The 62,534-nt window shown below is 48.1% G+C and overlaps 2 protein-coding genes across 5 annotated transcripts; one reads left to right on the top strand and one right to left on the bottom strand.

Moving 5' to 3' along the window:
* The first annotated feature begins 3,614 nt into the window (after positions 1 to 3,614).
* Positions 3,615 to 16,091, top strand: FAXDC2 (fatty acid hydroxylase domain containing 2). 2 transcript variants are annotated; one of them, XM_030459004.1, is made up of 9 exons: positions 3,615 to 3,991; positions 8,073 to 8,120; positions 10,969 to 11,057; positions 11,147 to 11,250; positions 11,881 to 12,002; positions 12,329 to 12,534; positions 13,368 to 13,473; positions 14,480 to 14,646; positions 15,782 to 16,091. In XM_030459004.1, the coding sequence occupies exons 2-9, from the start codon at positions 8,073 to 8,075 to the stop codon at positions 15,936 to 15,938; spliced, it is 999 nt and encodes a 332-aa protein (XP_030314864.1). In that variant the 5' UTR covers positions 3,615 to 3,991; the 3' UTR covers positions 15,939 to 16,091. The 2 variants fall into 2 exon arrangements, with proteins under 2 accessions (XP_030314864.1, XP_030314865.1); XM_030459005.1 differs by having other exon boundaries at positions 3,615 to 3,740; positions 15,782 to 16,048.
* A 735-nt stretch (positions 16,092 to 16,826) lies between these two features.
* On the bottom strand, positions 16,827 to 61,837 carry LARP1 (La ribonucleoprotein domain family member 1). Of its 3 annotated transcripts, none has more exons than XM_030459001.1 (20): positions 61,492 to 61,837; positions 46,187 to 46,213; positions 34,531 to 34,592; positions 32,863 to 32,928; positions 31,863 to 32,034; positions 31,125 to 31,256; positions 30,794 to 30,937; positions 29,951 to 30,113; positions 29,518 to 29,662; positions 29,120 to 29,294; positions 28,110 to 28,279; positions 27,435 to 27,794; positions 26,331 to 26,454; positions 25,566 to 25,771; positions 25,363 to 25,469; positions 24,792 to 24,943; positions 24,352 to 24,496; positions 23,977 to 24,086; positions 23,355 to 23,482; positions 16,827 to 22,810 (listed from the first exon to the last, which is right to left on the bottom strand). In XM_030459001.1, exons 5-20 carry the CDS (start codon positions 31,984 to 31,986, stop codon positions 22,589 to 22,591), a joined length of 2,607 nt encoding a protein of 868 aa, XP_030314861.1. In that variant the 5' UTR covers positions 31,987 to 32,034; positions 32,863 to 32,928; positions 34,531 to 34,592; positions 46,187 to 46,213; positions 61,492 to 61,837; the 3' UTR covers positions 16,827 to 22,588. The 3 variants fall into 3 exon arrangements, with proteins under 3 accessions (XP_030314861.1, XP_030314862.1, XP_030314863.1); XM_030459002.1 differs by having other exon boundaries at positions 31,863 to 32,031; positions 61,492 to 61,754; XM_030459003.1 differs by lacking the exon at positions 61,492 to 61,837 and adding an exon at positions 53,984 to 54,052.
* Between the last annotated feature and the right edge of the window lie 697 nt (positions 61,838 to 62,534).

Genomic DNA, 62,534 nt, shown 5'->3' with positions numbered 1-62,534 from the left:
CCCCTGTAAGGAGAGTGGACCAAGCCAAGCGGTTTGTGTAAAGAAACGAACAAAGCAGCTGAGACAACGATTAACTTCTGTGTCGAGATGAGTAGGAGACACTGGGGGAGTGCAAACACCGGCACGGAACACAGGATGAGGCTGCCAGAACCAGCAGATAAGGGGAAGACAAGTGCAAGGGTCCAACTATCCTCGATAACAAGAGGATGAAGTCATTGAAAGCAAGAAAGGTAAAAAGTTCAACCCTGAGGAAGACTTCGTTACTTCATCTGAAGCCCCCCAAAGACCCCGAGACATATCCCCAAAAAGACAACTCCGCCCAGACTCTGCCTGTTATGAATATTATGATTACATGTTGCTTTCTCATGAATATGTATGTCAGGATGATGTAACCTCCCCTTTTAATGTATAAATATCCTGACCCTTTCCCTTAACCCTTGGAACTCTTTGTCCAGCGTGAGCTGGGGGTTCCCCGGATCTGAAAATAAATAAAATAAAATACCTTTGCTGTTTAAAGGCTCAAAACGTTGTCTCTAAACAGTTTTGCTGGCCTTTTCTGGCTTCACTTCTTTACCTTTTTGATTAAAGTATCTGAAAAAAAAAAACCAACCTTCCATACTTCATCCATAGTTCGGTGTTTCAGGTTTCATGTTCATACCTCAGCAGAAACATTTTAGGAAAGGTGTTTGGTGTCTACCAAGTGTCCTTGGCCCTGTCAGGATCAGGAGCCATCCTCTGACTGAAGGGTGCTTTGATCCAAAGTTTATCTTTGTAGATGCTGTTTTGCTTTCTCAGCTCTGGCAAAATATTGTATTGCATAATTTATATATTATGCAAACTGTTGTATTGGCAGGAATCATCTTCCCATCATCTGAGATCTGGTGCAAGAAAGCATAAATTGCTAGTAGGTAAATATAGCAGATTGGGTTCCAGCACTCTGTCAGTACAAGGTTAGACTTTTTTTTTCCCCCTGAAGAGTTCAGGGTAAATACACAAATCATTTTTCTTGCTCCTAAACACAACACTTGAAGGTTTTGTGAATCCAGGGGAAAAGGGAGGTTGAATCTTCTCAGGAGACTGAAAACGGGATGAGCCTTGTTACCCAAGTAAAAGAAGTATTGCTGGGAATGGTCACTGTATCCTTGTAACATTCAGCAGTTTGCATGTTTGCTTGTTTGTTTTAATACTAAAGGATGCATACAAGCAGTGGTGATGAGAGCTGGAAGCATATTTTGCACAAGAAGATCAGCATTAGTTTTTTCAGCCATGGATTATTTTTATCATGAGGAATACAGATGAATTATAGCTGGAAAAGGCACCTGGCTCTTTTTAAAAAGTCCCACAGTTGTCGTGGGACTAAACTTGTTGGTAAACCTGCTTCCAGCTCTAGCACTCCAAAGCAGGTTCTTGAAGAGTCTTCACACCCTCTTCATGGTTAGGACCACGGTAAGAGTTTGGGTCTGCAGTCCTAGTACATCATAAGGTAAAAGAAAAGGCATTTTCACACTGGTCAGCTTGTGCTTCATGTGCTGGATTGTGCCCTGTTGATGCAGTTCTGCATTTCCTTTAGAGCTTAGTAAAAAGTTCAGTTCCACAAATGGTAGAAAGGTTACTTAAGAAGATCCTAAAACACTAATTGAGAGTTAAAAGATGCAACTATTTCTGACCACATTTGAACCTCGATGGCAAAGCCATAATTCCCATTTCCCTCACCTTTACATGGTTACACAGACACTTCCAAGGCACGCTGCTGCCCGACAAGGTGGTGGCACACACGTGGCACGTGGCTGGCAGTGTCATTGAGAACACAGAGAATTAATGATTAGGTGATGTGGGCTGATCTGTGATTCATCTTCAGGCTTGGAGGAACTATCAGTCTGGGTCTGTACAATCCTGAAAGATAATTCATAGTTTTTCTTTTATTTTTTTTTTTTTTGGTTGCTTGGTTGGTTGGTTTTTTCCGTAAACAGTGAAACACACGGTATTACAAAACCTGTGGAGAGAGCGACAAAGAGAAGGGATCTTGTGAAGTTTCTGATCAAAATGCCTTTTTGCTGAGAGGAAATCCAATTTCTTGCATGCCTCAGCAAAGGTTGTGCTACCCTTGGAGGGTCTGAGTGACAAAGCCCACGCAGGGCACGGGGTAGCCAAGAGGCAGAAGCAGCTTCCAGGTTACAGCCACCCTGTACCAGACACAGAAAGTAAATGACTTTTACATCCTGAGAACTGATCTGCTGAGCTGTCTTTTCCTGTTGGGTATCAAGATGTCAGGGATCACCCCTGTTGGAATTGAACAGCAGGTAAAAAGAAACTCTGAAGTCTGTGAAGTCACTGGTTTGTCACCCACGTTTGGTTGATAGATGAACAGTCCTCCCAGTGCAAGCTCCAGTCCAAAAAAAGATCAGCACAAGACCAGATCCATTTATCACTCCTCTCCTGAAATGCCCATTTCCACTTCCTCCTCTGCGCGTGTCTAAGGAGCATTCTTCCCTGGTGAGTCCTCTGCCTGTGATAAATAACAATAAATACCAGAGACTGAGAATTACAACTCTTTGCCCACTCGGAAATGGTTAAAATTAGTCAAAAGAAAGTGTCAGTAAGATCAGGCTTAAATCTGAAACGAAGTAACAGCAAATGTTTACCCTCTAAGAGGAAAAACAGCATGAAGTTGGGAGGGGAGTTCTGGGAATGTTTTCCTGCCAGAAGAAAAGAAAAAAAAACCATACCAAAACAACAGATGTAGTGGTAGGTACAAGAGTCCAGGCACAGCCAGTGAGACATCATCATTATTCATGATTTTCAGTCTCTCTGCTGCTCTAAAGCTGCTTCCTTGAGATGTTGCTTACCAAACAAGAGCATTCCTGCTCCAGGGAATGGCTGTACAAAGCCAGCTGTGAGGCAGAGGTGATATTCCTCGTTTTTTCTTGATGGAAAGGTAAATCTGGAGAGATATGGAGAGTTGTCAGAGCTTAGTTCATAATAAGATACTGTATATTAGGTAAGTAACATAGATTGGGGCCACATTTGCATAACAAAGACCAATGTTACTGCAAATTACATCTTGCTCTCTGCAATTCCATAATTACAGACTTTATGATCTGTAAACATCATCTTTAAAGCCAAGTAAATCCAAGCACATTCTCTTTGCATCTTGCCGATGGAACCCACCTCTGCAGCTGGCTGAGGACTCTGTAGCAACAGCGTTGGTGAAATGTATCGATTTCATGTGACACAAAGAAAACTACTCTATTTTTTTTGTTTGTTTTTTTTCCAAAATCCATGGTAACCCCTAATGCTTTCAAACAAATACACCTTTGACCCACTGGGTTGCACTGCCACTAACTATTCTGTTCTTGAAACACGAGTGAGCACTCCATAAAAACTGCTTATCTTTATGGTGTGGGTGGCTTTTTTTTTTTTTTTTTTTTTTTCAGATGCTGACATTGACTCTTGATGAAAAACTCTTACCTGCAGAGATGTATTCCAGATGCTTCACCGAATGACATCATGTGCACATGCAGAGGGATCACTGCCAGCACTAACAGTGACATGGCACAGGGCTCACATGACTTGTCTGGGAGGGGACAGCCAAGCTCCTGCTTGGAAACTCCCCCCCCACTGCCTTTGCCTAAACTTTGCCTCATAAAGTTTCCACAGCAGCAGTGAAAGGTGAGGAGTTGAACTCTGGGCTCTCTGAATAGACACAAAGAGCTTCTTCCCCTGGCTGCCATCAGCAGGAGGTGAGCAGGGAATGGGCGAACCAGAGGTCAGGGGTGTAGCAGCTTGAAAAGATAGGATAGAAACCTTGAGGAAATAATTAAAAGGCAGTTATCATGTGTCTGCTTCAAGTACAGCTGTAAGCTTTTCTAGGGACTTTGATTGCCTTCAGATTTGTGCAGTGCTTGGCACAGCAGGACACCCACCAAGCACAGCGTCAGGTCCTGTGTTTGTCCACACAGTGTGGTTGACATGCAACTCTTCTGGTGACAAGGTAAGATGTCCTTATGGCTTTTTTTCTATCTATTCTATACTTCTATAGATAGTTGTAGTAGTTTTTCTCTCAGACACAGTTGATCTCCACTATGTATGCTCTGTGAAGGCTGGTTCCATTGAACTAAGGTCTCCAACAGAATATCCAAGCACAAGGGGAAAAGGAACACCAAGAAAGTGTGACAGGCAGCCTGTCCATCCCAGCAGATGTTGTGCAGCTGTCAGCAGTCAGACTGTTTGGCTCCTGTCAAGGGAAGGATCCAGCACAACGTGGGTACAACACAAGGAGAAGTTGGCACTTATGTGGCCTCAGCTTGGGACAGTCTGGGGAACAGAAGGGTAAAGGGATAGTGAAGAGGGGACAGGGATAATGTAAATGTTAAAACAAATGTAAAAAAGAAAAAAAAAAAGATAAAAAAGGAAAAAAAAGGCACTTCTTGTCTTTTCAGATTATGCTGAGCATTTTAAAATATGACTGAAACAAACTAGCTTGTTATGGTACCTGGAGTGGAAAATTGAATGGAAACAGACCAGTGGCTTAAGGAAAGTTGTTGTACAAATGATAAAGTAGATGGAAATAATAATTAAATAATGTATTAGAATTCTTTACTGACCAGTATATGTGTTTCCCCATTAACATCAAGAGACTGAGTGGAAAACAATTATTTTTACTTTAAGGTTGAGAATTTGGTTGAGATGAAATTTTTGGTTAACTGACTTGAAATGACTGAAAAGGAACTTCAGCACCAGTTCTAGTTACTAGTTGGAAATAGCTGCAGGCAGCTGAGCTTTTTACTGGCAAATTTGGGTCTGCACAACATGCCAACAAGAGATCAGTGCCAAGCAGCTGAATAGCTTTTTTGTTTGCCAAAATAGCCCTGGTTAAAGGAATGCCTTTTTAATGTATTTGGTCTATTCTGAATCAGAAGAAAAAAGAAGAGGCAATGAGATGTTGGGAGAAACTTAATCCATCAAAGTTTATCTTATTTTATGTAAATAAAGTAAAATTTATGTAAAACTTGATTTTATTTTAAAATCTTCATCCTTTGCCCAAGCAAGACCTCTATCACAGTTTGACTCTTTTAAAAGGAGTACTACTAGAAATGTGATTACAACTTTAACTTTTTCTTAAGCTCACAGAATGTGAGCCTCAACCAAGCACTGTCTCTTTCTCCTCCTAAGAAATCAAAGCAGAGTCAGATTTTCTTCTGTGCTCTGCTCTCTAGCTCTTCACATGTGAATTTTCAGCAGGGTTTCACTCAGCACTGGGGGATGGAGGGATTCTTCTGCACCATCAGCCTCCCAGCAGGCATCTGAGATTCCTCTTTTATGTCTGCCTCTCCAAGACCTAGTGTTGTCATGTCTACTACAAGGTCATAGGAGTAGAAAAATCTCTTTAACCACAAAAAAATAACAATAGTATTTATTGTTAATTTATTGCCAACAATATTTACTGTGTTGTCCCAGCAGAGCAATTTCCTATTGCTGTTTTCAGCTCCCTGCTGGGTGGTTGTAGAGAAGACAGGGAGATGCACAGCAAAAGGGCAAGAGATATGAGTTATAAAAAGGGAAATTCTTACTAGATACTAGGGGGGGGGAAATAAATATATATATATATATATATATATACGTTACAGTGAAGGTAGTCAAATACTGGACCAGATTTCCCAGAGAAGCTGTGGAATCTCCCTCCATGCAGATACTCAAAACTCAACAGTTTGAGGCTCCAACCAACCTGCTAAGAAAGCTGGGATGGAGCAAAGGTCAAAAAAAGGAATGGATTATTCAAGCTTGATGTATTTCAAGCATTAGTAGTATTTTCCTGGACACAGTGGCACTTAAAAGACCTGTGTGACAAGATGGGCATATGGTAGCTATTACGAAACAGAAAATGCATCATTGTGATCAGATGATTAAGATAAGATCAATTTATCCTGTGGCGAGCTATTTGATGCTGTTCCATTCAGGCTAGCAGGTTCTTTTGCTGTGAGGGTGGTGAGACACAGGAACAGGTTGTCCAGGGAAGTTGTGGATGCCCCATCCCTGGAAGTGTTAAAGGACAGGTTGGATGGGGCTTTGAGCAACCCTGTCTAGTGGGAGGTATTCCTGACTGTGCAGGGGGTTGGAGGGAGATGATTTTCCAACCCAAACCATTCTGTGATTCTATGATTGCTACTTACAAGTATTCTTCATCACATATGTAGGAGTCCAACTGTATTTTTTCACAAACTTGATGTATTGGAGGAAAAAACCATGCAGAAGATCTCTGGTCCTAGGCTTGCTCTGTGAGCTCACCAGTCTGATGGTGAAGAACTTTAGATCTGGGGAGAGATAAAAAGACTTAGGACACATTCTTGCTTTAGGTAACAGCATCATAGGGCATCTCTCACTACATTTTTTGGTCAAAGGAGACAAAGTTAACTTTGTTGGCTTTTCTTAAGCCTGCAACCCAAATTTATCGTTTCCTATTGGATTATCTGCAACCCTGTATCAAAATAAAAGGCTGGGAGTTTGAGTGCATGGTTTCAAGTTTCAATTCACTTTTTGCCTGATGGGTTTGTTGTTTGCTTGACGTTTTGGTTTTGGGTTTGTTTGTTTGTTTGTTTTATTTTGTTTTTTAAATACTCAGAACCACTTCACATCAGTTTCTTTCAGTAAAGACTGTAGTTTGGTGGACTTGCCTTGTTCCCTTCTGTCTGTGAACAAGTAGGAACCCAAACAGGAGGAAGATGTCCAATTTTTTCTGTCTCGTGCCCCCTGACCTGCATGAAATCATGTAATGTAGGGAAACATTAGGGCTGGAAGCACCTGTAAATAAACAGAGTTGCATTTGTAAGACTGTACTCAGAAAGCTGTCATTTTACAGATAAAGTATCACCTCCTGGCTAATACCAGGACTTATTTCTGGCAGTGCATTCCTCCTTTCTGAAACACTGCAAGAGTACTCCCAAGAGGCTCATTACTATCAGAAGTAATAGAATTTAATCTTTCTAGTGAATAATTTTCCAACTGTTTGTACCTTAGCCAGCTGCCTTTTTACCTCCTTTGTTACTTTAGGTAACAGAGTTTGCCTGTGTTTGAATATTCTTCCAAGTATGAAAAACAAAAGGGATTAAATTCCCTTCATACTACTGGAATTTGTGTGTTTGTTCTTAAAGACTGGGTGCAACCTTAAAGAATGTTTTCTTAGCTTTTACTAATTGTAATTCATGGTAAGAGTGCAGCAATATAAAAACAGCTATGCAATAATCCCTAAGATTATTATTCAGGGTTATTTTTTATTCAGGACAGGCACAGCAGATCCTGAAATAGAGAGATGTTTCCATGGACAGCAGTGAAGCCCCAGGACCTCCTTAAACCTTAGGTCTAATTTTATTTTTTTTTTTTTCAATCAAAATGGTCAAGCCAGAGCCCAATACAGGGAGATTTATTGTGAGGTGGCCACCTCCCCATTTGGGACTTAAACCTTCAAATTGACAATAATGTGATTTGAAGCAAAGATGATTTTCTTACTTACCATGTTCTTAAGATGTAACTTAGGGTTACTCTGCCAGGGCAGTGAAGGCTGCGTGGGGCTCTGCTCTGCTAAATCTTCCTGGCACAAACTCACTTTGTTGTAGTTGGATTTTTGTTTTCATCCCTATTAGCATAACATCACCTTGTCATTATGGAAGAAGGGATGCCCCATATCATCATTTCCCTGCAGTCTGTGAAGGGCTGGACTTCCTAATTCAACATATCCCCAGGCTAGATCAAGGGAAGGAGCTGTGCCACAACACACCAATGCCATAACCAAAAGCTTTGGTTTTGGCTGTTCTATTTTTCTGCATTGGCCTTCCAGCCCTTTTAGCCTTCTGGAACAACACATACTCATCAGGAAATAAGGGGATTTTTATTCTCCAGAGCTCAACTTTGCTCCATGAACATGGGAGAACATGAAGAAGGGAACAGGACAGGACAGAACACAGAAATATTTTACAGTTTTTGCAACTGGAGTTGAGGGGATTTGCTGCTCTCAGCAATGTGTTCTCCCACTCTACAGATTTAGCAGGTTCACTTACTTAGATCATCTCTTATTTCAGATGAAAAGAGACTCTGGATGTTCCACCATGGCTGACCAGCAGAAGCAGGTAAGGGGTCACAATTATCTTCTAAAGGGAGCACTATGCAGGTGCTTTGAAAGGCACCTTCCAAAGATGTTTCAAAACACCTTTCAGATGTTTTGAACCATCTTCTAAGAGAGATGACAGACACATCCACTCTCTGATCACTTTAGCATAGCTAGGACCTCATCTCTTATTGCTGCAGCAAGATTTTTCCTGCTGGTTTGTTTTTTTCCTTTCAGTGAAGTGAGGCTGCAGCACCAAGTGGTGTTATCTTTGTTTGCATGGCAAGACACCACAGTGCTCCCTAATAACCAGAAGCTCTGCTGCCTAACTGGGCCCAGTCCACAAAGTGGTTCTGCTAAACAAAACATTGTCCCAGGGATGTGCCCCAGTTTCTTCACCCTGTGGGCAGCAATGCTGTTCCACACTTAAGGAATTTGCCAACTTGTACACTTTAAGGACACGATCCCAAGTGATGCATGGGTCAGAGTTTGGAAACAACTGTGCTGGAGCTGTTGGCATGGAGAGAAACAGGGTGTTAGTGCTTGGACTTGATGAACAAGATTTTTTTTTCAGTGTTAACTTCTCTGCTTCTACACCTCATGTAATTATACTGTGTGGGATCCATTAACATAATCCCTTCATCACATGCAATAAAAACACAGCCTAAAACAAGACAGTTTCTAGCCAAAGGGCTTTAAAATAGCTTCAGTGCTGAGCTTTAGCTCAGATCAGGACATATACACTGTCTGATGAATATTAGGAGTTACCAGTTTTTAAACTTTTTTGAGTTCTTCAGCTGGAAGAAGTTAAAGAATCTGGAATACTGTTTGGTCTAACTAAACACTAAGACACTTTTAAGACACCAGAATTTTTTTTTTTTTTTGGTGTGTTCTTTATTCCATGAGAAACAAGGATTTCTAGGCTACAGTTCTGCTAACAACTCTAAGCCTTTTATAGCTTTTGTAACCTTTTCTCTAATGAATATATAGATGGTGTTCAAGGGTCTAAAGATTAAGGAAGTCTTACCTTATGTCAGCACCTGAGGCATAACATGGATGCAGCTGGAAGTCTGCAACTGCCCAAAGAGCAAATCTCTAGTGCAGAATCCACCATGCATTATCTGAAGCTGGAATAGATGGACTTTGCCAGCCTTGCATTTCTACACTCAATGATAACATTGACAACTGATTGCATTGCTTCTGAGTTCATAAACATCAAGTTGTAGGTCAAGAGTCCTTTTAATCACTTGCTCTCCAGTGGCTTATTTGATTTAAAAAAAAAAAAAAAAAGAACATAAAGAGATGAAAAAAAGCAGCTGTTTTTATGTTTTAATGAGATAAGTTTTTGTGTTAATGAGCAAAGGTCTGTTTGGCTCATTAACATCTGATCCAGTGTGTCCTGGCTCAGATAAATATTGCTGGCAAGTCCTGGGCAATGTTTTATGTTCTGTAGCTGTTTCAGAATCTTAAAGAAACTCCTAGCACTGAAAGCTGTATAGAAAAGATTCCTCTATATTGCATTACCCTAAACACACCTGCATCCAGCATTTATTAGTGAGCTGTCCATCTTGTTTGTCTTCTTTGACAGGAGGCAAGCAGGACAGCAACTATGAATCATGGTATTTTTACTCCAATCTGTTTGTGCAGTACAACACCACGACAAAAAACAGGAAGGGCAGATTAATGAACAAGACACTAGCTAGTTATTACACTGTATTATTTCAGAATTGCGTAGATTTGCTCTTAAAACATTTATCCTGCAGGTAAATATGCATATTCACCCAAGAAAATCCAAACTAAGATTGCTGAACTTCAAAACCAGCTACAGCTTGGGCTGCTCTAAAAGACAGTTAGTTAATCGTGCATTTGTCATATATTTACTAAATCACCTGTTGTCAAATGTTTTTAAGCTCCAATATTTTTAATACTGCTTTTGAATATATTTATTCCTGGAATCAAAAAGTCTCAGTGATCATTGGCTGACTCTTCCAGTTGCTTTGTAGAGTTAATATTCTTACTGTGGTAGGAATCATGCTAACATCACAGCTGCCTTTCTGCTATATACCAGAATATAAAATAACAGTTCTATGACTGAGAGCAGGGATTTAGAGAAGCTTACACTTCTGAGAAGCTATTTCAGCTCCTTGTTAATGTGCAGTTGTTCTGTACAGAAGGCACGTGGGATGTACTACCAAGCTGTATACTCATACTAGAGCTGAGCTGTACCTGTGATGACCTAAAGGCACAGCAAAGTGAATCATGCAAGGAAAGGTAATATCCTGTATAAACCTCTGTTACACCTGGAGACAAAAAGACAAGCTTCTGGGCATGTGAGCATGACTTCAGAACTGGTCTTCAAAGCAAAGAAGAAAGTTGAGAGGAGTGGTTCTGGATTCCCTGGAGCTGTTAATCAGATCATCTGATCCTGACAGTTCTGATGACTGTGGGGGCGGGGGGGAAGCACCCTGAATACTGGGAGGGAGGAAACATGGAGTGAGGGAGGTGCTGAGATGGAGCATTCCTTACCCCCAGGTCTTCCTTTCCTACTGCTCCGAGTTATCCAGAAGCTCCTCCTGTCATAGTCCTCCTGGTAGTGAGAGGAGTGGCAAAAAAAACCGAAGTGAAAAATCAGCAGTTCTTCCTCTCCCTTTGGTTATTCCTGAGAAATTCCTTGTCAGTGACACTTCAGGTCTCTGTAAGCACAGCAGGGAGATGTGTGTGTACTCTCTTCCCTCAATTAAACACAACAGCCTGTAAGAGTTTTATGTTCTTTACAGAGTTTCTAAGAAAACAGACCATTGTATTTCAAACACAAGAAGTGCTGGTGTAGGACACAGCAGTGTGTGCTTATTCTTCTTCATTGCTCACAGGAAAAGAAGCTCTGGGATGCCATGAAGCTGACTGCCTATGTCCTTGGTACTGTCCTGCTCATATTCACTGCCTTAGTGAACTTTTTTTGGTAAGATTGTTTGAACAGAAGCTTTTCTGGGGAGAGGAGAAAAAGTGAATGATGAAAAGATGGGCAACCAAGAACACTTATTCCCACAGGTATGTGCAGAATATCTGGGACACTTCAGGCCATTTCTGGCAAGCAACATGGCTGAAGTTCTACAACCTGCATGAGGGGAATGAGTGGACAATCTTCCTCTACGGTGAGTTATTCAGGTTTACAACCTTCTACTATCCATGTATTTCACCTAAAAGGGGGACATGGATGTACATTCCCAAACTCACTAATCCTCCCACTGTAAAAGCACACACAGGCTTCCAAGCCAGTCACAGCTGATAGAGCACAACCTTTGGACTGGTTCCCCATGAGACTGTTACACACATTCCATATTTGATTTTTTTGCTGCTGCTGAACTTAGTAGATTTAGTTACTGTAAAATTAGTGAATTTTACTCTTGCTCTAGCACCTATAAAACTCTTCAGTTGGTAAATAAGTCTGGTAGGAACCTTGCCAAGTTCTAGGGATCAACTCAACCTTGTCCTACTTGTATTTAAATGCCACTCATGAGATAGTTCCCCTAACTTCCCAGAAAAGCCCTTTCAGTCTATGAGGCACTTGTCTTCTCTAACCTCCCCATTCCCTACATCTTACCTGGATGTCAGAACTTACTTACATTACATTCTAAAGCATCTCAGGGCAGAGGAAATGTACCTGGCAGATCTGGGTCCCAGCAAGGTCCTCTGGATACTATGCCACTGTATTTTGGTTCTCATTTAGCCATAGCTGTCACTTTAATTTATTCACACATCTCTGCCCTCTCCTTATGCCACAGGGGCTGCAATGGTTCCTGCCCTTGCTTTCTGGGGCTTCAATGGGATCCTCATGGTGGCTGATGTGACAGGAAAGCCAACATTCATTACCCGCTATCGCATTCAGCTGGGCAAGAACGATCCTGTAAGTATCTCTCACTCTGCCTCTTCTGCTGGCTAAACACTTCCTGCAGTCTCCTAGGCTAGGAGCAGGGAGAAGAACCTGTTATGCTTTGCTCTTGCAACCAGATATTGTTCAAGGACAATCAAGCCAAGTCTTGTATATCCCCTGCAGAGAGGAAGGCAGTCCTTGCCATGAGGCCACTGATCAGATCTGGATTGACTGCTTGTTAAAAAGTTGATCCCAAAACTAACACAGAACCAGCCTACAAACCTTAAAGCTCTTTATCCTCCCAACTCAAAGCCACATTGCTTCTGATTTGGTCTCAAGTTCCGATGTCTCTTTTGCAGGTGGACACAAAGAAGTTGCGCAAAGCCATCTACACAGCTCTGTTTAATCAGTTCTTTGTCTCCTTTCCCATGCTTGTGCCCATGTTCTACGTCATGAAATGGTGGGGAAACACCTTCAGCAAGGAATTACCCACATTCCAATGGTTTCTTGTGGAGCTAAGCATCTTCACCTTAGTAGAGGAAGTTCTTTTCTACTATACACACAGGTGAGCTGTGCTCTTCTACTATACACACAGAAACAGGACTCCATGGTTTCCCCCAATGCCTTTAAGCTTATCCCTATCTATTACAACAGCAATAACCCTAGTTCCCCACTCTTCCACTAATCCTGTATTTATATGTGAAGACTTAAAGGTGCTGGAATTAACACAGCATGAAGCCTTGGTGCTGGTGAGAAAGCTGGAAAGCAACATTCTTTAAAGAAAAAGGAGAACACTGACTATCCTGAAAGATAAAAGCTCAGTGATGGATCTCCTGTTCACTTGTATAGCACCTACAAAACAAAGCCTGACTCCTGACACTGCAGGCTACGTGCTGACACCAAAATTGAAGACAAAACCTAAAAGATGGGAGAAAAAGGCCTGCAAGGCTGCTTAGAAGCAGGGCCAGCATTCTCAGAAATTTGAGGTTTTCCCTTATGGACAAAAAGAGAGAAACAAAACCCATAAAAACCCAACTCCTTAAGGGCCCACAGAATCTAAAATTCTGCCTCAGTTGCCAGCAGGTAAAGTCAAAACAGTGAAAATACAAAGTGAGTCTTCTCAGAAGGTCTGAGCAAATGAGTCATCCAGGGATTTTGATTTATGGGATTTATCTGGACCTAGGTTTAACATCAGCCAGTGGATTCATCAATTTAGTGAGGGCTCAGTGCTTAGGAAAAGAGAGATGGAAGCCAGGAGTCCTATACCTTTGTTCCCAGCTGCTCTAAAACCTTTAAAGAACAGGCATGAACAAGTTCCTTGCAGAAATCCTGTTATATTGCTCTAAGTTCCTTTCCTACAGAGCTGAAAACATATATTTCTCTGTTTTCTCTACTTAGGCTTGTCCACCTCCCACTCCTGTATAAGCACATTCACAAGAAGCACCATGAATGGACAGCCCCCATTGGTGTGGTCTCCATTTATGCTCATCCATTAGAGCACATAGTAAGTGAATTCTCCCATGGTCATGCCCCAGATCCTGTGTGGTGTGATGCCCATGGGATGAAAAGGATAAGCAAAGAAAAGCAAATGTACCTTTAGACTCTTCTAATGTAGGAAGAGGAAGCTGATCTGCTTTGCCAAGAGGCCCAGTTGTAGAAGGGTTGCAGTCCCGTTCATACTGGGCTCTGCTGGCTCTAAGACCAGAGATCCAAGGGCCTCCAGCAGATAAGGAGCTGACTGAATGGTGCAAGTGAGGAGCACAGACAGTGCTTTCAGCAGGAGATGTGGCACTTACACACTCAGGGCTACTGCATGGACTCAGTTTTCGTGCTGGTGGCTGGGATCAGTGTTTGCAGCAGTGTCTCCCAGTGCTGCTTCTGCCAAGGTCTCTCATGAAAGCATCCCACCATTCCACTTAAAAGCACTATCTCCTGTTAACAATAGTCCTGGGATGCAGCACTAGTTCTGTCTCTCCTTGACAGTTTTTGGGCAGCAGAATGACATTCAAGAGTCCAGCTAAGCCTGGCTGCTGCCAGAAGCTTGGTCTGGGCAGCAACAGCCATTTGTAACACTGGGAGGACAAAATGATGTGATGCACGTGGGATCATCCCATCACTGCCTTTGACTGTTCATGTCCACAAGCCCTGCCTTTTGACAGATAGGTTTCCCAGAGCAGCTTCAGCATTATTCAGAGTTGGAGCTGCAATTCAAACCTCTGACTCCAGGGTGACAAACTGGAATCATGCTGCCTTCACAACCTCTGGTTTGATCTCATGTCTAACTTCTGATACAAGCTTGAGATGACACTATGTTTTGCAGTGAGTAAAACGCATCTCAGAGTAAATTACTTTGATGATTATGCACTTTTAGCATGGTGTTTGCAGAGGGATCTTTCCTTTACACGGGTTGCACAAAACTAGAGCGATAGATCACCCAGGTCACACAACTCCATAGAAGGGAGTCTGCTTGTTGTGATTCATTAATGTAATAATTTGCTTCTCATTTCTAGCTGTCCAACACACTGCCTGTCATGACTGGACCAATGATCATGGGCTCCCATATCATTTCAATCACAGCATGGTTCTCCCTTGCTCTCATAACAACAAGCATTTCCCACTGTGGCTACCACCTCCCCTTCCTACCATCGCCGGAGTTCCACGACTTCCACCACCTCAAGTATGTCTGGGCACTGCTAAACTTCCCCTCCTCTTATCTGTGTCCTGGCACTGATGACAGCCAAAGCTCCTTTCCTAGGGTCAAGTGTGTTTGTGCAGCTGATGTACAAGCACAGAAGGTTGTGCAGCTTGCCCAACAGCAGGCTGAATGCTGTCAGTTCTTCAGGCAGTTAAATAGAGATGGGGATTTCAGAGGATTGCAGCCCACACAGCTGCCAACCACCTGACATCTGTCTCCCACCAGCTGACTTGGAAACTTTCTCCAGAACACACAAACACCAGAGCTGAGTCTGGGCATTTCAAGTGTCCTAGGATTACACAGGAGGAAAGCATGTCGTGTCTGAAATAGCAGGTTTTACCTGGCCTTTCCCCAGCACAAGTAGAGTCAGAGTTCTCTGCAAGGCTCTTCCTAGAAGTTTGGCAGACACTGCATGTGATTAGAATAAAGTCAGAGCAAGGGAAAATCACACAGTGGAAATAAATTTGCAGGAAGCCTCCCTGTCTGTCCCTCTCCTGCACCCTGGGATTAGTAACATTGATCAGATAATCACAATTCCCAGCTTCTTCCTAAACTGGAGAGAGCAGTTCCAGCAGGTTGTTCAGGGTCATGTGCCACAGTACTGGAAGAATTGTCCCCATCTCTCAGATGTGCACTAAATTAATATACATGAGTTTCCCCTCCTGCAGTTCTATTGCCACCCAGATGCTGGGCAACACCCAAACCATGGCACCAGTTGTCCTTATCAGTCATTTCCTCCAACACCAGACTCATGTCAGGACATGGAGCACTGCAGAGCTGATGCTCTCTGGGTGTAATGGCTGTGCCAGCATCCCAGTGCTGGATGCACAGGAGCTCCATGTCCCAAGGCAGCTGGATCTCTGAAGGAAGGACACAGCAATCTGGCTGTTCAGCTGCTGCTGCCCAGGAGATAAGAAAGCTGTTGTTCTGTGCCACTGTTTTTGGGTAACAATGGTACCAGAAAGGGAAGTTGCAGAAGTTTCTCCCAGGCTTTGTTAGGGCTGCAAGGGAAACTGGTGAGGTGGCACAGTTTTGGCATGGAAGGTTTATCAGGGCTCTGCAAGGAGATGGAACAAGAAAAGTGAAGCAACTTACATTGATTCTGTTTGATTTCCAGGTTCAACCAGTGCTACGGAGTCCTAGGAGTGCTAGATTATCTGCATGGAACGGATAAAGTGTTCAGACAAACCAAAGCCTTTGAGAGACACAGGGTCCTGCTCAGCCTCACACCTCTCTCAAAAAGCATCCCAGAGGCACCCAAGAGGGCAGAGTGAACCCAGCAGTTCCTGCAGTGCCCAGCGACTAGCACAGCCAGACAATGTTTTAAGCCAAATAGTATTTTAATTGGGAAATGAGTTATTATTTATATGTAACAAAACCCAAAGCCAACTTAAAGATGCCACTTGAAAAGACTGCATTTTGCTGCCTGTTATTTTTTACCTAAGGCAAAAAAAAACTGGTCTAGAAAGCTATTTCTAAATGAAGTGTAGGGGGCTTTTTTCTTAATTACTCCAACAGCTCCTTGGTTCCAGCTACCTACACATAAGCTGGATGTGTTTTGGGCTTTGGGAGTTCTCATTAAAATTTTAACACTTCAGTTTTCACAGGCTGTGCTTTGGCCTCTTCTCAGCAGCATTCTGTAGAAACACCAGCAAGATCATTTTATGTACACAACAGGACTAAAACCACTATTTTTCTGAGTCTCAAAATATGTGGGATATGGAATGCAACACCGTGGAAAGTAGAACGGTGTTAGAAACACTCTCCCACTCCACACACAACAAAGGCCTGAGCTGTGTCAGTGAAACCCTTCCAAGAAAGGAACCCACAAAAATCATCCACACCTTCATGCACATCCAGAAGTACTTACATGACCATTTGAGACATGCTGTGAATTTTCTCCTGGGATCTTTTTTAAGTCTCACTCCTGTCTGGAGGCAAAAATGACTCCTGGCTCTTGCCACTGCTATACCCACATCCTAAGCAAGCTCCCCAAGGAGAGGACAAACAGGGCTGCCCTGCACTGCACTGACCTGCTGTCAGCCCAGCTCTGCCTGTGGAAGCCAACACTCTCCCCCTGCCTCCTCCAGTTCCTACAACCACACAAGGCTGAACCCACAGTCCCTGGGGAGGGCAAGTCATAACAGAAAACCTAAGCTGCATTGTCTTTTGAAGTTTTTATTTTTATACATTTTTTTTGTATTAAAAAGGAAAAAGCATAATTACCACAAATTACAAAGGACTAAAGCATTACTAGAATAATGAATCACATCAGCCTAGAAAGCAGATACTCTGAATAATATTAATGTTATAATACAAGCTCTCATTCAAGTATTTTACATTTTTCTCTTTTCCTTTTATACGTGATGATGATCCTAGCACATGGGTCAAAGATTATGTACTATCGACGGAAGATGGATCATGTACAGTGGGCCATATTAACAAGATTTTCCTCCCAAGTGATACATGGTCTGTGATGAGTCATTTTAAGTTTCTCTACGATAAATGCAGCTGAAGAAGGTTGCACACACTTTCTAGTTTTGGGGAACAGAAGGCTGAGGTTGGGATGCACAGGGTTTGAGAAGGGCCAGCACTTCAAACCATCACCCCTTTTTGCTCCAGGTGAGCAAGGCGAGCGTGCCCTCGCCAGGGTACAGCTCAGGAGGGGTTTCTGTGCCACAGATCCAGAAGTTTCCAACCCAACGGGACGGGGACAGACTGGGAGAGGAGATGGGGGAGTGGTGCTGCACCGGGGAGGCTCAGGGGACCAAGCACCCTGTCCTGTGAGGGGCACCACTGGCTCGAGCCAGCCTTTGCAGCGGGCTGACGCCTGGAGATGGAGCTGCAGGGGGACTGCGTGGGGACCCTGGGGCTGAGCTGAGCACACTCCACATGGCACGGGGGGCTGGCTGGTGCCCAGGGCACTCCCTGCTCCTCTGGAGCTTCCCACTAAAGGGATGTGCTTGTCACAGATACATCGGTCCTATGTTCAAGTGTCTGCAGAAAGTGAAACTGTAAACTACTCATTAGAACGCTACCCTCCAATCACCCGCTCCACGCCACCGAGATGAACATTTGTTTTTTTGAGGACAAAAAAAAAAAAAAAGTAATTAATCCATTAGCTGTATTGGAAACTTTTAAAAAAGAGTCAGTGAGGCAATTTAACATCAAGTGTAGCAACCCCCCTCTTAAAAAGAGCCTAGCATCCATTTCAAAACAGTGACAAAGTGACAAGACCATTCCCCGAAGAGATGGGAGAAATTAAGCATTGCAAACACAGCTTGCTACATTTATAGTTTCCTTTTTTTTTTTTTTTTTTCCTTTTGAGAAGGTAACTGGAAAGGCATTAACAGCTAGAAGGCCCCCTCTGTACTGCCATGCAGAACGTGTAGAGACACGTGGCAGGATACTGAGGTTAACACATTGTTTTGTTACAGTACAGTTGACCAGTCCCAAGCCAAATGAGCAGTTGCCAAAACTCAAGGGACCCCAAGGGCTACCATGACAAGCCACCATGGGGGTGTGAGGAGGGCAGCAGGAAGAGGGACAGACAGGCGAACAGAGCAGCAGTGTCATTACTTTTTCAAAATTTAATTATTCCCCCCCTCCCCATCCCAAAATGACCATGGCAAAGCAACCAAGCCTCTTCAAAATCACACCTTGCAGCTCTGCTCCTGACCTCATGCCAGAGCTCCACATCTGTTGCCATCACCTGTGTCTCAAAGCCTCGGGAAGGAGCCCTGGGCTGCAGTGGCCTGGAACCTTCCAAGGAGATGGGCAAGATGGGGATGGATCTTTTCTCTAGGTCTGCCTTGAGGCTTGATGGCCACCACCAGCTTCTCCAAAAGCAGCTGGAGCTTCCTGCAGGTATGCTGGTGGCTGGGCACCAGCACTGGGCAGCCCTTGTGAGCTGTGATCATTGTTCTCAATACAAATACCTGACCACTCAGACCACTAATTAAAAAAAGCCTAAAACATGACTGCGGTGAAGCACCCAATCTAAAAGCAAGGGCAACTCCCTCCTCAGCTGGAAGACAAGAGCCTCCTCAAAAGCCAACCCCCACTCTGGACAGCTATCCCTTTGTCTGGAAGTGAAGCAAGCCGTGTGTGATGCCTTCTTTAGGCAGCTACACAGCAAGAAGGGAACTGCCTCTGCTGACCTGTCCCCTGTACAACCTTTAAGACTGGGGAAAGCCTGGCAATGGTCAGCCACTCCTCAGCCCAGCACAGACCAGATAACCAGAGCACCATGGAGCTCCTGGTTCTCTGCCACCACCCACATTGCTACAAGTGGGCATCATCCCTGTGGAGAGCAGAAGTGCAGGTACTGCCACTGTTCCCCTGGTCTGGAGGAAGATAGGTTGGAGCAACAGCTGCCTCAGGTTGCCATGTCTTTCCTTTACTCTCTAACTATGCTGCTGTCTGACACAAACAGTAGAACAAGGCACACAGGCTGCAAATCCAGAGGGTGGTGGGACTGGTAGGATTGCTCTTCTGATCCACCTTACCCTGGAAAACAGAGGGGGTTTCAGGCAAGCCCCTCAGCCACACTGATGTGACAAACCACTGACTCAGTACAGCGGGGGAAAAGCTCTTCCATGCCAACATTAAAGTCTTAGCCTTTGAAATTAAAAAAAATAACTTAAAATCAATTCAAATTTTGGGAAATTTCTTACCTCTTCTACAACCCAAACAATTCTACAGTCTGCTCCACAAGCAACAACTCCACAGCAGGTGCTGTGCCACAGAGGAGCTTGTTCCTCATTTCCTACTTCATTTGTTGCTGAAACACAGACAATTGGATTGAAAAGAGAACACACACCGACAAAGAGGAGCATGGGGACACAGCAGCAAAGACCACTCAGAGCACATCCAGACCTGCTTCTGCTTGCAAAAAACCAGCAACACATCTCTAATGTCCTTGAACAACACACACCGAATCTCCAGCCTCCAAGGTGCCTCCTTCCCAAATCAGGGACAAACACAACTGCATCCGTAACCTCAGAGTTCTGACTCCAGCTCACAAGAGAGGGAAAATCCAGAGATAACAGTCATGGCCACAGCACTGTTCAAGCATTGCCTGCATGTGTTGCCAGCTACCACCCCACGACCCCAAAGCACTGCTGCTGCTGTTACAGAGCAAGCCATGGGCTCAGAGGCTGCCATGCTGAAATGGGCCTGCAAGTGGCACCAAGCTGCAGGGTGGACAGACCAGGGCAGGAACTCACCACCAGCAAACTGCCAAGTAGCAGCACCCCAGCCTCGCTTATACCCAGCTGTACTTTCAAGTCTAGCAGCAGTTCACAAAGCTGCTCCATGTGGAAACAGCCCAAATGCCCTCCCACCTATACACACACCTCCTCCCCATCTACTAAAGCAGCATCTTCAATGCAATGTCAGTTTGGGAAGGTGAGAATTTCAGCAAGGGCCCTGCAAGCAGCCACAGCCACTCTTGATTGAAAACTTGCTGAAGTTCACCCTCTTCACTCAGCTCCTGGCTGTTAACATGCACCAGCACCACAGCTGTACAGGGACAGCCCTGGAGAGGACTCCTCCTGTCAGCTATGAGACACAGCACTGGATCAACTGGATACTTTGGTAAAACACTGTTCATTACCAACTTGACATGTTGCAAGGCAATCGGCCGTATCTCTAAGTGGCCACTGCAGTGCCTGCCCTGTGCACAGGAACATGCTTTCCAGCTCAGAAGGACAGGGGTGTCAGAGCCACAAGCAAGCCAGCTGCAAAACAGGTATCCCAATCCAGGAGACAGACCACAAAAGCAGCAAGGAAAGAAGCTCTAGCTGAGAAGGAGCTTCTGCCCTTATAGCAGGAGCATGGCTTTCCAGGGCTACTTCTGGGCCTCAGGAGCAGATCTCACCCCTCCGAGATGCATCCTGTGAGGGAATGCAGCTCAAGACCCTCAAGGAGGGGTGTGCCTGCCAAAACCCACCTGGTGCTGGGCAGAGGAGCTAAGCAAATGCCACACCAGCTCTGCAGCCATCCCCTTGGTCTCAGTTGAGCAAGGAGCAGCATGGTGTTAGCTCTGCCCTTGGAGATGCACTAGGATGCTGCTTGAGCAGGAAATTCACACAGCTGCCCAAGACACATTGCACAAGGAAACCCACATAAGAACCCTTGTTTGCTGGGCAGGTCTCTTTGCTTGCACTCAGCACTAGTCCCACCAGCTGCCCTAGGTCCCTGATGGTTGCAAGAGATAAGAGTTCCCTGGGGCTGTGTCACTGCCTCACCAGGCTACAGCATGAAGTGGCACCAGAGGCATGTCAGCCCTTCCTGTTGCTCGCAGCAAGGGCCAGTCCCTCTGGATGCTGTGAAAAATCCCCCCCCTCAATTCCTGACCACGCTGGAGGTCACAAGAGCAGAGCAGCCCGACCTCCAGCCTGCCTGGAGAGGGCACGGGCATCCCAGCAAGGCCATAAGCACGTACAGTTGTGTCACAGGCAGGATGCTACAACAGTATATACAGAACGTAGCGACTTCGTGAGCGTTAAGTCTTGGATTCGACTGCCCTTGTCACCTTCCCCCACGAGAATCAGGGCTGGCAAGGAGGTCTCAGGGATGGGGGGAGGCATCCGAGCGAGCTGCAAGGTCAGGAAAGGATGCAGGGAAGAACAGCTCGGCAGCAATGCCGTGAGGAGTCTCTGGGCCAGGGGCGGGGGCCAAGAGTCCAGCCTGCCCCAGGGTGCAAGAAGCCAGCAAGCCTCCCTGGTCCAGCTCCACCATAAGGCAACTTTTTTTTTTCTTTTTTTCTTTTTTTTGTTTGTTTGTGGTTTTGTGGTTTTTTTGGTGTTTTTTTTTTAAGTTTTTTTTTTTGTTTTTATGGTTGTTGGTTTTTTATTTTTGTCTTTTTTTTTTTCTTCAATAATACTTCCAAGGAAGAAAGCAAAGGGAGATATGTCTTTTTAAAGAGTTTTTTTCTGTTCTTGGTTTAGAGGGGTTTGTGTTTTGTTTTTTTTTGTTGTTGTTGTTTCCTTTTTCCAAGTGAAAAGGAAGAGAAATCACCTTCAGCAAAGTCCTGTCTTTGCATGTGATGGATGTTCCTGTGGCAGCAGGTGCACTGTCCACAAGGGCTCAATCCAGGTGCCTGCTGGCTTCCCACCAGCTGTCCTCGCAGGAAGGAGTCAGAACAAACCTATCCTTGGCAAAGGTCCTTTGGTTGACATCCAAATTGTCCGTGATGGAAGAAAGGAGAGGCAGGTAGAGGGAGAGCCAGACCTTTGGGAAGGTTGGAGATGAAGACGCTGGGCAAGAGGGAGCAGGAGGACAAACAAGGTGATGCTCCTGTTGTGGTGGTTAGTGTCGGAGAGGCACCACCAGAAGTGGAATGGGAAATGTCAGCCAGGTCATGGAGATCAAAGGCTCCACAGCATCATGACACGCTGTGGCTTCGGTCCCCCATCAGGGAACCTCACTCCTCTGAGCTTCCTAAGCAGGCTGCCCTGCGATCCGAGGGGGGACACAGAGGGGAGTCACTGGGGAAGCACAGAGCAGACTTATTTTGGTAAATCCAGACAAACTTCTAGCAATAATTTAAAACTTGATATATATATATAATAATAATAAAAAAAAAATCTCCCCTTTCCAACCCAGCCAGAACTTTTTTTTCTTTTTAAAGAGACACTAAGACATGAGGGTGTGTACAGGAGGGGAAGGAAGGCAAAGGGTGGGTCTGCTGGGAGCAGGTCTGGCTCTGATCAGGGTTGTAATAGCAAAACGGTGTTTTTGATGCAGATCATCTTTGCTTTTCAGCCACAAGAGAAAAAAATTGTGTGCGTCGAAGTTACTCCTGAGCAGCCATCTTCCAACTCCCTTCCTGTCGCACGCCCTCACGTCTCCGCTTCTCTGAGCCAGTTCTGCACCAACCCACCCCACTCCCTGTCAGGAAGCAGATGCTGCAGCCTCTCTACTTCCCCATTGTCTGCGATTCTGCTGCTGATGGGGCAGGGGGTTGCTGGCTCAGGTTTTTGGCATCTTCTTGTGCAGGCTGGCTGGATGAGGGGTGGGCTTGGCCGGATGGGCACTGGCTGACCGTTTTACTGGAAGACTGGGATGGGTAGCGCTTCCTGCTGTCTCCCCCTGATGTCGTAGGGTATCTCTTGTGTCCACCTTCCTCTCCCATGGGTGGCTGGAAAAGAAGCACCTCAGTATCAGCAAAACTTCCAAATGCAGAGCCCTCCACCTGGACCAGAGAACAGCCTTCCTGCAAACCTCCAGTTGCAACTTCTCTCCCTAACCCACAAGGCACACACACACACTCAGTCCAAGCACAGAGCTGCCCTCCTCTCCAATCTAGTGCTGACAGAAAGACAGACTGACTTCCAATCAAGCACAAGGGTGACAACTTGCTCTTAGGCACACCCTTCCCACACAGGAGTACAATCCAGAAGTTCAAGAGCTGAAGGTCCACAAAATTCTGGCTCCACTCAAGACATTTCCTCCTCCCTTCCCAGCTCAAAGAATCGTGAGCTCAACCCAGTCCCCAGAGAGCTGCTCTTAAGTGGATTTGCAGTATTCAACCTTTGCAGCTTGTTCCCGGTCCAGCTGCAATGACGGGGCATGACACTAGGTGTCACTGATTGCCCTTGCCTGACACCGCTTGAGGACCCGCCCCCAAAATCAGCCATCCTTCAAAGGGGACTGAGGGTACCGGCAGAGGCCACTCTACTCACATCCACTCGGAAGTCCTCGAGGCGCTTGAACTTGCTGAGGTATTCTTGCAGTTTGCTGTTAATGTCCAGATTTTTGGCTTTGGAATATTTTAAGAAGGCCCAGAACTTTTCCAGCCCATAGAGCTGTCCTGGAGGGGAAGAAAAACAAACAAGACATAAGCCTGACAAAAACCAAATTAGACATCAGAATCCTTTTCTCCAGTCTTCCCTACTGCTTGCCCCACAGACCCTTCTGTTGCATTGGTAAGCAAAACCATGAGAAGATAAAGAACCTTAAGGGAAGTCACCTGCAGCAGTGCTGGGCAGCCCCTTGACAGAGGATGTTCCCAGACTCAGATGACCTGGTGGTGACAAGGCACAGGCAGTGTAGATCACTGAGGAACAAGTGCCACTACAGGATGTTTTGGGAGTGATACAGCCTCCCATTGTTGTTGGCCTTAGCATTGTTCAGGACAGAGAGCATTCATTCAGCCCTCTTCTATGAGGTGTGCAACAGGATGTTCAAACAGTCCCCACTGCACTCATTAATGTACAGCAATATGTGGCTTCCACAAAGTCATGAGACCTGGGGGCAGCTATGCAGATGGGCAACATCATTGCCAGATGCAGGGGAGGCACCTACCAGCTTCATAATCCTTGATGGTCTCTTCTTGGAAGTCCTTAAATATGTCTGGCCGGAATTTCTTCTCCAGCCCATAGCTGTAGTATCTGAAAAGGCACTCCAGACCGTACCTGTGAACAGAACAGCACGTGGTGTTCTGTTCAGACAGACTGAACAGACTGCAGACACTGCTGCACACAATACCCAAGCAGAATGGCTCTTGAGACAAACACCCTGCTGTGCCCCATCAGCAGGAGGTGACTGAAGGCATCCTCAGTCCTACTGTCCAGCAAGGCAGAGATGCTGCCTTTGCTTGAGCACAAGACGCACAGAAAGGCCAAACCCTTCATCCCTCAATCTGTCCAAGGAAAGACCACTTTACCCCTCCTCTCCTACCTGTATCCCTCCTTCCCATCCTCCACAGCCAGTTGCTTGAACTCCTCATACATTTTCTTGTTGAAGTGATCTCGCAGGAAGAAGGACCAGAACCGGAAGAGGGTATTCATCTCCTGGGACTGACCAATGCCCAGTCTTTTCCGCTCTGTTTGGGGAAGAAGGGGTGAGTACAAGGAGAGACCCTTCTAGGGAGCCAGCCCTGCACTGGGGTTCATGGGGTTCATGCACTGGGGCTCACAGGAAGGCCCTGGGGCACTCTGACTACACCCACCCCCAGTGCGTGATACCCCAAGCCACAGCTCATACTTGCCACAGACTGTAGGGAACTACCAGCTATCAGCAAGGTTGTCCTGTAGGACCCTACTTATCTCTGTGTGCATGTACTGTGACTGTACCCTGCCCCCCAACACAGCAGACAGAGCCCACACACCCTGCCCTACCGTTAAGGCAGCGCCGACGGTACTTATGGTAGACGTGTTGTGTGAAGCCATTCTCCTTGAGCAGCTCATGTGAAGGATGCTGAAATTTGGGCAGGGACTGTGGAGTGCAGCCATAGCTTCCAACAGCTGGAGTCCCCTCCGAGGGGCTGGAGCTGAGTATAAGAGACTCCCATCAACATCTTTCCTCGGCATTACCCAGTTGACAGCAGAATAGGGTCATGTTCCACTCTGCAGTTCTTGTCTGCTGGTCCCACTGACTCCCTGTGACTGTCTAATCTGGGTTTGGTACATGAGCCATGAGGTATCCTACTAGAAAATGAACCAATGTTCCCAACCAAGTCTCGTCTTGTTATTCTTGTTACTCCTTTCCAGAAAGGAGAAGATGGATTCCAGTCCTTTCTACAGCCACCTAACGAGACCTCCCCTGCAAGACCAGATGCTGCCTTTCCTCATCCTTCCGACCCCTGTTCCTTTTCCCATTTCTGGCTCCTTCATGACCCCACCCTCCCCACATCCAATCCCATTTTCCAATCCTGGCTCCTCCATAACCCTGCAAGCCCATCACCATTACCTGATGGAGGCAGTTCGGGGCCTGTGCTCCCGTGAATCCATCACCCAGCCCACATGGCACTCCATCGGAGGGTTTGAACTGTGCCTTGTCTTCCTCTTCCGTGGAGTCTGCAAGACATGATACATCAGGGGTGCATCCCCTTCCTCCCCAGGCCCCAGCTGGGAAACCCCAGCTCCAGTCCTGCACACCAGTCCTGGTCCCACCTTGGCATCTATCGTCCTGCCCTCTTTCACCACTGGGTAGAATCGGGGTGTCTGTGTTGGGTCTTTCAGCTGAGGTGTGCGAGGGGTCCGGGGGGTCCTGGCATTGCGGTAGTTGGGAGATTCTGGTACAGTTGTAGGTAACGACCTGGCGATGGTTGAAGGCTCAGGGACTCCAAACAACTTGTTAGCCAAAGCATCTGTGGGCACTGCATAGAGGAAAACCCACATTATGGTCAAGGTGAGTTCTGAGCAAAAAGGACATCAATACAGCAAAGGTCAGCCACCTGGAACATGCGTAGTAACAGGCACAGGAACACATCCCAGCCCTCCAAGACAAGCAGCTTCAGATCCAGCCTGGCCAGACAGCCCAAAGCCTTGCAGCAGATCCAAAGAATGAGCTTCCAGGGATTCCACAAAGTATCTGCTTCTCAGTGGCTAACAGCAGTGCCAAATCCCTTATCTCCATGAGGACAGGGTGCCAGGCCACACAGGCAGATGAGCATGGCTCAGCAGGCAGCTGCTTTCAAGGTACTACAAGAGGATTATATTCAGGAAGTGAAATAAAAATCTGCCAAGATTTCTTCCGTCTTCTGGGCCTCCTTTTCTGTAGCCCCAAAACACTGAGAGAAGGGTGCTGCTATGGGAAAAATAATCCCACACAGCAGTGTCCCAAATTCTTTCTCCCCAACTGCTACAGAACCTCCCAGGACCTCTCTAGGAGGAACAGGGACAGATTCAGTCCCACCTGCTTGGGCCCTCTCTTACCTTGCTGGAACCTGGGGGGACCAGGAGGAACTTCCTGGTTTGGGTCCACAGGGGGCTCTGGGGTCAGGGTGTCAAACTGTTCCCTGCTGATCATATTCACCTTCTTGAAATTCTCCACTTCTTGCTGCATTGAAGAAGAAGATGATGAAGCAACCAACTCTCTACATCTCATGAACTTATCAGGACCACTGCTCTGATTATGCAACAGCCACAATGTTGGGCATCAAGTGTAGCTTGTGAGGCCTTAGAGCCCAGAAGGCAATAAGCTGCACGGAGGTATGAACAGGTGATGCAGCACAGAGAAACCAGAGCCCAGAACAGGCCAGATCTGAGCCACTTGCTGCTCCCAAGCCTTCAGGATCTTACAAGACAGCTCCACTAACCTCCACTTGCTTCTTTCAGGCTTTTAGCTGCCTGTGTCAGTGCCACTGCAGCAAGGTTTCAAAGCAAGCTTGGCAAGGACCCCATTTTCCCAGCCATTCTTGCATCCCTAGGGCCTCATCTCTGCATCCACAGCATCACACATGGCTGTGGGGTACAACACTCCCATGTATTTGAAAGACCAATACCCCCACTACACACTGTCCCTCTGTCACCTGCATGTTTCAAAACAGCAGATGGGCTTTCTATAAAAATCCTAAGTCTATGCAAACTGCAAAGCAGAGAAGAGCACAGGCCAACCAATGAACCCATCTCCAGTATGTGTGGTCTCCAAGGGACTGTGCCAGGGAGCACTGGGCATTAAGGACAGTGCAGACATATGGTTCCCTCTACAGATCTGCCAGTGTGCACCAAGACCCTGGCAGACAGCAGAGCAATGGGCCCCTTGCTCCATCACCTCATTACAGGCACTTTGTTGACCTGGGTGCAATCTTACATCACATTACAGAGCTGTGTTTATTCCTAACACAGCAGAGCATGACAGTGGGAGCCAGGAATTCCAACCTCTAAAAGAGGACTAATCCCATCTTAGCTCCACCCCATGACTGGGGTGTAACCTCCTGTACTGCCCTTTCTACCCCACCAAGGTGTGCAGTCTGCACCCCACAAAACTCCCATAAGGAGCTCCGCACACACACACACACTCCCTTCCTTGGCTCTCACCTTGATCTGTGAATATTCTGGCTCAAACTGCTCTGTCCACAGGTCCTGCTCATAGTAGTACAGCCCATCATTGATCACCTTGGCCAGCTCTGAGCTCATTTTAGCCCTGGATGTGTGGTTGCCAGTCCTGTCTCCACCAGGATGCCGGCGCAGGTAAGGAGGTGTCTGTGTCACGATGAGGATCTTGTTCACGTCCCGATCATCAATCTCATAATCCGAGTCTTCGTCTGACCAATCAGTGAAGGTGTTCTTGCGGCCATCCATTTGCTCCATCTCTTCATCAAAGAGGAAGTCTAGCTCTTCCGGTTCATCTTGGTCCTTCTGCTTCTGCTGCTGTGGTGTCTTTGACTCCTCTGGTTTCTACAGGTAGGAGAGTGAGAGTGAAACAGGGTAAAGACCACACAGCAGCACAAGCCTACTGCTCAGAGACCCAACTGCTGCACTATGTTTCCTTACCACAGCCAGAAGCTGCCCATCTGGGAACAACACCTTATTTACACTGAGAAGCAACTCCAAAGGGGGATGGATGGGGCCAGGACAGACTAAGACATCACTCCCATGACCAACAGAACTTATCTGATCTGACACCTATTTACTTATGATTCAAGTCACCCATACAGGGTGGATTCAGTCACCCATACACCCCACCCCAACAGCTTCTACACCACCACCTACCTTGGGTCTGGCTGGGGAGGGCCGAGGTCTCTTCTTCACTTCAATCCATGTCTCTGAATCCAGGTCTGGCAGACTTGCAGACAGGCCCTTAGGCATCGTCTTTAGGTTACTCACCTCCTCTGTCTTGGTGGGGACTGGGCTGGCAGTACGTGGGGAGCCAGGAGCAGATTCTAGAGTCAACAAGAGCCACAAAGTGCTTTAGAATGAATCAGGAAGCCTAGGGGGTAGCGTACTTAAAGCACTTGACCAAAGATGGAATTATTTTGTGAGCATGTCACAACCTGTGGGACCAACTGGGATCCAGTGGCCAAAGCTTACTAGCACACTACTCACAAAGTGCTGGGAGGAAAAGCAAAGTCTTTGGTTAAGGCTGTGATGCCATTGGTGGCCACAGAGCTCTGCAGGTGACACATTCTCAGATACCCAAAGCCCTAAAGCAGGTGGTGACTCTCTAGCTCTCAGAAAAACCTTCCCAAGACAGCCTGGAGCAAATGGGAAGAGATCTCCTGCCAAAACTCTTACCAGAGCACCAATAAGATGGGCCTCTTATGCCCGGTCCTGGACTTCTGCGAGCCCCCATGGGATGGGGTGACAAGACGAGGGGGCAGCCCATGAAGGACATCAAACCCTTCTCCAGCACTCAGTTGACAACTTCCTCCCTGCTGCCCCATTTATGCCTAGTTATCTCTTCAATCATTAAGGAAAGGTTGGGTTCACGAGTGTTCTCTGCTCTGCCCAGAAGCGACCGAGCATTTCCTGGCGCAGCAAACACATTTCCAGCAGGAATGACCCTCCCCAAATCCTTTCAGCCCCCACAGAATTAAAGCAGCTCAGTGTCTCTCCCATTTCCCCCTGTACAGAGGCAGCAGCACTCTTGGGGGCTGAGGACAGAGCCCATATTAGTTCCCACAACCAAGTAGAAAGCAAAGAACAGAGCTCTCCCTCGAGTAACTTCTGCTGCAATATCTACATTGCATCTCATACCACCCTTCACACTCCCCTGTGCTCACCTGTCTCTTTCTGGAAGCTTTGCCGGGGCACAAACTCAGGGCAGTTAATGAACTGTGAGAAGTCTGTCTGTGTGTAGTCTGCCATGGGAGGGCCAGGCAGAGCCCATTTTTCTGGCTGCTCTTTTCTCCTGATCTTCTCATCCACAATTTCCACGACCTTGCTGTCCTTCAAAGCCTGGAATTGAGTGATACCTGGTTAACTTAGGCCCCATGTTGGCATACTGAGTGGCTCAGCCCCAATCCCCCTCTCTAGGAGGACTAAAAGGAGAAAAGAACAAGTCAAGGACAAGGGAAGGCTCTACTTGCATGTCAGCCATAGCCCATCTGAAGAACAGGCCCCAGACAATGGTTGGCGAGACAAAAAGCAGGAAGAAGAGTTCATCTTTCCTTGCCCTCACCTTGATGATGAGGCTGATGTCAGTGGTCAGTGCCTGCACCCGGTGGAAGCTGGCAATCAGGGTGATAGGAAGGAAGCCATCTGAGTCCATCTTGCGACGCAGGAAGAAGTCTCTCTCCAGGTTGTCCACACTGAAGTAATATTCTCTGTATGGACAACACACCAGTGGGAGGCAGCTCCAATAAACCTCCCCCTGAGCACCCCAAAGGAAATAACCCTGACACACACCCTTCTGCTACTGTGAGGATGTACACAGACAAGACTGGGAAGCCCAGGCTTAGGGCCAGCTGGTGCTGTAAACTGCATCATACAGAGCAACACACCTCAGCTCTAACCCTACCCACAGGAGGAGCTACACAGTCCCCAGGGTGAGCATCTGTGCCTATCACACCACCCACCACGGCTCAGAGAGGGGCAGAAGAGGTGGTGCTTACATCTGACGCTTGATGTAGTCTTTGAGCAGTTCCTGGTCCACGCTGTAGAGCTCAGTGCTGCTGATGTTGTCAAAGTAGTAAGTGATGTTGCTGGCATATTTCTGTGTGCGGGAGCCATCTGAACCCTCAAACTTCCGGTACCCATACTGGTAGTCAAAGTGACCTGTGGGGACACCAGTAAGAGTCAGCACAGAGTCCCTGAGACGTACTAAACAGGCTGCATTGACAGATGGGGCTAGATGTTCTGCACTGTTCCTGGGCCCCCCCATGGTATCCCACAATGGGGTATTGTTGACCCACATCCTTCATGCCCTGACTATCAGCCTGGGCTGCAGAAGGGATTCCAGTGATGTCTCAACTCACCAAGCCAGAGAGGCCAGAAGTCCTCCTACTCAAGAACAACTGGACAGCCCAGGTGACACATGAAGGCTTTACACTGAAACTGTGTCAGGGTTTGCACAGACACTGCCCTGCTGAATGTCAGCACAGATGTTCTTCCTCATCTAAGCCAAGAAATCTTTTTGGCACTCAACATGACAAAGCCTACGCACAGCATGGAGGTATTGCAAGGGGCAGAAAACAGGTGGACAGGCTTATCCTGAGTAGTGGAAGATTTGCCTTCATTAAAACACTACTATATAATAATTTGGTTTTATAAAAGCAGCTCAACTTATCACAAGTTTTGTGACCTGTCACAATTATTTCCCTGTAGCCCTACAGTGCTCTGCACTCCCCAGCCTGCTTTGGAGCCTCAGGTCTCACACAAGCACACAGAGCCTTGCACACTTCAGCACACACTCTCTTCTCTCCCTGCTGTCACAAGACCACACATTCAGTGATCACCTCCTCTGCCACGGCCCCGGCCCCTTCCCCTGCCCCGACTTCTGCCCCGGAAGGCCCCTCGGACAGCTCCTCCCTCACTCTTCACACTGGAGGTTTCATCATGGTCCTGCCAGCTGCGCTCGTGCTTGTTGTCCGGGTGCCAACCTGCAGGAGATGGGGAGAGAGAGAGGCAGGATGAGCATTACAGGATGAAAGCACCTCCCTGGAGCAAGCCCATTGCATCCAGAGCCCTGTGAACACAGGAAGCATCCCCACCATTCCCTGCTGTGCCCAGGCATCGGGGCTTGCTCTGCCCCACAGCCAGGGCAGGGTACCCAGCCCAAGCCCCCACCTTTCAGCTCACTGCGGTTGTTGGAGGGGTGCCTGTGCTGCTCGTTTTGCCGGTTGTTCCGAGAGGCCGTTTTGTCCCTAGGCACCTCTGACTTCATGTCTATCTGCAAAGGGACCCACTTGTGTTTGTTGCCTGCAAAAGGACAGGGTTTGGGTATGATACAGGTTCAGAGACTGCTTCCTCCCCTGCAGCCCCTTCTTGCCACACAGCCCCCAAACATGGAGGAGAAAGCAGGGGGCCCGCTGGACTAATCCTGTCTTCAGACATCTCTGTAGATCTCACTGGATGCAGAAAGGCTCCAACTGAGACTCTCACACATGGAGAGACATAGCATGAAATTCCCCTGTTGTTTCACAACACTTGTTCTTCCTCTGCCCCTTTCTTCCTGCTCAGGTTCAGGCCAGGCTGAGTCCATCTATCAAGTACAGCTGATGCAGCCCCCACTCAGGGCTCTTCTGTGTCACCACAGAGTGCACACGAGAGGGCAGACTACTGCCACACTCCCTAGTCATAAAGATATTCATTCACTACTTGGGCCCTGCTCCACTTGCTCCCACCAAAATGACACTTTGCCTCCTTGAATCCTGCAAACACCTTTTCACCACAGCTGTCCTCATGCTGGAACCATGTCAGGCAGCAAGGAGCCCAGAGAAAGCACTGGACCCTTCCACCTGGCTGCAGATTGCAGAGGAGAAAGACTGATCCCAGAATTGTCCCCAGTAGATGATCCTGCCTTACCTTTCTTCTTCTGGGCTGACTTCTGGTTGTCATCATCTCCATTCTTCTCCTCCCCGGACTCATCTGATTTGGTTTTCAGGCTCTCTTTGCCATCACTTCCATCCCCTTTCTCCTGCTCTTTCATGTCTTTCTTGACAGGCAGTTTCCGGAGGGATGGTGCTTTGTGTGGCTGCTGGGGACACACCAGTGCAGGAAAGATATGAGAGGTGAGAGAAATGAAGAGCTGGAGACACACATCGGTTGTCCTGGCAGGAGCAGGAAGGGAGGGACCCTGTTCTAGGCTGGAAGCATCATTATTCCGTGCCTCTCAGACCTGTTCTGTTCCTGAGGAAGGGCTTATGTCTGAGTAGGGCAAGGGGCTCTACAGGGTCTGAGAAGTGCTTGAGCTGAGATACAGCTTGAGCTCCAGGAACAGAAGTTATTGAGATGGACTGTTAGAGAGGCCATGTGCTCCTAGATGAGGGTGTCCTACAAGCAACCCCACTGTCCCAATGACAAAAGAGTGAGTGACCCTCATGCCCTGATAAACAGGGCATGGCAGGGTCCTTTGCCAGGACCCGGCAAACAGGACCCAAAAATAGAAAGGTTTCAATGACACCCACGTCTGTAGCAAGAGAGGAAGGCCATGTCCCTCAGGCACACCAGCCCTTTCTCATGCATTTTCAGTTTCTCACAGGGAAGTCTTGGCTTTTTCCCAGGTCCCTTATTGCACTGAGCAGTCCTGTGGAAAGCAGATCTAGGAGCTATTTTACCTGTTTCACCCGGCCCAAGGGTTTAGACTGGGCTCCAGGCTCCCAGAATAGCAGCAAGGGAGAGAGCCCTATGTGCAGGCAGCCCTACAAGGAAATCCCCTGTATCCAGCACACTATTCCTGGCTGTCTCCAAGCTGATACACAGGACCCCAAATGGCCTGGCTCAGCCAGTGCTCCCAGCACTTCAAAGGGACAGGGAGGGCTGCAATAGCCTAATCCTGCTCACCAGAGCAATTCTTTGTTCTCACCTGGACGCTCTTGTGGGCTATTTCTCCAGGTGTTGGCCAATTTGTGGCATCACCGAAGTCACCAACCTTGTATCCAAAGAGAAAGGTCCCATTAGCACACAAGTAGTTGCCATCCCCTGCATCAGCAGCCAAAAGCTCTTCCAGCCACACTGTCACAGCAACCACCCACTGGTGTACCATCCCCAGGAGGCTCAGGGATGCACCCAAAATGCATATACACAGTTCCTCTTGCCACTCAAGCAGAATGCCCAAATAACAGTAGACAAGTTTGTGTCTGTCAGGTTGTAATCAAGCTGCTAGCAGCCTTGAAAGCTACCAGCCTCCTAGCTCTCCCAGCAGCAGCATTTGGGACCAAGTTGCCCAGGGTAACTCACTAATCACAGGCACCATCCCATGGACAGGGAAATCATACAGCATCCTAAATTCACCTGAAGCAACTACACCCCAGTAATGAAGCTGCCTCCACCTAGTGGCAGCTTACAGCCACACTTCGTTTTATTTAAGTGTCCAATTGCAAGGAAGTGCTGACAAGGACAAAGCAAGGGATCCCTTAGAATGAGTAGGAAAATTCAGGCAGGAATTTGATAGTTAGGAGAGCTGCTTGATTTCAGACACCCCATGGCCACATGGGGGATTACCAATCAGTTCCCTGCTGAAAAAGTGATCTGGCCATTACTTTCATTTCTACCTCCTCCAGGTTCCAGAGAGGACTTACAGGACAGAGAAGGACCCAAACAGCTGCCCAAGTACACGATGAATCACGGCTGGGCACTGAGTTTAAGCTTATCTGGGCCCAGCAACTCCTTCTTGCCCTTGTGGGGTTTACCATTTCCACAAAATTTTGGAGTCACCGAGTCCCCCAGGAAATCATGTCTCTACAGTCAGGTGCTATGTTCCTCTTCCCAGGAGCCTGGTTTCCTGGGAAAACCACTTCCAGTGCAAGGCCATGTCTGTCTCCCAGACATCCCCAGGAATGTCTACCTTCCATCCCCAGGGCCCTCGTCTCCCTGAGATGGCACAGATAAGAGAAGTCACATCAAATTTCAGGTATGTCTTCATGAGGTGCTGGGAGCCAACACCAGCAGTCCGTGTCCCTGCCTCTGCCCCAGCTGCAACATCCTCAGAAGCAACTGTCTCTCCATCACATGTTAATCCTCTGGAACAAATTGTCCAGATTTCTCCAAAGGAGGCCCTTTGTTTTAGATAAATTACCCTGCACTGTCTGTGTGCCAGTGAAGAACAGATTGCACACAGAAGACCTGTGGACACACCACTCCATTACACTGCCACCCTCCCTGCACTGCAAGGCAGGGCACTGGCTAAGCCCAAAAAGGGACTTGGGGGTGTCCCTGGGGTGTGAGGAGAGGCTTTCCACATCAAGCACTGTGCTCCCGGAGAGAAAGGAGGTGAGAAGGTCTCCCCAAGCCTAGCTGGGCAGACAGCCAGTCCAGGCAGCATAGAAGACCATCAAAAACACTAAAGAGGAGATGAAGCAGCAGTGTTTTCTCCTCCACACTCTTGCAAGCAGTCAGGCCAGCACAACAGCCCCTCCACAACCAGGCTTGCAAAGGAAGCCATCTGCTCACCAGACCCTCAAGGTATTCATGCAGTACTGACTACTGCAGAGGCTGGAGGGACAGCAAGGGGGGGCAGCAGACACAACCTTACCTTGCTTCCTTTCCGCTGTCTTGGGTTGGCAGCCCTCACTACTTTTGCAGGAGTTGTATGTTCTGCAAGAGGGAGGAGAACAAAACTTTTAAAACACAGGTGAGGGCTGTGGAAGAGTTAGCTCAGGAGAAGAAAACAAGTGGGAATAAAGTCAGCTGCCCCTTCAGCAAAGTCCAGCAAAGAGGAAAATGTGAAGAGGAAACAGAGCCAGCTTCTGACCTGGGTCTCAGGAGGACCCCATTAAGATCAGAAGTTTCCCAATCAATCCAGGTGGCCAAGAAACAGACCTTTAACCCCATCTTGCCACTCCTGCCTTGGCTCAGCCCTCCTCACTTGACCTTGCCATCCAGAAAGTAGGGGTGGTGAGGAGTTCAGCTTGCTCTGTAAAGCACCACACTGACTTCAATCTGCTGTTATGTGCTGCAGAACAAACATGCCCTTGGACAGGCAAGGTCCATCACAGCAGCAATAGGACCAGCCCTCCCCAGGGAGCAGAAAAGGGCTCTGACAGAGTCTGTGGCACACGGGTGCTGCTTTGATCTCCAGTGCATCTTAGCACAGGGCAGCAAGTTCATGAGAAGGCACGTACAGTGAGAAGCCAGATCTAGGGAGTGCCTAATCCTGCTACAGCCAAAGGTATTTAGGCACTTCAGTGCCTCTGGGGTGTTTTCAGGTATCATAGTGCAAGTGTTGGGTTTCACACCACCACAGACCTCACACAAGACCTGGAGCAAGAAGTCAAGACCTCAGCCCCACCACAACCTGTCTTGGCTCCTATTCATGTACCACCTCCTGACAAGCAGAAAAATAAATTTGACTTTTTTCTTCCCCCCAGCTTTGGCTGCAGTCTCTGGATCACAAGCAGGCTCACACAGGGTATGCAGATGTTGCAGTATAACAAACTAGCCCCACAAGGACTATGGTGTTCTCTCTCCCCCACAGTGTTGCTTGACAAGGAAAGGAGAGCTTTCTGGTCTCTGCCTCCAGTCCATGCCAGGTGCCACACACTCACAGAATCAAACATTTCTGCAGACTCTGCTAATTTTGTTTCAAAGAAAAGCACCCCAGACTGGGGTAGGAGACAAGGGTAGGAGGAAGGTGAGGAGCTCTAAGGAATGACAGAGGCTACCTGCAGACTCCCCAAGAAACACCCTCAATAGCCTACACAGTTCCACTCAAAGCTGGCTTTGATCTGTCATGTAAGGCAGGACAACTTCACCTAATGATCAAAACTGGTCCACTTCCTAGTCTTGAAACCTGTGATTCATCCTGCCAGCCCAGCCTTGCTCAGAGCTGCAGGCTTTGAAGTGTCAATAAGGAAGAGTCAGACATGGCACGACTGAATGATGTGCACACCCCTTCCTCAGTTCCCTTAAGGCTTCCACATGAGGATACCATCCCTCAGCTGTATGCCCAAATCCTCCCCTTCCTCCAGAACCTCCCCAGCTCACCTGCCTCCCCATCTTGAGCAGCAGCAGATGCTTCCTTCACTCCATGTGCACCTCAATGAGAATCCCAGTTCCATGGCACAGACCTTGCTACAAGGCTTTTAAATGCTCTTAGTAGCATAAGAAGAGCAAGTGCTTTCCCCAAAATCCTTTACTCAACACCCACAGATGTCACCAACTAAAAAATAAATATAACTTCAAAAGGTACCAAGTGCTACAGCACAAACCTGCAGCCAGTCCTGTTTTCCACAGGGATGGAACACCCCTGCCTGGCACTGTAGAAAAAAAAATAAGTGAATTTGCTCTGCCTCATCAGGCACAGACCTCTGGCTAGAGGAGTGCAGTGATCTCTTTCTCTGTAACCACCTCACTCCTGGTGTCTGCTCCCACTACACTGCAGCTCTGGGGGGTTACAGCAGTGGCATCCAGCCCTCATCTCCAGTTGCTTCAGCTCAGCAGCCTCACAGACACAGATGTTCTTATGCTTTTGGGGGGTTTAAAGAGAAGCTCTCCTCACAACCTCTAGTGAAAGAGGACACAGGGGTGGGTGCCACGGACTCCATTGTCTTTGCGGGTGAGGGAGGAGATTGTTTGAAACAAGTTCTGCTGCTTTCCTTATCTGCAAGATAGGAACAGGGATCCCTTATCAAGCTGAGGTGCTGACAAGACTAATTAGCATTTGCAGAGTGCTGCGGATGACAAAACACAAAGCAAAGCTGCAGCCTGGCAGGGAGGCTGCCCCAGGGAGTGCAGCCAGGCCAGCACTGGGCTGCAGACAGCTCTGGTCAGTGTGGATGGAGCTGAGATCTGGAAGTCACGGTGGAGACTGCTCAGACCAAGGCAGGAGACCAAAGGGAGCTTGAGGGGGTGTGACTGTGGACAGACAGACACATCATCTGCAGAGGTAAGAACCATGGTGAGCAGTAGCTGTGCATGCCTGGCACTCTAGGGCACACCAGCCTAACCCAAGGGCCCCAGTTCCAATCCACTGATTGTTCTGTAGTCAAGCTCCTGGATGGGCATCAAAACTGCTCTTTATGTTCCCCTGTAGAAAGAGACTCTAGCAAACCCAAGTGATTAAAAAAAAATCCAAACCAAACACAACCACAAAACACACATTTAGGTTCATTCAGGTGTTCAGGCTTCAAAAGAAAGCCTTCCTGCAAGGACAGCAACCTATCTGGTAGTGCAAAATGCCTTGTACAAGGAAGGACAAGAGCTGTTGCACAAGGCCCAGACAGCCAGGGCAACAGCAGCTCCTCAGTTAAACACACCCATCCTGAGAAGGACATACATTATAGGGCCACCATACTAAGCCTAGGAGACATGTCTACTACCTTACCTGGGAAAATCAAACCAAATACCTGCTAACCTGTTGCCCTGCCATTTCTTTTATCCAGTGCAGCTTGTAATACATTTTTAAGAAAGGGAACATGAGCTAGAATAGATCTGCAGGGCTGAGAACAGAGCTGGTGCAGAAATACCTGCACTTCTAGCAAGAAAGCTGTAATGCCTGCTCCTGCTGTACCACTCATGCAACACAGAGAAGGGCTCAGAGCACCCCAACACCAACTGGGGCAGCCTCAGAAGGCAGCCCAGTCTCCCAGCAGGAATGGAGTCCAACTCCAGTACATGCTCCATCCCTGACACAACACAACCCTCCTTCCCCAGCCAAGCCAAGTCAACAGGAAGATGGCCCATGAGCCACTCCAGCCTACAGCCTGGCACTTTCGAGAAACCTGCTGATGAAGTCAGTTCTAAAGCCAAGAGCTTGGACTTTGTGCTGCAGAGGCTGAGGAGGGGTGCATGCTCTGTGCCGCAGGTCCTACCTGGGGACAGGAGAGCCTAGCTTGGTATCCCCAGTTTCCCTGGCACCCCAACAGGAGACTAAGGCCTGCCAGTCACGTGCCTAGTGGTCCAGTAGGATCCACTTCACCATTTTAATCTCCAAACAATCCTTCTTCCTCCCCAGACTCCCATGGATGGCACACACATGGACCACAGCCCATACTAGTGCAGCAGAGGCAAGACCCTATGGCAGAGGCTCTACTTGGCACCATCACTGCTTATGCACTCAAAATACACAAGCTGGGACTTTGAGCCTGAATCAAACCATCAAGAAGACACATCCTGTGAGCTTCATGTCCACCACCACCACACCTTCTCCAGAGACGTTTTGCCAGATGTGACCTACACAGCTGACAAAAGCCTTCTTCCTCCCACCAGCAGCCCACCTGCTCTGGACTGTGCTGAAGTTTTCCTTGTAAGAGTCTGTCCCATGGAGGGCTGCAAAGGGCCTGGGAAAGCATGGGTAGAGGGGAAAGAACCTCAGTATCCTCAGGGAGCAATCTGGTAGCATTCCTCTGCACAGGGAGGTACAAATACCCCCAGAGCCAAGCAGCAACTTCCACCTCTGCCTGGTTCCTAAGGAGCTGCTCCCAGCACCGACAGCAGCACCAACACCAGCACAGACAGAAGATGTTCTGACTGAGATGGGAAGCACTTGCCTTGACAACCCCATGCAGAAGCCTGAAGCCCAGTATTTACAGCACTGACTGCCTGGTGTTGCTCACATTTTGCTGAGGACATCCAATAACGTAGAAAAAACCAGCAAGATTCAGTGGCAAACTGGGCACACAGTTTGCAAGTGTATGGCTCTACCTCTCACCAACTGCAGTTGTAGCCAGAGGTACATGCATGGAGTGGAAAATCAATGGAGACTGGGTGGAGCTTTAAGCAAGATGCTATCACAAGGACATCTTCGCAACATAAAGGCGTCTGTGTATTCACTGCAGAAGCTCCCACTCACTGCTAGTAGTACCCAGGTAGTACACAGCTGACCCCACCACCTGAAGCACATGGTCTCTCACAGCTCCCAGCCAGCAGCACAGCACTGGTCTTGTTAAAAAGGTAAGAGAGAGATTTGCAAAACCTCTGCAATATTGCAAGTTTTTGCATGTGTGAGAAAAACTGTTGTAGATGAGCAACACCAGGATCACAGATCAGATCCTTCAGCATGGCTGAGGCAGGATTCAGTCTTGAAAAGCACGTGGGAAGCCTGTTCAGCATGGAGCAAGTGACAAGCTGCAGGCACCAAGGCTCAAAGTCTTCCAAACAATTTTCTGCAGCTCCTCAGCAGAGAGCTCCACCTTACAAGACCTACTGTAACAGCAAGGAAGGAAGCAAGAAACTGCCTACGCTTCTCTGCACTGTAAGCTCTGCAACTGCTGCAAAGATCATTTGCTAAAAATAACTTCAAAAAGGGCATCTAACAGCTCCACAGAGAGCATGAGAACACTCCCACCTGGATGTCCTAGGCTGGCTCTAAAAGCTTGGAGTTTGCCCTGGAAAAGTGGAGAGAGGCCAGGGGTACAGGAAGGTTCAATGCAGTGTGCCAGGGCAGCACCATCACAGGCTGGGAGTGTGGGCACCTGAGCTGTATTCCCAGCTCTGAAAGCCCTCACATCCCTTGGCTGATACTCCCAACACAGCCTCGAGGAGCAGGGGGAGGTGAAGCAGCTCAAAGACACTTGCAGATCCTGTCTCTCTGCTGACAGCACCCTACAGGCAGCACAGAACCATCAGACATAATTCAGCTCTGGTCACAACACATCGCTAATACTGCTTTTTAAAATGCACATAACTGCTACAAGCTCTGCATACACAGTTATCAGCAGGGTCTACCTCTTATTTCCAGGGCAGATGAGGGGTAGAAAATGTCTGAACTTAGCAAAGATGCATAAACCTCTCCCTGTAGTCTTCCAGTCCAAGACAAAATCCCTTTAACTTGTGGCCAAGATGCACTCAGTAAGGAGGAGGGTAAGAAATGCTGACAGTCGTTTCTGATGTGTAACAGCAAACAGCAAGGGCACTGTGGATTCTTCCTGGCACAAGTGGGCTACTATTAAAGGTAGTAAATGAACTCTCTCTCGAGGGCAAGTGACATCTTTCCACTCTTTTTCAAGCAACACTCTTCCACAAAGAGGATTTCTAGGAAACTTCTGACACATGACCCACACTCACACACAGCACTGATCCCTGAGATCCCAGGTCAAGCAGACCAACAAAGCTCAGGAATGCCTCCGTTTTCTAGGGAAAACCAAGCCCTAAACTAAGGGTCTCTGCTGGGAAAGCCAGTGGTTCCTAACCCAGGAAGCATTGAAACAGGGACACAGTCAAGGTCACTGGGTAACTAGAATCCAGAAAACTGTCAAAACCAGGGAGTTCATCTGGCTCAGGTTCTCACAGTTGCTGAGCCTCCTCCCCACTCTCACTGGTACCATCACTCCACCACCCCTGTGGGAGAGGCTTCTCCAGCACCAGTGCCTGACCTGGCTCATCTGGTGCAGACAAGTCTCCAAACAGCAAGAACATGGAATCAGCAGAAGAGAGAAAAGCCTTCCAGGACACCTGCAAACACTGGGTTAAAGGGTTCAGGGAGAGAGGCTTGAAAATCAGTGCTCCCAGGCAAGGACCACGTCAGTCTGTCACGGGCAGGCCAGGGACCTTGAGAAAAGGCTCAAGTTGATCCAGCTGCTGTTGGCACTGCAAGGACACCTCAGTGCTGCCAGAGGAGGGTGACTGAGACAAGGCTGCAGGGGTCCAAGGCGTGCATATGGGCCAAAGCATGGAGGAGATGGAGGGTCAGGATCTCCTCCAAGCTGTCTCAGAGACCAGCTCATGGTTTGTGACCTAAACACAGAAATCAGTGGTGTAGTAGAGGGAGGGGTGACATGAGTGGGAACTACAGGAGAGCAAGGATGGACACACAAGGCACAGTGAGACTCAACAACTCCGTATAAACACAGAAAAAAAACCCAAACCCCACAATGCACTCACCTTTGGGGGCAATTGGTTTGCCAATTAAAGGGGGGTATCCACCCTCTGGGAGAGACCAGGAGCAGTTTCCTCTGCAATACTCTGCCTGTTCTGCCAGGCTCTAATGAAAAGCTAGTTAACAGTTAATTATTACCCATCCAGACACACGATCTCCACTCTGAGGGACTGCTGGCCAGGAGGGATAAGACAGTCACGTGACACAAAAATCCCAGCCTTATGAAAGCGTGGGCAACTATATTTAGTTGAAAAAACGATGACCTAGTGAGCCTGTCCCTCTTTGAGCCATCCCCTTGCAGAAGCTGACCAGCCACCTCTGCAGATCCCACCTCCATGGCACCCAGAAAGTCTCCCATCCACCCAGAAGCTATAACACCATGAGAGACATGCCTGGCATGGGACTGAGACCAATGTGTATGAACACACACAGGTTGTGCTGGGGGCCAGACCAATGCAGAGGCCAGGACAGGGACACTTTCCCTCCCCACCCTCAGCCCTGCACAGCAGGTCACCTTGTCAGCAGCAAAACCTGATAAGCACCAAGAGCAACAAGCAGGGCCCAGCCCAAGGTCCTGGACCTTATCTTGAAAGCAGGAAGGGACACTGGGAACCTGACCAGTGTGACCAGTGCAGGGGTGGCATCCAGCAGCGAGGCTCTGGCTGCTGGCTTCTGCACACCCAGAGCTGGTGATGCTCAGAGCTGGTGACAGGATTTTGCCTCACCTGATCAGCCCACCCTTCTTCTCCTCAGGCTGGGTGAGTGAATGAGACAGACACAGGTGTGTCAAGAACAGAGAGGGAGCAAAGGCAGCCACACAGTTGTAACATCTACGTGCCACGGCTGTGGAGCGAAGGTCCCAGAAGAAACACGTACAGCAACAAAACCCGGAGCATCACCCCCTCCCACTGCAGTGGAAGAGCTTCAGAGAACAAAAAAGAAAAAAAAAGCCCGAGGACCAGACATCATTAATCTCTTGTCATCAGCAGAAGGGTGCTCTCTGCTTGGAGCCCACTGCAAGTCAATGAAACAGCACATCCAGCAGTGCCTGTAGCACAAGCAACACGAGTTCACCAGACTGGTGCTGAGCCCAGGGCATCACACTGAAGCAATCCCTTTAATGGCTGTCAGCCTCTTCTGCAGCTGCATCTGGGGACTTATAAGCTGACAAAACCTTCCTGAGAAGCATCTGCTACATCTCACTGTAAATATTTAACAACAAAGAGACATGAATTTGAGAGCCAAGTGCCTGCCACGAGACCCTCCAGCTCCACACAATCACAGTGTCAAGGGGGGAACTGTGCAGCTCCCACCATCTGTGCCAGTGGAGGAGTAAGGGGTTGTACAAGGCAAACTCTGCACAAAACACACCTCTGGAAAATCTCAAAGAAGAGAGACAGAGTCTGGGTTTCAAGAAGGACTGTCAGGTAATTGAAATAACATCAATTGTAATTCCTCCCCACTGTGATTCCTGTACATGACTTTCACTATTTCTGCAGAGATACCTCCACAGGACAAGCCATCCCCTGTGCAGTGGCCACTTGCAAAGTGACAGCTAGACCTCACCCCTGAAGCCTGCACCAGGTCAGCTTCAAATCTGTCTCCACAGCTGTGCATGACAAAAAGAGGTCAAGCAGCAGCTCAGCTTGGAATGCCAAGGAAGAAAAAGCCACCAATGGGCAGAAATCCAGCTCCATATCTTGGGGAAGGGGAAAGCAATAATGATTTGGTGGTAGGAACAAGTGCAACCAACACTCCAAGGAATTTAGGGAGGCCCGACCTAGGTCACCCACTTAGCAGGGTGTCTCTAGAAACGAGCTGAAGAAGTTCTATAACCTTCTGGATTAAACTCAGCATGGGTATGGCAAATTCCTCCATTGGCAAATCCAAAGCATCAGAACTGTGGCAAAACCAAGGCAGCCAAATAACTTTGCAATCTTAGACAGCACGTGGAAAGGCTCCTTTTGTGTTACTTAAGGATTCCTGTAGCTTAGCTGATTTCAGGGCATGTCCTCCAAGCACAACATCCTCACTTACGCACTCACCTTAAGCCAGACGTAATGAAATTCAAGATTTTTCTAAATAATTTTGATATAACAAATGCTGCCAACTTCCTTCCTGGGTGCACAATCAGGTGGATCTTGCTGCATAAACCACACTCTGTAATCCAGGTAACTCCAGTGCCATAGATGGCTGCCTCCTCTGCCTCAGTATACACCAAAGACAGTAAAAATATTGTAATTAGAGTGAGCTTTCCCAAAGGAGTTAGCAATGCTCAGCTAACAAGACTACAACACAGCACTTTTCTAATTTAAAGACTCATCTAGTCTTCTCTTCTTTATAAAGAATTAAATGCTGCTTCCTTGCAATGGGAGCATCACCCACATCTCTTACAGAAAACTTCACAGCACTTAACTCAAAGCAGCATTTTAGAATTCAAATATCACACCACTGAGAATTTTTTAAAAAAGAATTCAGCTGAAGGTGCAGGTCCAGGTAGAGATGTGCCCTCAGAGCCTCCCTCTATCAGAAGTGGAGAGTATGAGAATCCAATCTGTGCTCTGTCACCACACTGTCAAGCCCAGCACCACATCTCTCAAGGGTTTTAAAGTCTCTCAGCTTTCCACTTGAACTTCGGATCACAAGGTCTGAAGTGGTTTTTTCTGAAAAGCACCCTACAGCTGCTGAATCCCAGTCACTGGATTTTAAAGTGAAGAGGACTGAGGAACTGCTGTGCTAGACAGAAAGCAAGCCAGCTGCCACTCTTCAGGAACAGTTTTATTTCCAAATGCTGTAAGGTAACTGGGGACGAACATTGCTGCCCTTTCACCTCCACAGAACTTGCATGTAACACTACACTGAGGGCAGAACATTTCCAGCATCTCCACTCTAACAAGTGGAAACGTGCTCTGGGACACACTGGAGATAACTGTGCCTATAAAATGGTTGATTTTTCACAGAATCATAAAATAGTTTGGGTTGGAAGGGATCTTAAAGATCATCTGGTTCCAACCACCATGCATGGGCAGGGACACCTTCCACTAGATCAGGTTGCTCAAGGCCACATCCAACCTGGCCTTGTAACACTTCCAGGGAGGGGAAAGCCACAACTTCTTTAGGCAACCTGTGCCAGTGTCTCACCACTCTGAAAGAATCTGTTCCTAATATCTAACCTAAATGTCTCCTCCTCAAATCTGAATTTCCCCTTGTCCTCTCAGGAAAAGGTGGCTCAGGCTCCCACCTATGCAAGTCCAGCTCTGTTACCACAATTCAGCATCCTCCAGCACTATGCTAATCACTTCCTTTGGCAAAACAATGGTGGACAATCTCTCCAAGAGGGGAACCAACCATACACAATCCACTGACCATACAAGGATACCTTAAAAGCAGGCATGGCAGATATGAGAGTCCTGGTGATGTGCAATAATAGACTGGATCAATTAACTCATTAAACAACCTCAGCAATGAACGGAGTTGAGGAGTCACTCACAGCCTTCAGAGTAATGAAACTTTTGATGCTAGAAGCAGGTATGCTCAGGCAAGCCTGCTGCCCTCTGCCAGGGTGCTACCCTGCCTCTGCCTGCTGCCTTCACACATCTGTGTTTTGGATATTAGGGCTTCAGATCTAAGCTTAGTGTATGGGAAGAGAATCATGTCACCAGCTTAAGGCTTTCCTGGAGAAGACATAAGAAAGCAGTGGTGCAGTGTTCTGTACGCTACCACTAAGAGGTAGCTAGAAAGTTTAGCTTTCACTTATCTCCTTAAAAATATAAAATTTGTAAAAAAAACACCCAAGCTCCACAGGAGAAGTTTTCTGCAATATTATTGACATGTAAATGAACTCCCTGAAATGTTATCATCTGCTGCAGATGCACACTCACACCCCACCCTGAAGGTTCTCAACCAGCTGAAGAGTCAAAGGTGGAGTTGTGCCAACCAGAGGACATCTCCAAGCCTGCAGCACAGACAAACAAAACCCAGCACTTAGTGAAGGCAGATCTTCAGCAAGGTGGAGAAAAACTTCCTATGAAGAAGAGAAAGCCTCCTTCTAAGCAGTCATTGCTCCATCCTGATTTCACACCTGTTGTACTCAACACAAAGGAATTCCCCTTTGCTCCTTCAAAACCAGTCTTAAAATTTTCACTCTCACACATGTTCTGAAAGCAAGGAAATCATGAAATCATTACATATAGGTTACATACCACAGCCTCACTAGCTGGCTAGAACTCTGGAAACACACATACACAATGTCCAGCCCTCTGTTCAGTTCAAGAAGTCAAATTACAATGTCTACAGTGTTACATCAGACTGCTTAAAATCTGTGAGTTTTTAATGGAATCAGCTTTAGGACAACGGAGCTTATTTTCATACTTCCAAATCATCATCACACAACACCTCCACAGTCAGCAGCAATTTACCCTCATAATATCACATGAACTGGGGAAATATCTCATGCAAAGCCAAAGACAGGTAGGAGGTGGACACAGTGACATGTCTGAGGTTGCAGAAGGCCCAGCCAGGCACTGACCCCCCTTCCTTTGCTACAGAACATCTTCAGAAGGCACTACAGCTCTGACACAACAGGATCTTGCTGACTGGTCTTCATAACACTGGGTAAAAAGAAACCTTCCCTTGGCACTTCAACAGCATCAACCTGGATGAAGAGCTCCTAGGGAGTTTCAGAAAAGCAAGAGTTGATAGCTTTGATACCCACTCTTAAAAACTACATCTCCTTCTCGATTTGGGATCTCTGCTCTGAGTCACCTCCCTTCCTTCCTCAGTCTACTTCTGCAGGATCCCTTACACACACACTACTGGGGCCAGGAAGTTTTTAGTGGTCTTATACTGATGACAACACTGAGTGTATCTTGGTTGTCTTTAACAGCAATACTCAGAAGCAAAACACAGACTAAACAAGCATCTTTCCAAAGTACTGCAAATTAAAATGCACATCATCAGCTTCACAAACACACCGAATTTTATACAACTACCATGCAGACTAACAGCAGCAATTCTGAGTTACATTTGCTTTTTGACAGCTCAATGTTTTCAGCTGCTTGATAATCAAGACCTACAAGCTCCCAAACTTCTCCACACCCAAATCTACCATGCTACGATGTAGGGGATGAAACCAACCTTCTAACAGCTGCAGTCATCACTATATGAAAGCATAAAACATGCCACAGTCATGCAGGAGAAGACAAATATTAGAGAGGCTTTTTTTAAATTGTGTTTTGGGCATTATTTTTTTTTAATTAATGTCTGTTGCCTATTCTTGTGTCAATCTTCTAAATCTGACTCTGCAGAGAGAAAAGTGCAGGGAAGGCACAGAACAGGAGGGTCTGAAATTTTATTTTTTTAAAAATATACATACCAGACTGGCCATCAGTTGGAAACAGATCTGTAAAAGAAAAAAGAGATAAGAAATTAGTAATAGTTGCAGTTGGAATGCAGATCTTATTTAAAAGGTCCCTCCTCTCGATTTGTTTGCTTTAGCTAAACAGAGGAAAGATTTTCTTAGTATCCCAAGTTAAACATCAATCCAGCCTGGAACCCACCTCAATTCAACAATTTGTGAGAAAGACTTTGAAGGAGGCACCGTTTACCTGAATGTATTGCTCTCAGAAATAACCTTCTATATTGGCTTCTAGGAGACAGCAGTGAGGAATAAAAACCTCCTGAGATGTACAAGGCTTCACACAATGAACTAGTCAGCAGCAACCCTATGCTTCCCTAGGTCAGTATTGTATCAAGTGAAAACCTGCACAGAGAACATTTAACACCTTGACTAGACAGGGAGCACAGGTGTCAGCCAAAGCAAAAGCAAAATGAGCATTTTCCTGATGGTTCATGGTTTTTGCAGCCACAAGGGACACCAAGCTGGGACACCAGCTGTGCCTGCCTCCAACACAGCACCTATTTCAGAGAACAGGCAGAGAGAAGCATGAATCCATCATCTGAACTGGTGGCCAGTGCCTTGGTGTATCATGCATCAATCACCCAGGGGGAATGCTTTTGTCTTCCCATCTCGGGCAGCTTTGCCAGCAAGCACATCTCACTGCACAGAGCTGCAGGAGCCTGGAGTGTTTCATATCCTGAAACCTTTTCATTTCTAAGGTCTTTCCAGGTAGAGGCGCAGGTACTTCGCCAGATGAATCCTACTTACTGCTGGAAGATGTTCACAGAAATAACTAGGAAAAATCAGATTCAAGATTTGTTCTTTTGAGGAACACACAGGACAGCATGTGTAGTGAAACCCTGTTGATAAAGGCTCCCCAGGCAGCTAAGAAAGCAGCACTTTTGAGAGGACAATACACTTTTTTCTTCAAGGAACATCTAAGAGAGGGATGGGAGGCTGCCAATAAGCCAAGGTCTTCCTAGGCCAGGGGCAAGCCCCTGCTTCCTGCTTATCAGCTGCCCAAAACACACATTCAGCTGTAAATCCACAAGAGTTGCAGCAAGGACTACCCCTTGAACAAGGCAATGCTCTCTGGCATGGGCCCAGTCATTGCAGAAACAGCAAAAAACATTTCTCTACCAAAGAGCTTCTATTTGTCTGCATTTAACAGGGCACCATGTTCAAGGCATCTTCAGGCCAGGCTGCTTCATCCCACATGTGAGCAGCATATGCAGGTTGGGAGGGGAAAATCCATCAAAATTCCCTCCACGATTATGTGGGCTTATGGTCTGTGGCCCCACTGAAAGTACTATAGCCAGGAAAAGCCAATGCATCCAGAAAAACCTCAGTACACCAGTTGGGATCCTTTGCAGACAACATGTTCTGCTGCAACTCTCCATCAGAGCATCACCCAAGCACATCGAAACTTCTTGTGTTTCTGTGATGGTTGCTGACAAGGTCAGGCTCCTATGACAGCGAGTAGAAACATCCTGTACCTGATGTAACAGGACCCATACAAGAGGCAATTTCTGCACCTCCCCTCTTGGGCAACTCTCAGACAACTTCTCCAAAGAGGAACAAGGTGAAACCACTGGTTATTTCCCACCTGTTTTAACCAGCTAGCTGTAACTGCTATTACCAACAAAATTTAATTAATTATACTAATTCAACGGCTAAGAGATGGAAATCCTCTGTGCCAGCCAAGAACGACAGGCCTTGGCAACCATTCCCCTCACTACACCCCTGCCAGGTACAGGTCTCCAGTTTACATTCCTGCTAGGCTGTCCAACCAACTCTTCATCAAAATTCACACTGCCTCCTGGTTAGCCATCTGCACAAACAGTCATCCCTAGGAGGTCCAGTCTACTCCCTTCAAGGAAACACAAAAGCCACCGAATTGGGTAGCAACTTCAAGTGACTCCTCAGGGACATCTCCTATCAGTCATGCCACAAATGCAACTCCAAGCTTGCATTTTTGTTCCAAGAAAGCCATGGTGAGGAAGGAGGCAGGAACACGTGTGGTCTACTGGGCAAAGATAAATCCCTAGGGTTGCTCTCCAAGGAGTCTGTCTAGCACATGGCAGGACTGAGGTTGCCTGCCCAGGTCAGTTCCATTCCCAGGACTCCCACAGTTTAAAATCAACCACAAATGACCCAATCTGGGAGAGAGACCAGGCTGGGATTTTGCTGAAGTCCCAACATGGAAAGCTAAGGCAAACAAACCAGTCCTACCAATTCCTCCCACCACACACAGTGCTCTCCTACCTGCTTTGCCCACTCCAAAGCCAGGTATCTAGACACAAGCCAGATACTGCAGAGCAGCCTGTACCTCCCAGCCACATCCAGCTTGCCACACTGGGCAGACAGAAAATAGCCCCTGGGCAGCCACATGGGAAGGAGCCAGAAGTAACAGTATTGCCATGCAAGAAAGACTCATAAAATTTGAGCCCCTAGATCTCACATTTTCTTCCCCTGCTTGGACACAGAGAGTTAGTTCCACAGTGAACCCAAAACCAGGAAGAACTGGCCTTTAAACAGATGTATCACAAGCACAGGCACTGGCTGACCTCTTTGCTGTAGCACCATTCTCTGCTGAGCAAGTTAGTTCCCAAGTTCTTTATCATCCTATGCAGCTCTGTACATTATCCATACTGTCTACAACATCCCAGAGGAAACCATGTTTCATGAATCTTCCTGTTATCAGCAAGAAGTGGAGGAAGAAGCAAACAGGAGGTCAAGGGTGCATGCTGCAGACAGCAGGACACTGGATGTTGGGCACAGAGCATCCTTTTCAGTACTGTCACATGAGGGTGCAGACATGGCACAGAGGTGCTTGCATTGAGCACCAAAACTCAGAGCTGCTGCACAACAAGCTCAAGAGACATAACTATATTGAGGGCAATTGTCCTTATTTTAAGTGGTGCTGGGGGTGGAATGCAGCAGAATCCCATTTTTTGCCTGATGGTATTTTTAAATGCAGGAGGAAATCGTATGCTAAAATGGGGCATTTAAAGAGAAAAGCTGATGCATCCACACACATAACCCTCCCCAGAGGGTATCTGTCCACTGCTGCTATTTGGGTATCTGGGACAGGTCCAGAAAGGCTACCCCCATTTACAAGCCCACATCTCCCCTCCACTGCTCCTCTGCTCACTGCACCAGCCACGCTTCAGTGCCGAATCCAAACCCACTCACAGGAAGCTGCCTTCTTCCTGCTCAGGAGCAATGGCTGGGAGGGGACCTCCACCACTCAGCTGCCTGTCCCCAGCCTTGCTGCCACCAGTATCATTCTTCTGCCACAGATGCTGCTTCTTCCCAGCAGAGCCCAGGAGGCAGCAGCTGGAGAGCAGCTCATTTAGCCCTGATGCAAGAGAAGCTCTGACTCGTTATTACAGCAACCCACAGCCCCAACTGCTGAGAGGGCAGTGTGGCTGCGGGCTGAGCACCAGCAGGAACAAACTCTCTGTACCTCACTGCCTCCCCCATCTGCAATTATTTTTCTGCCCTCCAAACAGGGGGAAAATGACCCCAGTGAACTTTATGTCACCTGTTTGTCACCAAAGGATGCTGCCCAGTACCACTGTGAGTGAGGACTGCTCCTTCTGCATGCACAAGTTCAGATGGATGTGAGAGTACAGTCCTTGCCTGTTCCCAGCAGGACACAGGGAGTCTGCCCACCCCACTGTCACTGCTATGGGAAGACATTAGCTGGTATCTTCTGGCTTTGGATCTGTGAAGTTGTAACTCAATCACCCTCTACGTTTTTCAGACAAAAGACTCAAGACATCAGCAAAAAAATGACTTCTGCAAGGTCACACAGGGTCTTGGCAGCAGAGACATGACCAGAACCTTGTCACAATGGCTCAAAAGATGCAGGTTTGTGCTAGGTGCCCAGGAGAGTGATGTGGACGGAAAATGCTCGTGGACAGCAGGATCTCCAGGAATCTCTCCTCCTAACCTGACCTGCTGCCCAGCATACAAAATTATTCAGTTCTGCTCCTCTGGCTATGCCAGCAATCCTCCCAGTGCAAACAGCAGAGTCAGGGAAAAGGTTCATGTTACACAGCACAGTGCTTGCTGCAAAGACAACAACACTTCTTGAATCTTCCTTGTCACAGGCAACTTTTCAGCTCAAATCTCTATCACCTGGCTCACACTCAGAGGCCCAGGCAGTGTCTTCACAAGTTTCTGAGACAGTTACAGGCCCCTTCATAGCAATGCTCAGTGCAGTAGGAGGTGAGGTCTGATAGGAAAAAGTAGCAAAGCAAGAAACCCAAAGACTAGCATGGCCAATTATGTCCCTCCTGAGATCTTGCTTGCTTCCTGCTCCCCCTCCTTCATTACCTGCTGAGCAGGCTTGGGAAGGATCGGGCTCTCAGCCACCCAAATCTTCCCAACCCTCTCCAGCTGCCAGGTCCAGGCAAACACTTCCCATGTCTCCTCATAACATTTGGCTACTGTTAATAAGAAGTATCTTGACTCCCTCAAAGAGAAGCTGGAGCTTAAGATGGGTAAAAGATCCAAGCCAGATGAATGAACTTTAACCTGATGTTGATTAGGCCCTGAGACACCAATAAGGTCTGCGCAAGAAAATGATAAAAAGCTGCAGAACATATTATCAGATCCCAAATCTGTTTCTCTGCCAGGGTATCTAGACCACCAGACCCTGGTATGTGGTTTTCTGCTCTCTATCCAGAGACTTGGTTTCTTCTGAAACATCCATATCACCTACAATGGCTAAAGAGATGCAGCCACTGTGAGCTCTGACATTGATTTCCCACAAATCATGTGGAAACAAATGCTTGAAATAGGTTTCCAGTGACTGATTTTAGTGAAGCTCAGCTGGGGTGCTTCATGAATTTGAAAAGGGACGAAGACTTCAAGCATCATTATGTTGCAAGAAGAACACCCCTCTAAAAGAGATAAAAATCACCTGCTCCAAAATTAGAGCATTATCTGCCCGAGGTAGCTCCCCAGCTTTAACTTCATACCACACATTAAACTAAAGTAGTACCTTAATGCTTACATTCAGTCTCTTCTGGACAGAAGGGGAACAGACCTGACTGAGTCAATCTGTGACTCTGACTCAACACATGAACACCAGTGGGACTGGCACTTTTAAGAGATCCACTTGGAAGAGCTTCCAGGTCACTTCTCCAAGTATCAAAGATGCCAGTGGGGTTCTGGGGAATGCATCTGGTCAGCCTGACCAGAAATAAGAGCTCTCTAAACAGTCCCACGAATCCAACACTCACATATGTGCAGTCACACAAGGAATAACTGTAAGGTCACGGCTGTTTTTTCTCCCATCCACTTATCAGTGCTTGCCCTGCAGAGAACAAACAATGGGTGTTTTCTCCCATTAACCCCTTCACCCCCATCACCAAAATGGAGAAAGAGCAAATTGCTGCAGCTCCAAGCATGAGTCCTAATGCTCCTATTCACACACCCTACAAAAAGCTGCAGGGGAAACACAGGGTACCTTAAAAGTGCTTGATTACTGTTCCCATGAAGCAGTTGGTGACCCAGCTCTCTCTGCTTCACATCCTTTCATCACCAGTAAGCCTGTAGAGACACTGCTTGAAGTCTCCAGCCTTTCAGGAGACCAACCCTACATGAATCTAGGCCCAAAAATCAGACTCACCCTTCTCAATTTGTTCTTTAAGCTACTGGATACTGAACAGGCAGCAGAATTTCAGGCATGATCAAACAGAATTAATGTGCTTCAGAGACTCTTGCTGAAATACAGGAGCCATTTCGGTGCGCCCCAGAAGCCAACTGGATCCCACACTGAAAACCTACACAGGATGGCATTTCCCTCCAACAGTTACCATGAAATGCACTGCAATGTGCTTTTCTGCATGCACATCAAGGGCAGACAGTCTCAGATCCAAAGTGAAGGTTTGCCTAAGGACAGCTCAATAAGCAATGGGTGAGACAGACCCTTCCCCTGCAGAGGGGAATCCACTTACTGAAGCCTGAAACCAAGCCTCTTTGTGAAAGAGGATCCCCCCCTGGCTCTTCAAAAACACTGGTATCATGAGTATGCCCTGTGACATCAGGCAGGTATGCCATAAATCCATGTGAAAACTCCAGGAACTGTAAATTGCATGGTCTTCTTCACCTTAGGACTGCAGGCAGGGAGCCAAGCAGGGGGTCTGTAGGATACACAGGACAGCACAGTGAAGACAACATAATTAAATCTCTTAATTGAATTAGAAATCATCAGACTCATGGTCTGAGATGCTCCCCCCCTGGCTGAGGCTGTCTGGTTGGTTTTAATCAAACACACAGCTTTTCCAATCACCCTCCAAACTCCATTCTCACTTGGTTCCACTTCTCTGCTGTTAATTAGATTGACTCAGATTTCAGCTTCAACTGAAGTTGAGAGCTGTCTGCCTGTAATCTGCCACGTTCCTTCAAAATCATCTCCACAGCGGTACTCACAGATTGAATTTTACCTAGTAAATAAAATCGGTGACTTCCAGTCCATTTCTCCCTCCACAGCGAAGTCCTATTTGCCATTCTCTGATTAAAATAAGGGGAGATTGAAGAGTTCACCCAAGATCGACAGCCAAAAGAAATCAGTCCCCCTTTAGTTCAGCTCAGTACAAGCCCCTCTGCAGCAGCAGAGGATTTGTGAGCACTCAGATGTGTTAGATCACATTAGGTATCTCCCCCGAGCTCTCAAGGTTTAGCTGCCAGTTGAGAAGGGAAAGTGTACAAAAAGCAAAGTCAGCGAAGTCTGATGCTTTGTCATCTGAGCACATGGCAGAGACACTTCCATGATTCGCTTTTGTGTCTTGTTGAGTGGGTTCTTGTGAACAAATATTCTATTACTTCTGTTTCAGTCAGAGTAAAACCTCCCAATGTTTCTGAGGTATTTCTCTGCATTTCACTATCTGCTGCTATGAGACACATGATTTCCCGGAATCATACATACTGGTTCCACTCTTTACACTTAATACTTTGCTCTGTTTTTCTCTTGCCCCCTTGCACAGCTTTGTAGCCAACTTAACAATGTGAGCCCATATGGAAGTTCACACATAGGACAAAGAGCTTCAGTCACTCCTTTAAATACCTCCTTCTGCACTAGATGGGGCCAAGAGTGTCGCTATTTGTTATTATGGTCAAGTCTTTATTTTCAGTAGGCTTGTTATGTGAGACTGAGAGCTGACATAAATAGACATTGCTCCTGAGCAGAGTGAATTTAGTGTGAAGGCTGAATATATATATATTACAAATTATCTGCTCAGAGACAGTGCTAAGAATTTAACATACCCACCTTCTAGCAGCACCTCTGAGTTACCAAGCAGGCAAGACACCAGTCTCCCCACACCCCTTTTCTCTGACTTTCCCATCAACAAAACCCTGCCCTTTCCTCATTTTTGTGGTTTATCCAATTTCATACTTGTTTCCCCACATATTTAGTCGGGAAAAACTCACCTCTTTTCTCACTGTTAAAAACTTCTTAAAACCCAATGTATCTAGCCCTGAAAAGCCTCAGTTCTCTTCACACATGCACCTGGCAGGTAAGTCAAAAGAAAGTCAAATGACTACCAGGAAAGGAGAAGAGAGAAGCAGCCCCCTACACCCCCTCTCTTGACAGCGGATCCCTTCCAGCGGCCATGCCCTGCAGACTGCAGAGTCACTGCAGGAGCACAGCACACGCCGCCACTCAGCTGGAAAAATGTGCTCAGTACTGTGCTCAGCATGGACACTGCTTCCTCCCACTGCCCCCCTCCCCGAGCCCCCGGGGCTGCAGCCCCATACCTGGGCAGGGAAGAGCAGGGCAGCACCAGGTTCCCAGGCTTGCACAGCCCCTCCAGCTCCACTGGTGCCCAGCAGGAAGGACACACGGCACATTTCCGCCTCCCTCCCCTCTACCCGCCCAGCTTTCCAATCATGGTTTAACTCTGGCTCGTGTGTCAAGGACACGTGAGGTTCACAAGCCCCATTCAAGCCCCCTTTTCTTCTCAGTGCCCCCTTGGCTATCACTCTCACTGTTACTGAGGGATCTCTGCAGAGCCTGCCAAACAAGTAACACCGTGGAGCTCCAAAGATGCTTCCCCCTCCACCACCTTCCCTCCCGAGGCAGGGATCTATCTCCTAGGCCTCGTCACAGAGGCCACGGTGACTTTGAAGAGCAAGTAAAGAGCAGAGAGAGGCACCTGCGGGCATGTGGCCAGGTCATGGGCCAGCTCTGCCTGCTCAAGCAGCAGGTTGTAGACCGGTTTCCAGCCACTTCAAGGGGTGCCTGGCAGGAAGCAAACTTGCTTCCCCAGGAGCGCAGGTCGGGGCAAGCTGCAGCCGCCAGCACGTTGTGTGTGCCACACACACTCCAGGGGGAACCAGAGAGCCATTTTCTAGAGCCAACAAAGAAAGGGTGAATGTGCCACCTCCCGAGTGCCACAAGAACCAGACTGGGCAGAACTGACAGACCTCAGTCACACCAACAGCCACCTCCATGGGCATTTCTAAAGCAAACAGAGGCTTCCACCTGACCCCACATAACAGAGGATCCAATCCAGCTATGACCACACCATGGTCACCTCCCACACACCGCCAGCCCCAAGCCAGAGACCTCTACCAAACCTTCCAACTTCTGACCAGGTAAAGGAACAGGAGTCGAAACAAAGAGAAAAAAAAAAATCACAACCACTGCAGAGTACTGAAGCCTGATGTGCATTCCTGTACAGCCCTGAACACATGGAAATGTCGAGGCAAGCTGCTGCTCCTAAGTCAGCTTTGCTCCAGAAGGACACTGAAGGTAAACCACTGATGATGCAGGTATTAGATCAGCCAGTTCACAGCCCTTCCTCTCCTTGCACATCACAGCAGAATATCCCCCAGCACACCTAGCTTAATGCTGCAGAAAGAGCTCTTGATCCTGGCAGAAACCCAGAGTGAGTGTCACACTGAAGCTGGGCCAGACAACCTGCTAAGGATGGTACCAACCACCCAGTGCAATGCTGAAACCAGCAGTGCTACAACACATCATGTATTCATTTGCTCAGAAAAGGTGATCCACCCAGGCCTGCCCACATAAGCCCCCCAAACTGTAGCACAAACACATACTCTGATAGAGAAAAGTTCAGTTAGGAGGATCTTCTGGGAACCTGCAATTACAGGATGAGCTTCAGTTGAGAAACACGTTGACACTTGACTTGACCACCGTTTCTACAGCCTTTCCCCCCTCAAAAAAAAAAACCAAGTTTATCTTGCATAGTATTAGAATTGCCATCAAACCTTGAGCCAGTTTTTACACCACAGCTGAAGGATCTTCATGCCTGCACCCACTTTCTTTCAGCCAAGCAATCCAAACCAATCCTGACAGGGACTCTCTCCAAAAAGGTCTGGTAATTGATTTATTCAAGGCCAAACTTAGTTCCCATTTGTTTTGGTCACCAATTGTCATTGTCTGAATATACAAGCAGCTGCTTTAACTTCTCACAGCACAGTATTAACTTTTTCTAACCCTAACTTTCACCTCTCCTCTGACCTGCTCTAGTCATACAGCTGTATCATTTGCAACTAGGTGTTCAGAGCAGCCAGCTACTTCAATGCAAGGAGAAAGTCTCTCAATTCCACTTAAAGATCATTAACAAGGACCTTGACCTGCAGAATGTGTTTGAAACTGAAACCTCGTCTCAAGTGAAGAGAAAAATTAACATTTTGCCATGTCAGAGACCATATATCCACACAAGAGTACCCAGAGCTCTACCCAACTGCAGGTGATGACTTCTTGCCCATGTAAAGCTCCACGTGGATGCCTTTACCATCATGAGAGCCCAGCAGGCATCACCAAGTTAGCACCACCTCCTTCCCTGAGCTCCCTGTGTGCACAGCAAGCCAGGGATTTGAAACAGCCAGAAACGTGTAGGCTTAAGCCTTTGGTAGGAAGTCAGCAAAGGTTTCAATGACCAGAGGATAAATAATGTTTCAAAGACAATAATGTAAATGCATACAGTGGTTGGGAATTAAAATCTCACCACTTCCAACTGGACTTACAGTAAGAGTGGAGCAAAGAGCCTTCCCGGCTCTTGTATCAGTTATTTGCCAGACCTATAGCAACACCTCTGTTTACCTGGTTACAGAGATGGAAGCAGAGCTCCTCTGAGAGGTGCACCACAGCAAAGGATACCACAATCCTCTGGCAGTATTCAAGTATAGTTAAGTTTTCATTAAGATTTTATTTTGTAAACCCTTGCTGTTTGTAGCCATATTAACCCTAAGGATTAAAACATCCAACCTGGTCTAGACAGCACAGCTTTCTACTAAACCACTCATACCTTATTTAGTCAAACAAGAACTACCACTGAGGTAGTGTTGGAGATGCATTACAAAGTAGTTCCAAGTACATAAAGAGCAACCTAACTCTATCCAAATTGCCATTTGGATATCCCTTGAGGGTAATTTCACACTATTTGAGCACAGTGAAATTATCAGGTGTCATAATTCGGAAAGCAGAGCAGAGAATTGCAGTGCCCCCATTCCCAGCCCTGCTTTTTTCACTCTATTTGTCTTCACATCTGACTGAGGTCCAATCTGCTGCCCAATCCAGTGGCCTCAAATGCAATCCCAGTGGAAACCCCCATGGCACCACAGGCAATGAACAGCTTAAAGGAAGGGTCGTGGAGATAAAGAGGTGGCTGGTAAGAATGATCCAGCGACACCTTAGCAATCTGAAACTGGAGGTCGCAGCAGAAGCAAGCACTGAAGCCCAGCCACCAGGGCCAGTGAGTCAGCTCTCAGCAGCTACATTGCATTTCCCAGCCTTCCTGAAACAAACAGTGCAGAACAGGGCAAAGGTCCAGCACAAAGCTGAAGGGCAAAGGTATGTGGGGGAGGGAACACACTAACCTTCCTTTTTTTTTTTTTTTTTTTTTTTTTTGGCAATGAGTTCCAGTTACCACCATACTCCCCAGCGAGATGGGAAGAGTTCCTCAATTTTGAGTTGTGGGACTGGAGCAAAACGGTATTTCAGAGAGGGAACTTGGGGCAGGAGGGGAGAGGGGGGAACATGATGACTCCTGCTGCGATAGCAGCTCTGTTGCAACAAACAGCCAGGAGAGCTCCACAATGACATGCCACAACAGAGCGAGAATTGCCCAACACCTTGGAAATAGGTGTGTGCAACACTAGTGAGCTGGATACCCAAGCAGGCAGATGCACGTGTTAACTCTGAACGCAAAGAAATCCCAAAGGTAAAATAAGCTTCCCATGCATCTTACCTCCCTGTACTGGAGCCTGGCTTCAAGGAAAGCCCTATGAGGAGTTAGTCAGTGAGAGGTGAGAAGCTAATGAATCTTTTGCTTTCTCCTCAGTACCAGAAGCCAACCCAGCCTCTGCTCTGGCATAAAGCAACATGTGCTCCCTGTGAACAATAGTCAGCCATCCTCTGGTGCTTGCTGCTAGCAACTAAGGTGTGCCTTCTGGAAACTACTGCTTATCCACCCAGTGCATTTGCGAAACAAGCAAGAAACACTAGTCAAGGAATTAAAACACCTCCTGCATCTCCACTAGGAAATATGGCACTTTCTGCTGGCTGAGAGTTTGCAATGAAAATGCAAGCTGGCATAGAAGTGCAGGCAAAGCTCAGCAATTGCAGCATTGGTCTGCATGTTCTTACTTCCAAGATGTAAATGGATTTAAAAATTAAAAAGTGCCAAGTGCCTTAATGCAACATTTCTTGAAATAAATCCAGCAGGTTTTCAAAACGGGGTGCTGTTAACACCTGTCTGCACCAATGCTTGCATCAGCACCAGCCCTGGTGCAGGGCACAGTGGAGGAGTACATGTTCCAGAAAGTTGAGCTGTAGGTGACACTTCTCCCTTATAGAAGAATTTGAGAAAACACTCTGAATTTGGTTTATTGCCAAAAGTGTAAAGTTGGATTTGTCAGAAAACATTTCCTTCACTACTGCAGATACACACACTAGCATCATGCCTTTGTCAGTCAGGATGCTGGCTGCACTTATTTACATGATAAGAAAAGAACATACAATAACTATGGGACAGTCAAACAGCCCTCATTACTTACTGGCTCACTAGAGAGTAAAAATGAGGCATCATTAATTACCAGCTCTGCCAGCGTCCCTTACAAGTAGTAAGCAGTGTCAAGTGCCTTACTAGACAGGACCACGCGTTGTCAGGATTCAAAGAATCCCCTCTCTTGCACTCTGACTCTGAAACTCACACAAATAGAAATGCAACACACATCTTACCAAGACACCAGGAAAATCTTCTGATGTGCCACCCCCAGCTTCACCTATGTAACAGCCCCTGCCTTACACCATGAGCTGTTGTCCAACTGGATCTAATGGTTGCTCCACCTACTGCCATGCCGTTGTGCTTTTGGGAGGAGAGGTTAAGAAGCAAGATTTGCTTCCATAGTCCCCCTCCCTGAAAAAGCAGAAACATTTACTCAGATGCCCTACTACAGATCTCTGTGTCAACCTTAGAGAGTAAAAATGCTGCAGCAGGTAGGCAAGATATCAGCTTCTGAAGATAAACCCTAATCTGTCAAGAAAGGACGCTGTGCTTCAGTCCCACCCCTAATCATCTGCCCCCCCAAATGTGTTCAGCTTTCCCAGCAGCAGTGAGCCAAACAGTTCAAAATAAGCAGAGGTGGATTTATCAAGCTCTTCACTTTCATATTCCAACACAGACAGCAGAGAAACTCACAAAGATCTTGAAGGTGACTGTTTTCTCTGGGCCAGAGAAAAAGTGTCTTTACTTTTATAAGCACCAATTCTAACACAGACCATTCCAGAATGGGTGAACACCTAAGGAGCAGGTCCTGTTCATTAAATCTGCAGGCCTGTAATTAATATAATTATTATAAAAAAATTAGGGCCTTCAAAGCTTGTAAAACAAGTCACAGCGAGATCCCTTTATCTTTACAGAGCTGTCCTTGCTAGGCTCCACGACCTCCTCACTACCTCTTACAGCACCAGGACTGGAAACATTTAGTATCTTCAGCACACAAGCACAGCTCTGCGAACGCTGCTGGGTCAGGAGCCATGGTTTTCTAAGCTCTGCTGAAAAGCCAAAAACATCCAACAATGACTCTCCAGAGTTTAAAAACTCTCAATCCACTTCAAGCTTATTAAAAGACTCAGTTTCCTTAGGCAAACTTCCTGAAGGTCACTGCAACATGACAGCTCACTTCACCACCATCTTTCATGCACTCCAGATCTCTCTCTAAAGGCATCTGCCAACAGAAATCCTCCACCCAAAGCAGCAAAGACACGACACAAGCCTGCAAACTCTACAAGAAGATACTTGGTGAAAGGGCCTCCAGGCAAGGTCAGCTGCCAGCCTGCCTCCTGTGGAGTTCAGCAGCAGTGTTTATTTTACACGTTTTCTTTTTGCTAACGAACAGGCAGCTAAAGAAACAACGCCCCAAGAGAGAAGAAGCAAGCAGCATCATCTGGAGCACTGCAGGAACCAGTTGCTGCTGCCAAGTGTCCCAAAACACACCACTAACCAACTTCAGTATTTAAATACCTTTGGGAATACTAGGACAATTGTGCAGGGCCCAAGAAAATCCTGAGTGTTGAAGCCTTACTCCCTTACACTACCATAGGGTGGACAAACTACTGAAACAGTCTTCATGAAAAAGTTATCTCAGAAGTTCCAAAAGCCCTCTCCTTGTGCTGGGCAGCTGGCCTCGATGCTGCTCACTTTGACACGTCACCCATCTTTGCAACAGCCTGGTAATGAATCTTGGATGTACCTTAGACATGACCCTCAAACAGGAAAATTCAAACTTGTTGTTTTGCATTTTCTGGATTATTTCTAGGGACTGTTACCCAAGACTGCAGCTCAGTTGTCACACAAATGAGTGATGTGACTGGTTTTATGTCATGCTGCAAGAGGCAAACGCAGACAGCAGTGCTGTCCTAGACTTCATTAAGCTTTCCTTATGCTGATGCATAAAATGACAAGCCACCAAACAAACTGAATATAAGCTTTTACCTGGCACAATTAACTTCTCCTCTGTACTCCCATTAAGATGACAGCTTTCCAGGTGGAAATTGCAGAGCTGTCCATCTTCCAAAGATCGATACTTCTGATGAATCATCATGCTAGGCAGTAACAGTTCTTGCAAAACACTAGCACATACAGTAATTGGGAATCTGATGTCATATCTGGCAGTGCAATGTTAGAGTTAACTGGGGCAGGCCGGAAAAATTTAAAGAGTCTTCCCCAACAAGCTAATTTGTGAAAACTTTTGCATTTTTCCTCCTCCTAATGCTTCACCTGAAGCCCTTTTGCCCTCCTGGCAAAACCAGCATCTCTCGCAACTTCCGAGGAAATGGTGTTCCACGCTTTCAGCTTTTGCTGACAACAGCAGCGATTTGGACAGCGTCACGCTGTCGCTACCGACCGCTTCCCCACGCGACTCCTTCTTGGGGACACACACAGACACACGGTCCCCGCAGCCGTGGACGCTCCGCTGCTGAACCTCTACTCACGGCTGCAAACGTGCAGGGCCGCCACCGCCGCCGCAGCCCCGGCCCCGCCACGAGTCCGCACTGAAAGGCGGCGCGGCCTGTGCGCCGGGGGAGCCGCCGCCACACACGTGGGCAGAGCCAGGCCGAGGGCCGGGCCCTCCGGGGAAGCGGCGGCGGGGATCGGCGGGGGCCGGGCCGCTCTCCCGGGGAAGCCACCACGTTGCCTGCGCTGCGGCGGAATGCTGGGAGGGGAGGAGGGCTCCGGGAACGGGGGGTTGCGCCGCGTGCCCGCCGATCGGGGCCCCGCCGCGGCCCAGCTCCTTCGGCCGCCTCACGGCCGGGCCCACGGCCGAGCCTCTGCGTTCCCGCTCCCCCCCCCCCCCCCCCCCCCCCCCCCCCCCCCCCCCCCCCCCCCCCCCCCCCCCCCCCCCCCCCCCCCCCCCCCCCCCCCCCCCCCCCCCCCCCCCCCCCCCCCCCCCCCCCCCCCCCCCCCCCCCCCCCCCCCCCCCCCCCCCCACCACCTCATGGCCGCAGCCCGGGCCGTGCTCCCCTCCTCCGCACGCGCCCCCAGCCTCACGGTCAGAGACGGCACCGGCACCGCCACTTCCTACTTCCAGGGAACCCCTGCTCCCCTCACACACCCGCCCCCGCCGCGCTCCCCTCAGCCCGGCCGCGGCCCCGCTCCCCGGCAGGCCGCAGGCGCGGCCCCGTCCCACGCCGTGCCGCATGGCGAGGCCGGCCGGGGCGCGGTCGGCAGCGCAGCCGACCTCGCCGCCTCTCACCACCCCAACCTGGCTCCAACATCCCCCAAGGCACCCACCTGGAGGCGACTGGCCGTTAACCGCCGGTGCTGCGGCCGGGGCGTTCTTCGTCCAGGGATTCACCTTGGGCGGCGGGGCCTCGATGAACTCCCGGCGCCCCGCTCCGCCCGCCTCACCGCCGTCCTCGCCTCGCCGCCCGCCCTCAGCAAGCTCTCTTTCTCCTGGTTGTTGCTCTCCTCCTTCTGCTGCTTGGCGCTGGGCGGCCGCGGCGCCGCGGGTCCGCCGTCGGGGCCCATGGGCGGCTCGCCCTTCTCCCGGCCGCCGTCCTGCGGCGGCTTCAGCACCAGGGCGCGCTCCTCGGCGGGCAGCAGCGGGGCGCCGGGCAGCAGCGCCTCCACCTGCGTCGCCATCTGCGCGCCCCCGCCCCGCCGGGGAACTCCTCTCCGCACGCGGCGCCCCGAGCCCCGCCGCCGCCGCCGCGCTGCCCGCCGCCCCCCCCCGTTCTTTACCGCCGCCGCCGCAATATGGAGACGCGGGGACCACGCGACTGCCGCGGGGGCGCGCGCCGGGCCGCCCGCGCGCGCGCGCCGCCGGCGGAGGGGAGGGGCGGGCGGGGTTGGGGCGCGCCCCGCGGGCCGGCCGGCGGCGCGCACGTGCCTGATGCAACGCCCGGTGCGGGGTGTGGGGGTGTGTGGGTGTGCGTGAGTGTGCGTGAGAGTGCGTGTGTGAGTGTGTGTGCGTGGGTGTGTGTGTGAGTGAGTGTGTGTGTGAGTGTGCGGGTGTGTGAGAGTGTGTGTGTAAGTGTGTATGTGTGTGAGTGTGTGAGTGTGAGTGTGTGTGTGTAAGTGTGTGTGTAAGTGTGTATGTGTGTGTGCGTGGGTGAGTGTGTGAGTGTGTGTGTGTCTATGAGTGTGTGGTGGGTGCGTGTGTGGTGAGTGCGTGTGTGTATGTGTGTGTGCGTGGGTGAGTGTGTGTGTGTGTATGAGTGTGTGTGTGTGTGCGTGGGTGAGTGTGTGTGAGTGTGCATGTGTGTGAGAGAGTGTGTGTGTGAGTGTGTGTGTGTTTGTGCACTTGTGTGTGTGTGTGCGTGCGGGGCGCTTAA

This window comes from Calypte anna, chromosome 13 (assembly GCF_003957555.1).
Source record: "Calypte anna isolate BGI_N300 chromosome 13, bCalAnn1_v1.p, whole genome shotgun sequence".
Lineage (NCBI taxonomy): Eukaryota > Metazoa > Chordata > Aves > Apodiformes > Trochilidae > Calypte > Calypte anna.
Note: the sequence above shows the minus strand (reverse complement) of the source record. Positions and strands in the feature narration are given on the sequence as shown.

What these genes read in the sequence shown, in the direction of transcription:
- FAXDC2 (XM_030459004.1), top strand. Translation starts at nt 8,073, where the DNA reads ATGAAAAGAGACTCTGGATGTTCCACCATGGCTGACCAGCAGAAGCAG. An exon ending in TGGCTGACCAGCAGAAGCAG is followed by an intron (nt 8,121 to 10,968) that starts GTAAGGGGTCAC and finishes CATTGCTCACAG; the next exon opens with GAAAAGAAGCTCTGGGATGC. An exon ending in AGCTGGGCAAGAACGATCCT is followed by an intron (nt 12,003 to 12,328) that starts GTAAGTATCTCT and finishes TCTCTTTTGCAG; the next exon opens with GTGGACACAAAGAAGTTGCG.
- LARP1 (XM_030459001.1), bottom strand. Translation starts at nt 31,986, where the DNA reads ATGAAAGAGCAGGAGAAAGGGGATGGAAGTGATGGCAAAGAGAGCCTG. An exon ending in CCGGGGCCGTGGCAGAGGAG is followed by an intron (nt 30,114 to 30,793) that starts GTGATCACTGAA and finishes GTGTCCCCACAG; the next exon opens with GTCACTTTGACTACCAGTAT. An exon ending in AAGCTTCCAGAAAGAGACAG is followed by an intron (nt 28,280 to 29,119) that starts GTGAGCACAGGG and finishes TGTTGACTCTAG; the next exon opens with AATCTGCTCCTGGCTCCCCA.